This window comes from Phaeoacremonium minimum (genome assembly GCF_000392275.1).
Source record: "Phaeoacremonium minimum UCRPA7 unplaced genomic scaffold PA7_03_scaffold_448, whole genome shotgun sequence".
In the NCBI taxonomy this organism is placed as follows: Eukaryota; Fungi; Ascomycota; class Sordariomycetes; order Togniniales; family Togniniaceae; genus Phaeoacremonium; species Phaeoacremonium minimum.
In genome coordinates, this window is record NW_006921350.1 from 270,213 (window position 1) to 335,202 (window position 64,990).

General features: G+C 50.1%; 14 protein-coding genes across 14 annotated transcripts; 7 read left to right on the forward strand and 7 right to left on the reverse strand.

Moving 5' to 3' along the window:
* Window positions 1-5,197: 5,197 nt before the first annotated feature.
* UCRPA7_6037 (putative sam domain protein) lies at window positions 5,198-6,327 on the reverse strand (the record flags this gene model as incomplete). Its single annotated transcript, XM_007918579.1, has 4 exons — window positions 5,198-5,618; window positions 5,892-5,929; window positions 6,043-6,086; window positions 6,180-6,327. 4 exons carry the CDS (start codon window positions 6,325-6,327, stop codon window positions 5,198-5,200), a joined length of 651 nt encoding a protein of 216 aa, XP_007916770.1.
* A 2,654-nt stretch (window positions 6,328-8,981) lies between these two features.
* Window positions 8,982-10,281, forward strand: UCRPA7_6038 (putative o-methyltransferase protein; the record flags this gene model as incomplete). Its single annotated transcript, XM_007918580.1, has 2 exons — window positions 8,982-9,867; window positions 9,962-10,281. 2 exons carry the CDS (start codon window positions 8,982-8,984, stop codon window positions 10,279-10,281), a joined length of 1,206 nt encoding a protein of 401 aa, XP_007916771.1.
* Window positions 10,282-16,650: 6,369 nt separating this feature from the next.
* UCRPA7_6039 (putative fatty-acid amide hydrolase protein) lies at window positions 16,651-17,256 on the reverse strand (the record flags this gene model as incomplete). Its single annotated transcript, XM_007918581.1, has 2 exons — window positions 16,651-16,936; window positions 16,985-17,256. The coding sequence occupies 2 exons, from the start codon at window positions 17,254-17,256 to the stop codon at window positions 16,651-16,653; spliced, it is 558 nt and encodes a 185-aa protein (XP_007916772.1).
* A 2,401-nt stretch (window positions 17,257-19,657) lies between these two features.
* Window positions 19,658-21,341, forward strand: UCRPA7_6040 (putative mfs transporter protein; the record flags this gene model as incomplete). The annotated part of the gene is made up of 6 exons (XM_007918582.1): window positions 19,658-19,756; window positions 19,818-19,937; window positions 19,988-20,110; window positions 20,172-20,530; window positions 21,047-21,076; window positions 21,158-21,341. 6 exons carry the CDS (start codon window positions 19,658-19,660, stop codon window positions 21,339-21,341), a joined length of 915 nt encoding a protein of 304 aa, XP_007916773.1.
* Window positions 21,342-23,869: 2,528 nt separating this feature from the next.
* On the reverse strand, window positions 23,870-24,705 carry UCRPA7_6041 (putative short-chain dehydrogenase reductase family protein; the record flags this gene model as incomplete). Its single annotated transcript, XM_007918583.1, has 4 exons — window positions 23,870-23,982; window positions 24,044-24,081; window positions 24,263-24,586; window positions 24,659-24,705. The coding sequence occupies 4 exons, from the start codon at window positions 24,703-24,705 to the stop codon at window positions 23,870-23,872; spliced, it is 522 nt and encodes a 173-aa protein (XP_007916774.1).
* An 847-nt stretch (window positions 24,706-25,552) lies between these two features.
* On the forward strand, window positions 25,553-27,277 carry UCRPA7_6042 (putative 3-isopropylmalate dehydrogenase protein; the record flags this gene model as incomplete). The annotated part of the gene is made up of 5 exons (XM_007918584.1): window positions 25,553-25,619; window positions 26,179-26,739; window positions 26,793-26,909; window positions 26,972-27,006; window positions 27,077-27,277. The coding sequence occupies 5 exons, from the start codon at window positions 25,553-25,555 to the stop codon at window positions 27,275-27,277; spliced, it is 981 nt and encodes a 326-aa protein (XP_007916775.1).
* Window positions 27,278-27,933: 656 nt separating this feature from the next.
* UCRPA7_6043 (putative aldehyde dehydrogenase family protein) lies at window positions 27,934-29,396 on the reverse strand (the record flags this gene model as incomplete). The annotated part of the gene is made up of 3 exons (XM_007918585.1): window positions 27,934-28,408; window positions 28,463-28,935; window positions 28,995-29,396. The coding sequence occupies 3 exons, from the start codon at window positions 29,394-29,396 to the stop codon at window positions 27,934-27,936; spliced, it is 1,350 nt and encodes a 449-aa protein (XP_007916776.1).
* An 8,265-nt stretch (window positions 29,397-37,661) lies between these two features.
* Window positions 37,662-39,049, reverse strand: UCRPA7_6044 (putative eukaryotic translation initiation factor 3 subunit e protein; the record flags this gene model as incomplete). Its single annotated transcript, XM_007918586.1, has 2 exons — window positions 37,662-38,576; window positions 38,645-39,049. 2 exons carry the CDS (start codon window positions 39,047-39,049, stop codon window positions 37,662-37,664), a joined length of 1,320 nt encoding a protein of 439 aa, XP_007916777.1.
* A 411-nt stretch (window positions 39,050-39,460) lies between these two features.
* Window positions 39,461-39,964, forward strand: UCRPA7_6045 (putative mitochondrial large ribosomal subunit protein; the record flags this gene model as incomplete). The annotated part of the gene is made up of 2 exons (XM_007918587.1): window positions 39,461-39,853; window positions 39,914-39,964. 2 exons carry the CDS (start codon window positions 39,461-39,463, stop codon window positions 39,962-39,964), a joined length of 444 nt encoding a protein of 147 aa, XP_007916778.1.
* A 619-nt stretch (window positions 39,965-40,583) lies between these two features.
* On the reverse strand, window positions 40,584-43,841 carry UCRPA7_6046 (putative arid bright dna binding domain-containing protein; the record flags this gene model as incomplete). Its single annotated transcript, XM_007918588.1, has 1 exon — window positions 40,584-43,841. One exon carries the CDS (start codon window positions 43,839-43,841, stop codon window positions 40,584-40,586), a length of 3,258 nt encoding a protein of 1,085 aa, XP_007916779.1.
* Window positions 43,842-49,404: 5,563 nt separating this feature from the next.
* UCRPA7_6047 (putative at dna binding protein) lies at window positions 49,405-50,545 on the forward strand (the record flags this gene model as incomplete). Its single annotated transcript, XM_007918589.1, has 6 exons — window positions 49,405-49,430; window positions 49,493-49,694; window positions 49,748-49,949; window positions 50,009-50,026; window positions 50,093-50,209; window positions 50,280-50,545. 6 exons carry the CDS (start codon window positions 49,405-49,407, stop codon window positions 50,543-50,545), a joined length of 831 nt encoding a protein of 276 aa, XP_007916780.1.
* A 109-nt stretch (window positions 50,546-50,654) lies between these two features.
* UCRPA7_6048 (putative u3 small nucleolar rna-associated protein 6 protein) lies at window positions 50,655-51,927 on the reverse strand (the record flags this gene model as incomplete). The annotated part of the gene is made up of 2 exons (XM_007918590.1): window positions 50,655-51,773; window positions 51,838-51,927. 2 exons carry the CDS (start codon window positions 51,925-51,927, stop codon window positions 50,655-50,657), a joined length of 1,209 nt encoding a protein of 402 aa, XP_007916781.1.
* A 623-nt stretch (window positions 51,928-52,550) lies between these two features.
* On the forward strand, window positions 52,551-55,880 carry UCRPA7_6049 (putative calcofluor white hypersensitive protein; the record flags this gene model as incomplete). Its single annotated transcript, XM_007918591.1, has 7 exons — window positions 52,551-52,641; window positions 52,710-52,877; window positions 52,945-53,277; window positions 53,340-53,466; window positions 53,606-53,647; window positions 53,701-53,831; window positions 53,884-55,880. The coding sequence occupies 7 exons, from the start codon at window positions 52,551-52,553 to the stop codon at window positions 55,878-55,880; spliced, it is 2,889 nt and encodes a 962-aa protein (XP_007916782.1).
* Window positions 55,881-56,285: 405 nt separating this feature from the next.
* UCRPA7_6050 (putative btb poz domain-containing protein) lies at window positions 56,286-56,918 on the forward strand (the record flags this gene model as incomplete). Its single annotated transcript, XM_007918592.1, has 1 exon — window positions 56,286-56,918. One exon carries the CDS (start codon window positions 56,286-56,288, stop codon window positions 56,916-56,918), a length of 633 nt encoding a protein of 210 aa, XP_007916783.1.
* Between the last annotated feature and the right edge of the window lie 8,072 nt (window positions 56,919-64,990).

The following is a 64,990-nucleotide window of genomic DNA, read 5'->3' on the forward strand; positions in this document are numbered from 1 at the left end:
CATAGCGTGCTAACTTTATGATCTGGAACCTGCCATGACTATACTTTTGAGCTTGTTCTGGATGGAAGTGATGCAGACGTCTAATAGCAGCGTTGATAGTTTGGTCTAGATAGAATCAGCGCTGAAATCGATACCTTGGTTTCTGCTGAGATAAGTATTACCACCATGCACTGCACCAAAGGGCTGCGCCTTCCCAGGAGCCCCTCTCGAATTACTTGGTAAAGAAGGATCGTTACGCCGAACCTAGCTCAGAAGTTAAATCTCAAAGGCTGAAGGATACGCTGAAGGGAGTGACATGCACCTGAAAATCGAATGGAACCACCTCACAAGCCCCCGTATACTGTATCAGGAATGCTACTACTTCCTTGTAGTAACGTGATACAATAGCCTCGCTGGTACCAAAGTCATGATATAGCATCCGCGATCTCAAATGTCCGATTTGAAACCCGTTCTTATCCAGTGAGAAGATATCCTCGTGCCCCCGAATGTCTGAAACAGCAACAGTTTTCCTAGTGTAAGAGACGTTCGTCTGTTTGATATTTGGTGCCCATGTAGGGTCAATTGGAATGTTCATGAAGTATGGCTTTTCAACTTCATATTGTCGAGTAGGCTTCATGTAGAATATACTAGCTTCATAGATTGGGGGGTCAAAGTGATCCAACTCCCACTCTCGGCTAAGGTCAGTAAACATGTAAAGCTGCTGGTCTTGGCCGGGATTCCTCGTTTCTGATCTTGCCGTCTTGGCTGATTGTGTCTGAGCCAGGCTTCCTGCCATGATTTAGATATCGCAACTGCGGAACAAGGTTAGTGAGCCAGTCAAAACCTCGAAAGTGGAGAGATGTAAATATTTGTCCGTCAAGAGACACTTCAATGAGCTTTTTAGAGGCATGTCAAGAAGTTTTATTAAGCATATGGGAGAATCACCCAAGAAATCCCGAGCTCCCGTGGTAGACTTGAGTAGTACTTATTGCGTCGTACTTCAATGTACATAAACGCAGAAAATCTAGAATTATAACATGTTTCACAGCAGAAAGCCCAGCTGACACGTCAACCTTGTCGTTCCAATGAGAGACATTCCTGCCGCTCACCGGTTTCGGGAAGTCCAGACAGCCAAATACTCGATGCATCAACGGCCACCAATGATGTCCCATAGAATATGCAGTCACACCCTGTGTCCCCCGAAAGTGCACATTTCCTTCCGCCTGATCACCAGCCATGCTGTATTATCCTGCTTTGCAGTTTCATGTCTGTCTGTCAATCAATCACGACTGACAGTCACATCAGGGCTGTACGCCATCAGGTCAGTAAGCTATCAGGCTTGTACAACATCAGGCGCGCTCTCCCTTGAGTCACATGTTTCAAGTGTCTCAACCTAAACATCAATATAGGATATCCCGGGACATCCTGCATAGCTCATTGGTTTGACCACATTGGTGAATCCAATGCATGCAGGTGACGACCAAGACTAGGGGAACGGCCCTTAAACACATATCTCCTACAGTCCGCTTCTTTCCCAATACCTACCGTGCGAGGGCATCATACTAAGTATTGTATTTTTGAGTCGCTATCGCAACGATCTGATCCTTGTTTTTACCTTAAAACCCCAACTCATCTTCTCCCCTACTGTCGAGCCTTGGCGTTCAACCTCCGTTAGCTCAAACATCGCACAAGTACATCGTTTTCTATCGAGAGAAACCTTATATGATCATCACGAAACTGTTCAGCTCACAACGTCACTATGCGTTACTCCAACCATTGCTTGTTCGCTGTCACTCTTTGCATGCAGATCATGGCACAAAAATTAGTTTCAGTAGTTGTTCGTCTCGGCGATGTAGCTTATTATATGCATTCACCTCCAGTTGTAGGATAGAGAATTTCCGGAATTCGATTTCAAACCTTTATCAATGTACTGATGCACATATTAGGCTTCTGAAACATTCGGAGTGGGGCAAGTTGCGGAACCTTGCACTGTTTTAACTTTGACTTGCGAGGAAATCGAAGAACATGAACTAGCGCGTGTCTTCGCTGATTTCAACATACAAGACGATGTATGGTCGTCGGAGTTTCTGTCTTCCCTGATCATTCAAACAACACATCAATGCAGCCTGTCCCAAGATGTTCGAGCTTTCCTCCAAGATCATGGCGTTGGCAACTTGTTTTTTGTTCAGTCAACTACAACAGCTCATGAAATAGCTCAAGGTCCTTATTTCTTGAACAGTGGACGACTTCACCAGGCTTACCGACTGTATCCTGACACGGCTGGTGCGTTTGTTGTTGCAACAGTACCTAATGATTCTTCCAGCGCGTGAGTCATTGCTTAAAAGGCTATATAGATTGTGTCTTACAACTCATAGCTTCCGATCACTTGATGCCGCTGCTTATGGTGAAGAATATCCCGCAGCACTAACAATTGCTGTTCCGTCTCGTCTATCACAAATTAAGACAGAAATTAAACCGTTTGCAGGACTACGAATAGCTATCAAGGATACCATAGATTTAAAGGGACTGAAAACAGGCGCTTCCTCTCGAGAGTACACTGCATTCTACCCAGTTCGATCTGAGAGTGCAAAGGTAGTACAACGACTGGTTGATCTTGGATTCGTTATTGTAGGAAAAGTTAAGACGACTCAATTTGCGGACTCTGAATGGTCAACATGTGATTGGATCGATTATCTCGCTCCCTTCAACCCACGTGGAGATGGATACCTAACAACAAGTGGTAGTAGTGCCGGAAGTGCAGCTGCCATTGCCTCGTATAACTGGCTAGACTTTACTTTGGCGACAGACAGTGCGTATTTCATCTCGCCCTTGACTTTCACTGACTTTCTTCTTAGCTCTAGGAAGTATTCGTGCACCTGCCGCAGCCCAAGGGATCTTCGGAATGCGGCCGTCCCTAGGCGCAGCGAGCTTTCAAGGAATTGTTCCGTATAGCCCGTAAGATTTCCAGCATACTCTTCACGGAATCAACACTGATAAGATACCAGACTCTTTGACACAATTGGTGGTTTCGCTCGAACAGCAGAGGACTTTCGAATTTTGGCACACGCACTCTATGGAACGTCAAAGCATACTGTGACCTCCAGCAAAGTGAGCAGTTGCATCTCCAAATATTGAGGTTCCATGAAAGAAGAGGCTTCCCTCTCTCAACGAAACAACGCTGACGTTGAGTTATCTAGAGACCAACCAAGCTTCTTTATCCAAGCGATTACTGGCCTGTGCCACACGCTCAAAGTCAAAGTGTGTTCGATGCCTTCATTCGACGCCTAGAAGATTTTCTGGGTATCAAGCGGACTTTGATTAACTTTGAAGATCTGTGGAGTCAAACACGCCCTGATGACATAAATTCAACTTTGAACGATTTTGTGGAACATGTTTTCGAATGGGCTGCAAATCCGGACCAATGGAATGGGTTTTTCAGGGGTTTCGTGGAAGAATTTGACTCAAAGATGGGTAAACCACCCGTTCTGAATCCACAGCTTCGTTTCAAACGGTTCGTGGACATCTCACAATTTTGAGTGATGAAATTGTTAATATGATTATTATATAGCGAATTCCTTCCAACGATCACAGCAGATGAACAGGCGGAAGGTCGTCGGAGACTAAGGGTCTATCAAGAATGGTTCTACAAGAACGTCATCCCTGCGTCCCAAGATGGGTATTCTGACAGTCTGATTGTGCTTCCCTGGACGACTGGTGAGCCCGATTACCGTGATAGATACAGAACTGGGCCCCAAGAGTTTACTGGGCTTGGATTCTTTTTCTATAACCTCGGCACATATGCTGAAGCACCAGAACTCATCATTCCAGGTAAAGGCTTTTCCTTTCTCCCTTGAACTTTGCATAAATTCCATGTAATCTTATTTCATATTCTACCCAGTCTTCCCTCTCGTCTCCTTGCCAATACTAGAGATCCATATTACTTATGCTACACAGTGACTCCTACGACATACACATCGAAGTTCACTGGTAAAATAGAACAGCTTCCCGCCGCCGTGGGCTTAATAGGCGCCAAAGGAAGCGATATGATGCTGGCGGAACTTATCGATGCCGTGCTAGCTGAAGATATAAGGTATGATATGAACCACCATGAAGAGCAACGTCCACTGTGACAGCAAAGTAGGTTAGTTTTGATATTGTACAGCATTAAAAGCTCCCTCCCAAACTATGTTAATTGAAAGTTTTAACGACTGTTCTACAGGTCGCGGGGAACGGAGAGTCTTGGAGTCCGAAGTGAGTTTCATCAAATATGTACATTGACCGTGTAAGATGGCTATTTAGTGAGATCGAAGCTTCTCCGTATGTGCGTTTTCCAGTGTTGCGGAAGTCGCAAATACAGAAGGAGTTCATTAAAGATTATATAATAATCAGTAAGCATTAGGCTCGCGGAGGGTAGGATGAGATGGAATTACGAGCTAGTCCTTAGTAGCCTCCTAAATCAGGGCGTTAAGTGAGTTTTTAGGCCATGTCTACAGAGATAGCCGTGCTATGTTATTCATGGACGTTCCTTGGACAGCCTTGCCGATAAAAGGCCCAATTGCCACCCCATAGGATTTGAGTTACTAATGATGTCAAGCAAAATAGTGGAAACTAGTAAGTCCTTTGAAAGTTTTAAGGTCTTAGAACCTCTAGTAGACAGCACCATCCATCTCTGATCGTTTTTAATATATATACTCAGCAATTATATCTTGTCATTTACTTACGATAAATCATATTCTAGGACCCTCTGAGAAATACTGGCACACAGGTAGCTTTGTCTATACTGACCGTGCAATAGTGGCGAGATGATTATCTTACAAGTATGTTCAATTATTAACTAGCCTATTGCGACTTAAAAAGTATGGAAAAGTTATCCGAGGAATAGAGACCAGATGACAAGTGACGAGAAGATCACTGGGATGCAAGTGTGAGACATGGCATCACAAACTATCAAATATAAACTCATGTCCAGTCCTTTCTTACACTGCCAGAACACAGATAGTCAGTCACGGTTTCCATTAGTGTCACTCGGATCTTAGATAAATATATTATGATCATGGCAATGTAAATTTCCACTGCAAGTACAATCACGAATCTCCTGGCTTTTGCGCGTAGACTACGTAGCTAGGAGCATAATGTCAGTTGGATTGACACATCAAACAGTGTTGCTATTGCTGGCCTATATGGCCAAGAGACATTTGGTGTTTGTTGGGATGACTTACTAGGGCCAATACCCGTGCATCTGCGGGTTCTTCACCTCTTTCCTCAGATAGGCCAGAAATACCGCAACTTCGGCATCGGACCAGCCGAGGCCTTTCTGGAACATCCTATTGACCATAGCCTCCAGGCCGCTGAGAAGATTTTCCATCTCCCAGGCACCTAGAAGCTTCATGCGCGGATCTTTGGGCCACGGGTTGAATGGTAACTTGAAGACCTTCTGCGTCACGTTCTGATAACCTCGCTCCTCGAACCAACTCTTCCACTTCATCGGGTCGGTGAGGCTCGCACCGAATTTCGAGGATGCCGATTCCATCATGTCGGAGAATCTTCGCAGGTAGCTTCCTTCGGGAATTGAATCATCGTCGCATCCAAGGAGGCCGACGATTGCCTGGAATTCTACCCAGCCGCCTGGTTTTAGATGACTAAAGAGTAACGGTGTCAGCGGTCTCGAGGCAAGGAGGTTCGCTTCAGAAGCAAGACGCACGTATAGGTCTGATCAATGAGCGCCGGCCAATCTCGAATGGCAAGTAATAGATCTCGTGAATAGATAAAATCAAAACTGCTCTCTTTCCATGTCCAATCCCGCTCAACGTCGTCAAGTTCAAAGTAGCAATTCGGCGGTACCCTGCGGTTCTGATACTCAGCTATGGTGCTTATAGAGTGTCACGAGATGGTGCATGTTGGTTTGCTCTTACCACTCAGGTTGTGTTGGTGCAACATCGGTGCCAATAACCTAGATAGTCTGCGTTAGCATCAATAGACATGTATATCTCCTATTTCAATGCAACCGAAATATGTGTATTCCTCTACCGCAAATGTCGAGGTTCAATGAAGAAGACCACTCACTTCAGCGGCGGGAAAGTCCTCTGCCATTTCAATGCACCATATTCCTAGACACATTATTAGCATGACTCTCGAAAGAAATACTGGAAGCTATTTCACAGTTGCCATTTGAATTAGAGCCAATAAAAGGAGCGACGAACCAGTTCCACATCCAAGATCTAGGATCCTCTGGGGATTCAAAATGGGCGCCAAGTAGCGCTTCTTGCCAATTAATGCACAGTATTTTGCGTGGCACATGTCGATGCGATCAAGCTCGGCCGAGTCCATGGGAAGGCCATATTCTAGCATGATTCAAGCAGTATCAGTACAGATCGTGCGCATGATTATGCCCCGACGTCTCAAGCGTGTATCTCAGAATTGCATTGCGGGGCTGTCTTCTCTGACCTTCTTTGCCGTACACGGCGTATGTCCTCCCTCCCTCAACTTTGCCCCGCAAAATCGACGATGTCAAAGACGTTAGCGACGATCTATCGCTTTGGTCATCGAAGGCCTATGTTTAGTATAGACATTGATTAGCGGACGGCATATTCAGCAGGCTAGCTTTTCATCGGCGGTGAGTTGAAAGTATGGGTGATCGTGTTTTTGAGCAATGCTGAGGATGCAACACTGGTACAAGACAACTGCGCTGGTGACGCCTGGTCCAACTCCGCGTCGATATCTAGTTTTCGCTCTGATAGGCAATTGTGGGCTAGGCTGGAGTAAGATTGATTGTGAAGTGCAGGGGCTCACAAACCTCATCATCGACACTTTGCTGGTCCTATAAGGTCATTCGGTCAGTCCATTTGAACCATCTTTCAAGATTCGGTAGGGCTACGGCAATCCGGCGTAGTCACCGCGTAAAGCAAAGGCCCAGCTGCCAGGTGTGCTAAGCTGAGTGAGGGCTGGCGGGTACATACACTATCAGGCTGAATGAATGGATCCTCATCCTGCTCCTGGCTGGTAGTGGGGACAGAAGAAGACATGATCGACTGCTGGCTCTGGTAAAGTTGGTCGCCTTCGTGCTGCTTTTTTCCCGCGCGCACAGAAATGACAAGCGTGCTATGTAATGGGCCCAAGCCACTATGTTAAGGTGATATAGCAGGAAACGGACTTCTCAGCTGCTGCCGGTGCGCGCATAACATGTTCTCTTGGCGATTGCTGAAGCGTTAAAGTCGGTGTTCAGCGCCTGAATGGAAACTAATCGCCGTAATTGACAAGGGTAGGGCAGGTCACGTTAGGTCAGTCAAGTAAGGAATTGATGGAGGTGGGAGAGAAAACGGAGGACAAAGACTAAATATCTGAAGTGTCCTTGCAGATCAATTAACTAAGCTACCACTTCGTAATCCAACCGAGCGAGCAAAAACGGCCAAAGACTGCCACCGTCGGGACCTCTTCATTGCTTGCTTGAAGCCGCCGTCATTGTACATACAGTACTGGGTAACCCAACCCCTCTGATTCTGGCTCTACGTGCATGCGGGTTTTCTCTGCCTCCGCACACACAAAATACCTCTGCGTCAGCTCCGCGAAACTCCGGCCAGTGTTGGGATTCTCTGGGACAGACGGATGGGTTCAGTCTTCACTACGTAACCACCGAACGGGCTCTAACTCAGAGCTTCCTAGTCCTAGAACCACCCGGATCAAGAGCCCCGGCTGGGCATGGCACACCTCATCGTCACAGTGTGGACTGACCTTCCCTGCGGCCATATCCCCCGTTCTGCACTATTTCATAGCAGACTAGCTACCTTTGGTAGGCTCGCAACGGCCCGTTGGCGGCTTGGTCGACAGTTAAGGAAGCTAAACAAGCCGGCTACCCACCGCGCTATTCATCACCCTGCGAACTAGATTTTTCACCATGAGCCATAACATAGCTTCTACACTTCAGAGGTTAGTTTTAAAATAGATAGCTGATTCCATGTTTTCTCCTCTAGATAGCAATTCTCATGATTATCCAGCGCAGGCTCAAGTAATTTCCCAGCTGGTCAGTTCTCCAGCAGATCTCGGGGTGGGTATGCTGCAGATTGGTGGCGTTCCTCTGTTGTAACCATTGGCCTCAAATAGCCTGGCGGAGGTGCTGTCAAGTAATCCGATACGTTACCGACGAGGGCTTTCGTACATGGGATGGGGGTCATTTGTGATATGACATTCCGCCAGCCCGCCTGCCCTCTCACTATGGTTTCCCTCATTCTTCTCACCGATTTCTACTCCGAGTGAAGTAGCTCATACAAAGACCGGGTGCGAATCTCCTTCTCGACTGACGCGGCTGATTCCATTTACCTATTCACCGTTTCACAATCCGCGCCGCACCCCGAAACGCTCCAACGGATTTGGAGCACACCTAGCATCGGGGAGGGGTCACCAAATCGAATTGTCCTCCGCAGCCAACGCACAAATCATATGTCTGCCACATGATGGCTATCGGACTACGAAACGCATGCCTTAGTCTGAATTCCCATCGCCAATCACTTGCCATTGGGTTGCATAATTGGTTTGACTAGCAAAATTCATCATAATTCCTTCCTACAATGGACCCCTGACAATCTGGTCTTTTATTCTCTTGTCCTGGTGGCCATCACAAAGCAATCCGCCCCCTGTCGGTAGGTTACGTACCTTATCAATTGGCCACCATCATGTTTCTTTCTGGACAGTATCCCCGCCTTTCACCCCTCTCTGAGAGGGGCTAGAGGCAGCTGGGCATGTAGTGTAGATGTCAGGTAGGTGAAATGCGGCTACATCGCAAAAGCAACGCGTCTCCCGCCGCCAATCTCGCTCCCTCGGTGTTTACTTGTGCGTACGAACCATTGTTACCAGACTACCGGGTCGTCATTGCTTCCTCCTAATCCCGCCCAACACACATGATATAGTGCAACAGCTCAAGGCGCTCTGCTTCCATTTATTCAATTGAGTAAAGGACGATACCAGAGGACCATTGCTTGACAAACGGTTAGATTCAAGCCTCCGCCGCAATGGTTCATCCCAAAGTTAGCAAGGCTCTCGAGGAGGCCAAAAAGCTTGTGGCCAGCCTCGAGGCCTACGAGGACAATCCCATTAGCCATCTGGCAGTCATGAAGCAGAATGAGAAAGTGCGCACCGCTCTACAAGAGCCAATTGACTTGATCACACGCCTTTTCGAAGACCTAAGCCTGGGAGGCGCTTTCCACACCATCCTGGGGATCCGCGCCTATCATGCGATGCCCGAGGACGGCAGCCCCATCACCGCCGATGAGCTCGCCCGGATCACCAACGTCGCCAGCACTGTTATTCATCGCACGTACCGAGTCGCCGTCAATCACGGCGTCTTCGTTGAGACCGCCCCGGACACTTATGCTCACAATGATCTCTCGCGCGCCCTCAACCCCAATGGCCTTGGCTCATTTTTCATGATCACATTAGAGTTCACCCGCGCCTGGATCCACCTGCCCGAATATCTTAAGTCGCACCAGCCGGACGATGTTTTCGATTTAGTCAAGTCCCCCGCCGTGTACTCAGTTGGTAAAGAGCATCTGGGCAAGTCCTACTACGAGCTACTTGAAATTGACCCGGATCCGGAGCGTCGCGAAGTATGGAATACCAACATGTTCATGGTCGACCAATTGATGCCCGTCGTTGGCATGTTTCCATTTGCATCCCTTAAGGAGGCGGTTGAGAAGGAGCCCGAGCGCCCGTTCCTCGTTGACATCGGCGCGGGCCGCGGTCAGTCTTGCTTCGCCATACGGAATGACATCAATGGCGCGTTTGACGGCAAGTACATCCTGCAGGACCTCCCTGGTGTCATCGACAATCTGAAGCCCAGCGATTATCCCGGCTTCGATCTCATGACTTATGATGCTTTCACGCCCCAGCCCGTTAAGAGTAAGTGCCTCATTACTATTCTCTCATGCGTTCATCAACACACACTGGCTTAATATGATGAACCCCTCGCTAAATAAATCCGTGCCTCTTCCAGATGCCCATATCTATTTCATGCGCCGCTTTCTGCACGACTTTTATGCCCCGGTCTGCACCGAATTCGTTAAGAACACTGCATCGGCTATGGGTCCCGATTCACGCCTTCTCATCTGCGACATGTTGGTCCCAGACTTGGTCGAACCCTACGAGAACATGGATCTGTACTGGCTCGACTTCGCCCTGCTCTGTATGACCGGCCAGGAGAAGAAGAAGGCCACTTTCGAAGAGATATTTGAAGCTGCCGGCTTAGAGCTCGTTAAGATCTACCCTTCAGCTTATGGACGAACGGTGATGCTCGAAGCTAAGCTGAAAAAGTAGTCAATTACCAGCAAAACGAATGGCTGCAAAGAGTCGAGATTTTGGAGATGGCAAGATGGAAGACATTTGCGCCAAAGCAGTACTCTCCTGGATTGTTCCTTTTTACCGTAGTGCGTTGAAACGCCCAACTTGACATATCAGCGTTGTGATATCTTGTGGTATTGTCCCGACCGAACGGTTTTCTTTGCGAGCCTAATGTCCATAAACAAACGGGCCATCAACCTCCCCGGTAATTCATAGACTGGTCCTAATTGAAGATCTATACGGAACACTTAGTCTTGTCTGTCTTCGACTCTCATGTCTCACACATCATGTTAAGATACCGAGGAAATCAGCTGAACACCGCTCCGTAGCTGCCGATCCAAGTGGATCTAGTACCTGCATGTTTCATTTATTTTGCAAATCTCTTTACGCCTCACTGCATGCCGTCATCAGCACAACAGTCTGACACCAGCGAGGTATGCTCAAAGAGGTGATGATTGACAGATGTTTCTCCCTATAGCAAGCTGAACCACCACACAAGAATGGATTGGCTGGAGCAATCGCCAACCACGGGAACAAGTCGCAATTGCCCCCATTCCTTCCCAAAAAGAAATATAATAAGCAATCTAGACATGTATATAACAGATGCCTATGTTGTAGGTCCTGAATCCCTTTTCAAGTTGTGTCAGGCGTCATAAGCTTTTACTGTCAGTTACGATCTCAACTGCACCTCCTCAATCTCGATCCTCTAAACAAATCAACGTTCAGCGCACATAAACAAAAGTTGGTTACACACTTTCCGTTAGCTGCTCATTTTACTATACTAACTAGTGCAACCAGATGTCTACTGCACCTGGCATGGTTATTCGAGCCAGTCCCGATAGGCTGATGCAAGTCTTTATCATAGATGACATCCAATATACGTTTGCAGCGATTATCAGTCCACCTATCCCACCGCTACAAGTCGTAGAGGCCCAACTCAGTTACGAGTCTCCCGATGATCTGACGTCTACTCGGAGCTACCAAGGCACCATCGAAGATGGTCAGCTAAAGCTCCAGTTTGACAATGGTCCGACTATCACCGCAACTGTTGAGTCTCCCATCGATGTTGGCCAGGTTGAAGGACAAGGCGTGTGGGAACAAAACTAAAGGGCAGAGCTAGAACTATAGGGATTGACTTGCTCAACAACTCAAACACTTATGCAGCCTTGATAGTCCAGACACGCTAGTACGGTATTTGTATCACAGCGAGCAAAGATTCTAATTTGTTGGATACAAACCAAACTTCCTCATTAATAGAGCAGATGCTTACAACATCGAGTTTCGAGGTATTATATGCTCTAAGCTAATCTTGTTGATGTGTCACTGGCTTGTATTCTTCGAGGTTAGTGAGCGGGTGCGCTCCACCAAAAGAAGGGCCACGGCGAGCATGCCACCAACATAGTCTCCATAGCTCGGTTGCCGGTGTTCCGAAAGTGCTCCGATGGTGGGAAGCATTTGAGGATTATTGATGGGTGATCTGCGAGATGGCTGCATGACATGGGCCAATTAAACACAAGAGGGCACCAGAACAGACCAATTTTGCAAATATCGGCCGTCGATAGGGAATAAACTCTTATTTTTCTTCACTATGGCTCTTTCATTTCTTCGGATCCTTCTGGCAGAACTCCAGGAACAACAATCGAAATGCATTACCGACACAAAAATACGCGAAAGGCCAGAGGCAGGTTATGGATGGCTGAACAGAGCCAAGACAGGCTGGAAAAGTCGGAGCAGCAAGGTTTCGGCATGTCGAATAAGCACAATTTGTCATGGAATCAAGTCGAACCCTGGCAACAGGATAATCCTTTCATCACCTCCGGATACAGAGCCGCGACCAACTCATATCTGCGATCACTACAAAGCCTCAGATATTTGCATAACCAAACAGTGAACATATGGTCTCACCTTGCTGGGGCGATTGTTTACGCGATCAGTGCGATTGTACTGTATTGGACTCACAGCGACTCGCTGGCTAAGGCATCTGCATTCGATCTTATGCTTATTGGACAGTTTTATCTAACAATCATCCTTTGCTTGATGTTTTCATCCGCATTTCACACGTTCGGCAATCACTCAGATGACATTTACCATTCATTTCTCCTCTGCGATCTCGTGGGGATCATTCTCCTTACCATAGCGAGCTTCTTTCCTGGAGTGTACTATGGCTTCTATTGCGAATCAAGAACAACCGTATTCTACTGGCTGATGGTAAGGATTTCAGGGTCGCCAATGAAACGGAACTAAGTAGCAGTTTGACAGATCACAATTTTTGGTGCAGCGTCACTGATGTTCTGTTTAAGTCCGGCCCTACGTGACAAGTCATGGAGGCCGTATCGGACAATGATGTTAATGGGAATGGGTCTATCGGGTGTACTGCCAATGACCCATGCTGCTCTGCAGTTTGGAATTCCTCAAGCTCGGTTGCAGATGGGCTGGGATTGGTACGTGGCAGAAGGCTTCAGTTACGTTTCTGGTGCAGTGATATATGCGGTGAGTGTGCAGGTTTGAAATGTGACCTATTGCATGTTGACATGTTGTAGACAAAGGTTCCAGAGCGCTGGTATCCAGGAACATTTGACATCTGGGGTAGTTCTCATCAGATATTCCATGTCTGTGTCTTGGTCGGTGCAGCTTGCCATCTCACGGGTGTGTTAAATGCATTCATGTATAATCATGACTCCGCTACAAAAAGATGTTAAATCGAGAGAATAAACAACTTCTTCATCAATTTCCACCAAGCCTGACAAGCATTTGCTCCAACACCTGGACATTTTCAAAGGTGACCACATACTCGATATACTGAGAGATCTACGTCCCATCCTGTGTGAACTCCAGGTCGTAGATAATCTTATGAGGGTCATTAGCTCCAAGGGGCTTCAATATTAAATCAGGTCAGAATATTACTTTCACAGAGTTTTTAGACACATCGGCTGTGTGTACAGTCTTCTCGATCCATACGTTGGCCACGCGCTGTCGTGCATCCATTACAGTCCGGGTGACGTTTTGCGCCATGTCTGACATGATTTACAATTTCAATTGCATCTGAGCTTCATACTCCGTGTTCGTGATCTGGGGTTCGAAGAATTGCGGGTATTTGTTGACAAAGGACAGCAGCCGGTACATCTCTCTTCCATCCTCGGAAACGAGACATCCTTTTCCTTGAGTGCAGCTACGTTAGTCGCGATGAAGGCTGTGATAGTCCCTTCTAAAACTGGCCGGAGCTCATCCATCGTTGCGAAATGTGTTTGATGAAGCGTCAAATCAATGTGTGGTGTATTGTTAGAGAACAGCATCTGAAGGTTCAGAGTGGTCAATAATTGCTGAAGGGATTTATCGAATGGTTGGTAAGACAAGAAACTCATGCATCTAGATATCAAGTTTGTAGTTTACTAAAGCTTTATAGATTAGGATCGAGGTTTTGAATCACTATACTGCTAGAAGTTCGAGTTTTATAGAATTTTTAACAAATATAAGAAGCTTGTTATGTCTAGTAGTAAAAGTAGTTTAAATAATTTATAATAGAATATGACTAGAGCTTATAAGGACAGATTTTCTACTAATGTAAAAAACAAAATAATAGCCTAACAAAAGCATATAACATCTCTAGCTATAGTTTCTACAAATAATCGACTTCGCTACTTTCAAGATAAAAAATCTCAGTCTAGCTTGCATACTAAGTTAGCCATGTGTAGGTTTATGGCTACCCTTTTCAGCTTGGCTGAAGTTCTCGCTACTGGTTTGACTCTGAGATCCCATCAGCTACACAGCAGACTGAACAAGTAGCACTCTAAGACTACCATTGAACCAGCCTGTGGTAGACTGCGCTCCTTTCCGAGATTATAAGACCCATTTCCACTGCTGCCTGAGCACAAAATTATATCCATGCTCATAGTTTGCCCTTGCGATATTCTTGTTGATACACCATATGGCCTATCTTTTCTTGTGCTACATACATGATACACTGGGTCACGCTCTGGCTTATACCCACATGACTACATAGATAAAGGGCAAGTCCTAAAGCCGCTTGAGTCCGGCGTCGGATTGCTTATACATGGAAGTCTGTCTTGTACTCCACACAGACTCCAAGTCATTCAACATCCTGTGAGTTTCCCCGTACCCCATGCACTGCTGCATGCGACGAAGTGTCTGCCTCACAAGACCAATGTCTTCCTCGCTAGTCACAGCATAGCCGATGATCAATACCGGCCATGAGCCCAAATAGCAACGAGTACATGTCTCAAAAGTACCCGGTCGGCGGAGGATGTCGAGGGCTTGCTGGACCTGCCATCGACTGCACGGTGAGCTGTCTGGTGGCAATGAGACGCTCACGGATGCAAAGGTCAGGACAGCCTCGCCAATGCGTTCCGCGACTATTGAAGAGAAGTCACCCAATGACTCGGCTATCCAATCCAGGAGGAGTGACGCGGCTAGTATCAGTAACCTTATAGCAGCTGGATCAGACGCTCCAGAGACGTCCGCATCGGTCGAAGAGCAATGCAGCCAGAAGTCTTCCCAGTCCTTCAAAGATGCTCTCATCTGAGCCAGTACAGCCAATTGAAGCCGTTCAGGGGACCGAGTATACGACACAATTGCCAGTATGAGGCGGTACAGACGCAAGGGTGCTCCCAAGATGGGACTGTCGTCCGTCGTCCATGTGCCTTCTGAAATGAGCGAAGCCAGTAGTCTTTCTGTATGAATGAGAAGACCTGTATCTATGAAAGACTTTGGTTGAAATGGATATCGCACTGCCAGGAGGAATGCTTGATAGAAGACGCTTTCAATCATGATGCGGTCGAAAGGTCTTATGCTTGAGGCTGTGAATGCGTCAGTGGATCGAAGCTTTAGCAGCTCCATTGCGCCATTCACGTGCTTGAGGGCATCATCAAAGGTATCCAGACCCCACAGCTAGATCGTGTCAGTGCTTTGTCAACGATGAGACTGGTGTGATAATGCTAGAAAAGCCCGCAGCAGTGGGAATAGACAGGGTCGAGCGTAGACATACCCCATTGGTATACAGATACACGACGGCTATCAGCACATCATAAGGAGGCGTGGTTCCAGTTGACTCGAGGCACGATAAAGATTGGTTGACTCTCCTAACTGCTTGGGCGTAGTACTGTAAAGACATATCTCGGTATATCGATCCTTCACCGAGAATGAATTTGCTGGAGGCACTGCAAGCCAAGACCGAGTACCTGACGCTTTCGAACTGGAGCATCATGTTGAGTGTCTGTGATCTACAATCACCATGAAATTCGCCGTTGATGCCTGGAAGAAGTAAAGCCGGCACTAAGTGCCCGATGTAATGTCGGATCAGACCAGCCTCGACCTCTGAGCCTGTGATTGAAATATCCAGTTCCCGGGAAAGCGAGACCTGTGGACTGCTTGTCCAAGAGAATGCGCTAAGTCCTGCAGCGGAGTAAGAACGAAGATCGACATCGACATCTTCATTACTGGCAACAGAAGGAGATTGACCAGGACTGCGGTGTTTACGATAACGTCTGTCTTCCAGGTCGGCTACCTCTGGCCACACGCACTGTCGTTTGGACTTGCCGCACTGACAACATGATGGCCTCTCCTCGCCACATTTAACCCTCCTTCTCCGACCTTGAAAATGTGATGAGTCAGATGAACTGGAGATCCAAGACCATAGAGGGGCCCGCGATAAGATCACGGAGAAAACTCACAGGTCAAACATCCAGTTTTGGCCCGTAATCTCGCCATGAGCAGCAAGAGGGTTTTCAAAGCGTCGCGTATCCCAAACCAGCTCCTACAACCCGTTGGAAGAAGCAGCCATACAGCCAAATGTGGCTGCTAGGCTGTGTAGAAATCCGATTCCCGTCTTCCTTAGATTTCGTAGTGATTGAATGATACGAATATACATACAAAAAGAACGAGAGGTTGATTCCGAGGAGTCGGAATAGTCTCGGGTCACGGGTGGGGCCTCTCGCTGCATTGCTTATCAGCTCCTCCTCTCCACCAATCAAATTACTCTAAGCTAATCGACTCCACAGGTTCCAAGTCACTGGGAGAAATGACGACAGACCCGTTCTTTGATTCTGTGTATCGGAGGAGACTCTCATCTGTATATTTTCTATATAGTCTATACTACGGCTTGATTATACCTACGCAGGTGACAGGCTCCATGTTTAGGATAATTGCGCTTTCGGATTCTTGCCAGCCAGCTATCAGGGCTTAGCTTAGCTTCAATTCTGTACAATCCTGGCTACAAGATCTGCCGCGGCTACTGTTTCCTCGTCACGAAAGTGCTTTCCTACGAGTTGCAGGCCGATCGGAGCACCAATGAAGATGTTAGGTACGTCTATCAAAGCAAGTTTCCAGATGTTAGCATTCTGAGCTTCGTTTTGTAGGACTCGGGGCGTAGCGACGGTTCTTACATTTGTCGTATTCTCTCTGATCCTCCTTGGAAAGTGGTTTGAAGTCTGCATTGACCACATCTACTGCAGGGTCGGCCTTTAATCCTGTCGGAAACGTGATGCTCGGCTGATCAAGCACATTCCACATTGCTGTGTATGCCCAATACTGTGTGGTGCCTACTTCTGCGGCCGCGCCGACGTATGAGGGGCAAAGAATGAAGTCGACGCCACGCTCCTTCATCAGTTTATGGTATCTGGCAAATGTAAGTTCACGGGCTTGGCGGCCAGGATGGGTGTCTTACTCAGCACGGTAAGCTTCACGCTGCGCATTCAGCTTCCAACTTTCGACCAGTGTAAACGGCTCGGCCGGCGCATGCGTCAATGACCATTTCGTCATCGAGTTAATCGGCTCGCCAGCTAACTCGAAAAGCTCTGTGACGCATTTACCAGCGTCGGTGAAGAAAAGTGTCGTGCAGAGCTTGTAGAGGTCTGCCTGCTTGTAAGGCTCGAATTCAACGACCTTGACACCAGCGGCCTTCAGTTTGTCGACAGCATACTTGAGACCGCGGGCCATCGGAGGTTGCGGCTGAACGCATCTGCCTCATGGTGACGAATTAGCCTCATTCAATAAGATATAGTATTTAGGGTTCAGTGTCATGACTCGAATTTTTTACAGGATGTCTTGCGATGACAAATATGGAAAACGTACCCATCGTTCCACAGGACGCCAATTGTGATATCCTGGGGTTTGTATGGAGGGACATCCTTCCATGGTAGAGGAACTAGCGACGTCTCTATATCCCACGGCTCTTGATCAAGGACGGCTTTCTCGAACAGCACAATGTCTTCCGCACAATGAGCGAGTGGCGAAATCACACAACGAATGCTTTCTTGTCCCTCGCCTGGAAGGCACACGCCATTGTATGGATTGCGCAGAGCCGTGGTTTTCAGACCCCACGAGTTGCAAAACGCAGCAGGAGCTCGGACAGAGCCGCCGACATCTGTGCCGATGCCCATTGCAGAGCAATGAAGTCCAATAGAGGCGCCTTCACCACCGCTGGACCCACCTGGGGTGAGTTTTCGATTGAACGGGTTCACGGTCGTGCCATAGATTGGGTTGGTGCACTCCATAGCCTGAAATTTGTTATTCGCAGGTCTATCTACCAGTGATGGGCTTCTTACCAATAAAGACTGTGGCTCGTTGGTCCTGACATGGAAGATGGCTCCTGCATTCCTGAGACACTGGAGCAACAGCGCGTCTTCCTTGGGGACATTGTCTGTATAAGCAACATATGCACCATGGCAGACGCGGCCCTTGAATCCGACATGTTCTTTCACAGAGATCGGAACACCATGTAATGGCCCGATGAGCTTTCCAGTTGTCCGGAAGTGTTCATCAAGCTCTGCTGCCCGACTCAGCGCATCGTCTGTCAGGAACTCCGTCGCAAGGTTTGTCAACTGATGGCCGACGTGGGCTCGTTTGAGAAAAGCCGTAGCTACTTCAACTGCCGTCAATGTCCCTGCTGCCATTCCAGCGACAAGCTCGGTAGCGGTGAGTACGGTGATCTCGAGTTCCCGGGGCGTTAGCAGTCCGCAAGACTCAATGAAACCAACGACATTGAGCTGTTCGGCTTCAGGGAGCTTATTTGCTGGTAGCAACCATTCCGGATTCAATGAATCCTGCAGTGTCTTCCGGCATTTCTCTGCCCGAGTTTCCCAGGACAGCGTAGTCATGATGGTCGCGCGTCAATCGTGATGAGTTCAAGTACAGAAAACAAATCAGCGATGATGATTGTCAAGTGGGAAAGCACATGTATCAGGGGGGATCGGTAGAGACGCAGGGCTTGGATATATCCAAGGTCAAACCCCGGTGGCACATATGGCACAACTGCTCCTGATCCATCCGTCTTAGTGGTACCACCACAGTCCCTCCTCTTTTTCTAGGCCATTATGGCCGATTTCCCATAGCATAGCCCGAGATACAGACGCTGGTCGCACAGTTTTGCAGGGAAGCCAATGAAATTTGCCTATCAGCCTAGTAGATTGAGGGAATCATCTAGATGACAAACAAAGACCGTCAATTATTAGCAACGCGTCTACCCATCGTCGCCTCATTTAAAATGGGGCTTATCTTAGTAACTCTCGCACATACCTCTGATTGGCCCTTTCTGCTACCTCGCAAATACCATTGATTGGCTAGATAAGCCGCTTTGGGCCAAGAGAGGAAGTAAATTCCTCTAAAAAGATGGATGATAACAAACTACACGCCAGCCGCATCTGAAGTGCGGACGGGTGCTAGAAAGCCTACTATGGTAAGCGACTGGAAGCAATCTTCAGATTGCGTCTTTGAGCTCGGGGTCAAGGGGCTCTTGATAAGCCACTTCTCAATCATGATTCTCTGAGGCAAAGCAGGTTACATTGTCTATTAGTCTCCAAGACCTTTTGGCTATCGGGTACATAAACACACATTTTCGTCAATCGGAAGACTCATGCTATTTTTCGTTCCAGGATGGTCTGCATCTGACTTTTTTCTGTCTCTTGATTCGCATCGCAGCAGCACAGCAACATCGTGAGGCCTTTCCGACACATTAGTATGGCAACTACGATGCCTCAGTCCGCCGTGTCCCCGGAGTTCATCCCGGGGACGATCCATTTGGTAGACCTGGATGGCACAATACACTCCCTTCATGCAAAGGGCAGCAATCATGACATTATTCTCGTCCCCGCGCCGTCGAAAAGTCCTGACGATCCATTGAACTGGAGCCCTTCAAGAAAGCTCTTGTCTCTGGGTTGCCTCGGAGCGTATGTACATGAAATAGAGGCTATGTGGGGGCTCACTACTAACCGCTTCTTTCAATCCTAATAGTTATATCATCTCGATTGCCATTGCCTCCGCCGCCATTTACTCCGTCCTTGTACCAATCTCCGCAGCTACAGGCCTCTCTGTGGATACATTGAACACAGGGACGGGTTACATGTTCCTAACTCTCGGATGGGGCTGTCTTTTCTGGCAGCCACTGGCTCAGTACTACGGAAAGCGCTTGGTGTATCTATTGTCGTTGGTGGGCACACTGGTAAGTCTTCTACCACGATGCTCGTAGAGGTATATACACTAAGAGGACAATGCACTCACAGGGTATCATGATATGGGCACCCTACGCGACCACCAAGGGACAATGGATTGCAAACAAGGTCATTCAGGGATTCTTCGGCGCACCGATTGAGTCTCTCTGTGAGATCTCTATTTCAGATGTGGTATGACCAACCGGAAATTTACTATTGAGTGAAGGTTGACATGATAACAGTATTTCACACATGAACGTGGTACATACATGGGAATTTACGCTCTTCTGATTGCCGGTGGTAATTTCCTTGCACCTCTCTTGATGGGGTTCGTCAATGAGGGTCAGAACTGGCAGTGGGTTTTGGTAGGTGCAAGCCCCAGGCGAGACTTCTCATTCTACGCTCAGATGACTAATCATCCTCAAGCACTGGTGTTCAATTTTCATCGGCGTTGCAATCATAATTGTGTTCTTCTTCATGGAAGAGACAAACTTTTATCGCGAAGAGCTTTCGGTGGACTCACCTGATGTACTGGGGTCTTCAGAGCAAGCCACCTCAGGTGTCGACACTACTGAAACGATACTGGATAAAGAGTCACAGATCCCCAACGTCGGCGGGTCTGACATGGGCACCGGATCTGTCGGAGACTATACACGGAAGACGTACCTACAAAAGCTCAAACTTTGGTCCAAGACTGACGCGTCAAGAAAGCCCCACTGGAAGGGCATGGTTCTGCGACCTCTGATTTACCTATCCTTTCCTGTTATCTCCTTTTCTGGATTTATGTACGGCGCTGTGATATGCTACTTCAACGTCTTGAATGGCACCGCATCTCTCATTCTTTCAGCTCCTCCCTACAATTTCCAGTCTAGCATGGTTGGACTTACTTATGTCTCATCCGTCATAGGAGTGTTCATTGGGTAAGACGCTACCCTGCCACGCCTCTTTTGCTAAGTGTTTGATGACGGCTTTGCCGGGCAATTTATCTAACTATTTTATAGAGCTTTATACTCTGGCCCTGTCGGCGATAAGTTTGTACTTTGGAAAGTTCGACGAAGCAATGGAGTAATGGAGCCAGAGTATCGTTTATGGCTATATGCTGCACTTTTACCCCTTGTGCCTGGTGGTTTGATTCTTTGGGGTGTAGCAGCGGCTCATGAGGTCCATTGGTTCGGGCTAGTGTTCGCCATGGGAGTTCTTGGTGCTTGCATCACGGCCGGGGCCCAACTCCCAATCAGTTATTGCATTGACTCATATAAGGATCTGGGCTCCGATGCAATAGTCACTGTTATACTTATCAGGAACACTATGAGCTTTGCTGTCAGCTATGGGTAAGTCTCCATATACTAAGAGTCCTCTTGTCATTCTTCAACACATAAAACCTTTGACTTTGCTAACTTCAGGACCTTTAGAATTACTCCGTGGGTAACCAATATGGGATATCAAAACGCATTCATCGTAGCTGGCTTGACAGCCTTGGCACAAACAGCCGTCTTTTATTTGTTCATCAAGTTTGGCCGTGAGATGCGTAAGAAAAGTGCGCCACGCTACCTTCGTTACGTCCAGCAAATCAAGGAAGATGGACTGGCACACTGAACAGACACCTAAGCAGACCTGCCTTCTGATTCATTATTAGATGACTACCTGCTCGATGGTTGCGCAGAGTCAAAGGTCTACGGTTTCTCCTAGGGCAACTTGAAGACTCGGTTTTAATTACAACGTCGTTCTAAACCTAGACTAGTCCTTATTTTCATGATATAATTCATGTCCTCTCACATGATCAAAAGTTGCTAATGTAGGCTCTTGTAGGCTATGTACTAGATGATGCTTGATGTACTAAGCTATTTTTACCAAAACTAGTATTGCGTGTTAGTAATTGCATTCTATCGATTGTTCGCTGTGTGACGCCTTGTATCTCCTAGTGTGAGACTTGAAAACACACCATGTCTCTGTTGGTCTAGCGACTAAGGGTTATTGAGTGCCTTATCAATAGACCCACACATCTGTCTGGACCATTGGCTTGTCTGAACTAGTGGACTTGGGGTAGATCTTTTTCTTGGCTGCCAGTTCGACTCCGTTCCACTGGCAGTCCAAAGCTCAACCTACGATGCCCTGCTTTGAAGTTCAGTTCTTGAGCTCGAATCATCCATGCGATGTCTTTCTTTCGAAGCCGAACAGGTTGTTTTACATGTCGCCACCGCAAGAAAAAGTGTGACGAATCAAAGCCCATTTGTCGGGGATGCGAACGTAATGGTCTACATTGCCGCTGGCCGGTAGATATCTCGCCCACCGTCACTGATTCAGCACACCCGGGTGCCACTCGCTCGAGCACCACTTCCGCATGCCTAGATACTCACTCGTTGAAAGTTTCAAAAACCTTTGTTACTCCAAGTGATAGCCAATCTGCGCAACACGAGACACACGCCAACCTTCAACCAAGGTTAGATGTCATCTCGGAGATTGAAAACCGGAGGATTCCGGGCAACGGAAACGACGCCGTCCCTGCAACCGAGCCTGATGATGAGAGCAATGCACACGAACCAGCAGGTAGACACGCTGATCTCGATTGCCCGGTGCCTTCCGCAGTTACCGAAACAGATCTGTCTACTCAAACTATTCTATTGCAATGCCCTTCAATCTCAATCTTAGGATCCAGCGCCTTGACCGTAGGACCTGGTTTCTTTCATGAGCTACCCCATCATCGACTTGAATCTTTGGACTTACTAGGATTTTATCTCTCACGTACAGCGAATAGTATGGGAAACGGCTCCACGGATATCAATCCATTCGTAGCCACGCTAGTCCCTCTTGCTTTTGCCAGCCCTCTTGTCCTGCAACTCATTCTAGCCCAGAGTGCAGCCCATCGTCACGCTTCACAAGACGACCAAAGCGCAAATGAAGCCGCTCATCGACATTATCACCAGTCTTTAAGTCAATTTAGAGAAGAAGTCGCCTTGTACATAGCAGGAAAAGAAGACTACCTCCTGGTTCTAGCGGTTGGTAGTCTGATTTTGTCACTGACCGAGGTAAGTTTCCCAAAGCCACGCCGGACCGGCTCTCGGTACTAACGGACATCCTTAGGTTGCGAGAGGGGACACCAATGGCCTTACTTTCGATCATCTCCTCGGAGCAAAGGCACTTCTCGGGAAGCTCTTAGCCAAAGCACACTCTCACATGATCGAAGGTCTTGGTGACTTCCTTATCGAATATTACACGCATATGTCTTCCCTCAGCATGATTGCAATGAGTCCTCAATACGCCACATCGTCGCTTCTAGATCCAGACATTATTCAACTGGCTAGCCGCCTTGTGCAACAGAAGTATACAGGTCAGCTTTGTGGTTGCTGGCTGGAAATTCTAATCCTCATTCCACAAATCTTTGAGCTGGGGACGAAAATGCGAGCAGCTGCTGACGCACCTTCGCCACCTTCTTTGGCTGATGATATCGTTCAATTCGGGCTTCTCCAAGCACAGCTCATGTCGTTCAGCCCCGGTGCTCCTGCACACTCACACTCTTTTTTGGCTGGAATTGTCTTCAAGCAAGCAGCCTTGCTATATCTCTGGACCATCCTGGAGAATCCACATCAGCGCAGAAATGGCTCTCTTGGCGCTCTCATACAAGGCGCTGTTTCTGATGCTTTGGAGGCGTTGACTCAACTCCCTGCCACGTCACGAGTGAATACCAGCCTCTGCTGGCCCATCGCGGTCATTGGAAATTGTGTGTCCTGCCCCGACAATCGCCAAATTTTGCGGGATCGTCTTGAAACTATGTATCGACACATTGGGCTCGGCAATATGAAAGCAACACTAGGACTACTAGAGCATGTCTGGGAGCAGCCACTTGAGAATACCAGTCCGTGGACGCTTTCTGATTGTATACAAGAGCACCAAGTATGGATTTCGTTTGCCTGAAGCGCACGAAATTCTAACGGACTTTCTCATCATGAGGTCCCAGTCGTGGACCTACCAAGTGTATTCTCGGTCATCGCTTAATTACAGGCCACCCATATTTTTCGGTGCTTCAGTTGCAGGTCCTTCCGGCGTCACGTATGCTTTGGTCAATCCACCGTCCACAACAAAGTCTGCAGCATTTACAAAGCTACTCTCGTCACTGCTCAGGAAGATCACAGCCTGAGCTTGTTCGATTGCTTCTCCAAACCGACCTGTTGGAAAATGGACTTCTCGGCGAAATCGCTTGGCACTGTCATCTCCCAGCCAGTCTTGTAGAAGAGGTGTACTAATAATGGCATGGTCAGTTGCGGGAGCGAAGTAATTCTGTATGTGATATTGGGGCGTACTTGAGAGGCGCAGGACACAGAGAGTTGAATCGAAAACCCTCGCGAGCATGTACAATAGCAAGCTCCCGAGTAAGAGCGAGTACAGCCCCCTTGCTAGCAGTGTACGCCAACTGCGGAGTAGCAGCTCCTACCAGCGCAACCATGCTGGCAGTGTTGATAATGCTCCCATTCTTCTTGCTGTGCCGTCTCAAGCTTCGTATAGCGTGTTTGCAGCCGTACCATACGCCCTTTACGTTGATATTCTGCGTGAGATCCCAGATCTCTTCGGGACATTCCTCTGCATCCCCATCTTGGGCATGCATGATACCCGCGTTGTTGAACATGACGTCTACGCCGCCCCAGGCATCAAGGTGTGAGACGGCTGCCTCAACGTCGCTCTCCCGGGCAACGTTGACGGCCAGTGCTTCAAGCCTGCCCTCGCGGACAGGAACAACATCCTTCACCTTAGCCAGGGCCTTTTCAAGGCCTGTGACTGTGACATCTGTCATTAGGACAGATGCCCCTTCTCTGCTCATCAGAATAGCCGTCTCGAGCCCGATCCCTCTGTAGATACCACCGAAAAATTAGCTGCAATGTGTGGCAGGAAAGGGGACAGTAATGAAGTGAGTAGGTTACCCTGCTGCGCCAGTGATAATGGCATTCTTGCCCGAGAGTCGTCCCATTGCTGTGATTAAAAGTTGAAGTGAAGAGATTGCAAGTGTCTGATGCGAATGCTAGCTAATGTGGCCTGGAAGCGTGTTCGGTATAGAGAACTCGAACAAGACATGAAAGAAAGCACAAAGTCCAGACATCTCGAGAATCATGCGATGCGGCTACAAAACATATTTCTTAACGATATCATCGCCACTCCACTAGTTTGAGCTTGGAATATCTCCCCTAACTTGAATCGACATGGGCGGTCTATCGGGCGCGCGCGATATTTTGCTCTTCGAACTGTCATCTGACCGCGCAACAGCAACCGCCGCTAAACATATTGGAGTAGACAACTATACACAAGAGGCTCTTGGCATTCTGGCAATGGCTCCACCAGCGCGGGTAAGGTAATCATTATATTGTGACCAGGAGATGCGCGCTGGCGGCTTTGAGACAAATCTACACTGGCTAACCACTGACCAACCAAGCGCGTTTGCGAGGATCCGTTTGTATGCCCTGTTAGTCGTATGATTTCATAATCTTAGATCAAGTTTACACTAGATTCAGACCCTATAGATGTTGATGTCAAGTATAGCAGGTATATGTATGAGATCATATGCATCCACATTGCCTTCATGTGCTCTTGCTCTGTACATTACCTTCGTTCCTTCCTTGGATTGAAGCGGGTTGAAGTTGAAGCGGGCCGAAGCTTCCTTCCTCTCCGATCTCGGCAGGTGGGGGCGGGTGAAGGGGGGTTCTCCTCCAACTTGGTAGGGCCAGGGCGGGGCGGGGTGTGAGTTGCGCTGCCAGCGAAAGCACGCCGAAGCGAACAAAGCCGTCCCCGACTTCGCTCTGCCATATACCTAATCTTATCGAATGTTTTCTTCAATTCCTTTTCCAATCTCTCTTCTTATTGGCCAGTTTGATACGTACACGTCCCGAGGTCCGTCTTTGAAGAAACGCTAGCCTCCTTCGTCATAACCCTAAACTTCTGACTTTCTCCGTCGGAGCTCCTACCGCCCACCTCCCACCTCGTCTTCGACACATTCTCGTGCTTCGTCACACAAGACCGACCCTTCTTTGGACGAACTCCGTCGGACGAGTATTGCAATCATGGCGGAACACAACATTGTTGTTTTTGCGGGCGACCACTGCGGCCCAGAGGTGACTGACTACCCCTGAGCTTTCCTGCCCTTGACTCCAGACGGAGAAAGGCTGACTTTTGTTGTTTGACAGGTTATTGCTGAGGCAATCAAGGTGCGAGTCTGGCATTGGCGACCTGCAGTTGAGTACGTCTGACGCAGGATTCAGGTTATCAAAACGGTCGAGGAGCTGAGCCCGACTGCTGGCAAATTCAATCTCCAGGACCACCTGCTCGGAGGGGTAAGTCGTCCCCCAACTACGGATCACACGGGCCCAAAGACATCCACGAGAGAAGCCTCTTGCTAACCTCGGCGTTTCTCCCCAGTGCTCCATCGACCAGACCGGCACCCCCCTCACAGACGAGGCCCTCGCCGCCGCCAAAGCCGCCGACGCCGTGCTCCTCGGCGCCATCGGCGGCCCCAAATGGGGCACCGGCGCCGTCCGCCCGGAGCAGGGCCTCCTGAAGCTCCGCAGTGAGATGTGCGCCTATGGAAATCTCCGTCCCTGCTTCTTCGCCTCCGACACCCTCGTCGAGTCCTCCCCCCTGAAGGCGTCCGTCTGCCGTGGCACCGATATAATGTTAGTCCGGGAGTTAACCTCGGGCCTGTATTTCGGAGAGCGAAAAGAGTACGATGGGGTTAATGCCTTCGACACTACTGTTTACACGAAACCAGAAATCGAGCGTATCGCGCGGATGGGCGGCTACCTGGCCAGGACTAGGGGAGACTCGCGGGTTATCTCGCTGGACAAGGCGAACGTGCTGGCAACAAGCAGACTCTGGCGTAGTGTGGTTGAGGAGGTCTTCAAAAACGAGTTCCCCGATCTCAAGGTCGAGCATCAGCTTATTGACAGCGCGGCCATGATCATGGTCAAGAACCCGACGCAGCTAAATGGCGTTGTAATAGCGCCCAACTTGGCAGGTGAGCGAGGCCCCTCGTCCACCTCTACGGCGGTTTCGCTAACGAGTTTTCAGGGGATATTCTCAGCGACGAGGCGAGCGCCATAGCTGGAAGCATAGGCCTCCTCCCGAGCGCGAGTCTCTGCGGGATTCCAAGCTCTCCAGTATCTTCCATCTATGAACCGATTCATGGTGAGACTCCTATCCTCCACCCGATCCCTCACATAGACATCAGTCGCTAACGCAGATGACAGGTAGCGCGCCGGATATCTCAGGGAAAGGGATTGTCGTGCGTTAACACCCTGTTTCGGGCGAATCCTATCTATTCGCTGCAAGTACAGAGCTGACATCATTCCCAGAATCCCATTGGCACCATCCTTTCCGTGGCGATGATGTTCCGGTACTCTCTGAATCTCGCCCACGAGGCTAAAATCCTCGAGGACGCGGTCCGCGCCGCCATCGACGCCGGGCTGAGAACCAAGGACATGGGCGGCAGCACGAGCACCGCAGAAGCAGGAGATGCCATCGTTGCTGAGCTGGTCAAGATTCTCAAGGCGTGATGAGATGTCTCACGCGAAAAGGGGAAATGGGGTGGAGGGGTGGAAGATTTGAAGAAAATAGTGGCTAGGAAGCGAAATGAGTTCGAGAAAAGAAGTGGTAGAGGAAGACAGTGGTTGAAAGAAAAGTGGTTGAGAAGAGATCGGTTGACACTGAAAAGTGTTGACGAAAAAAAGGGGTTGGCAGAAAAGGGGCAGACCAAAATCAGCTGTGAGGTTGAAGACGTCTGAGAAATGACAAAGAGGGTTGGAAAAAAACTCAGAACCAGAAATTATGCAGAAACATGGAAATGGGAGTTAATCCGATTGTCAGGATATAAAAGATAAATATTAGAATATTTACTATATTCTTTTATTTGATCAGATTTGGCTCAGATCACTCTGTCCAATACACTATAAGATACACAATGAGACATAATACCATTGCCTCTCTTCACAGTAACCAATTGTACACAGTAAAATGTTCTCAACCAATACTACTATATTTATAACATAAACAAATCTATTTTAATAAATAATCAAAGCTCCTCCAAGCCCTGACTTTCCCTAATGTGGTGGCTCTTCAGAGTCACAAATGCATCGAATCCGCGGGGTCCCAGCGTGCTACCCAGCCCAGAATTCTTCCACCCAATCCAAGCAAGATCCTTCAACCGGCAGTGTTAGTAATTTCCATTTCTTCTTGAGCCAATGGCCGACCTCTTTGATAAGATGTCAATACTCACAGGGCTGGGGTAGTCACATCGGTTGATGTACACGGTGCCCGCTTCTATCTCGCGCTCCAATACTTCGCCGCGCCCGATATCTTGGGTCCAGATGCTCGCAGTTAGGCCGTACTCGCTGTCATTCATGAGAGACACGGCTTCGGCATCATCGCGGACCTTCATAATCGGTATTACTGGCCCGAAGGTTTCGCTCGTCATAACTGCCATGTCGTGCGTAACGTTTGTAAGAATTCGTGGGATAAGGTAATTGCCTGTTTCTGGGAGTACGGTAGATCCAATCTTTGTCGGTGTTGCATCAATTGCGCCCTTGGCGAGTGCGTCCTCTATCTGATTTTGGATATTTCTCAAGGCAGTCTGCGAGATGACAGGCCCGATGCTCGTTGCGCCATCAGTTGGGTCGCCGACTTTGTACCTAGACATGATATTAATTGAACAAGGTAAGCGGTCGCATGTAAGAAACACCTACCCGTCTAGATGGTGCTGCACCGCGCGCACAAATGCATCGTGAACCGACTCATGTACATAGACCCTCTCAACTGCGCAACAACTCTGTCCAGAATTGAATACAGCACCATCCACAATATTTGCAGCTGTCCAATCCAAGTTCGCATCGGGCCTAACGTAGGCAGGGTCGTTACCGCCCAACTCAAGGTTCAAGGGCACGATTCTATCAGCAGTCGCGCGGCGAATGGCTAATCCAATCGCCGTCGATCCGGTGAAGCAGATCTGTTTGATGCCCGGGCACTGGACAATACTCTCAAGCTTCGCATAGCTGCCACTGTGCAGGACCTGAAGGACGTCGGCGGGAAGACCTGCGGCCGCGAATGCTGCCAAGAATCGTTCCGCAACCAATGGCGTCTGTGGCGACGGCTTCAGGATGACCGAGTTGCCAGCTAGAATTGCCGGTACGAGTGTGTTGATTGTGATTAGCCATGGAAACTATGTTTGCTGATTTAGCTTAGCCATCACCAGGTAAATGGTGAGCGTTGCGAACTTACGTTCCATGCGGCAATGATCAAGACTGGACCAACCGACTCTTTACTGACCCATCTTCGAAATCCAGGCTCATTTTGACCAGGAATATCTGCCAGTGAGGCACACGCGTTCTCTAAGAGATATTCTGCGCGCTTTATCATGGTAGTGATCTCGGTGCTTGCCACTGCGGTGGGCCGACCCATCTGTCTCGTAAGCTCCTGGGATAGCTCTTCCTTCCAAGCGACGAGATTGTCGAGAGCCCTGAGCACATATGACTTGCGTGTTTCAAGTGGTACTTTGCGGAAAGATTGGTGGGCAATCTGGGCACGAGAGAGCATGCTCGCTACTTCTTCCAGTGAGGTGCCCTCTCGCTCAAAGACCACTTCCCCGGTTGACGGGGACACGGTGCGGATGAGATCCGGCATTGTGTTTGTGAATATAAGCACTGACCAAGATACGAGACTGAAAATGCTCTGCCGCAAAGAACCCCCAAAAGCTGATCAAGTTTTGAGATACAGAATGAGTCTTAAGTATGCGGCACTAAGATTACATGTTGGAGGCATATTTCCAGGTGCGAATCCACCACGGTAAAAGGCCCTGGCGTTACGCTACTGTTCAATAAGAATACCACCAGAGGGCCTGAACATATGAGCGAATACCTACAGTCACGCCACCTTGTCTACTGATTAAGATGCCTCCTGCTTACTGAGCTAGACTAGTGCGAATGATAGAGTAAGGTATGGGATCTATGATCCGTAACTACACGTTATTTCTCTTCGTAGCCACTGGTGGATCTATCTCGAGAATGAAGCGCCATATCGCGGCTGAAACTAAGAGTCCATCATGTCGATCGTTTGCTCGTGACATGCCACGCCTGAACATATCATCATCAAAAATTCCCTGCTTGTGCCTGGTTTGCAGGATTTCTGTCATGATTTTCTCATCGAATTCTGGGTGCCCTTGGATTGTTAAAATCGACCCAGACTTATACATACCCTGTATTGAGCATTTAGTGCTGCATCCCAAGCTTGAGCAGCCTTCTGGCAGTTCGAGGACAACGTCCCGGTGCATTTGATGCAATCGCTGTAGTTGCATACTCATAAGAACTTGTCCCATAGTTGAGGTTATTTTAACACAAGGCACATTACCAAAGAAGGTACACCCAAAAGATATTGACCAGTCTGATTCAGTTGAATATCGTCGACTGCTATCTCCCAGCCGAGGGCATTTGATCCAACTTTCCCGCCGAGAGCCCGTGCAATAATCTGATGTCCAAAGCAGATGCCGGTCGTCGGTTTAGAGGCTAGTTTCAACGCATCTCGCACATATTGAACAAGCTTTAGGATCCACGGCTCGTCATCATAAGCAGTGTGTTCTTGCAGAGTGAGCTGAAGGTCGGCTGGAATGGAAAATACGATGGCTTACTGCTCCCTGAAATTAACAATGCATCGACTTCACTCAGGTTAGGATAGGATTGTGCAATGACAACGTCCCATTTTGAGATGCGAAACTGGACACCTCGTCCACTGAGTCCCAAGCTGGAGAGCCCCTCGTCTAAAAGCTGTTGAAAGATATCGCCGTAGGTGCCTCGAGATGCCAAAACGGGCGCTACAGGAGTATCACATTCAAGAACGGCGATGTGCAATTGTCGACTCATATCTCTCAAACACTCCTGAGGGAGATGATAGGTAGGCTGAATGCACTTCAAAGAGAACTTGACGAGCTACGTGCTATAATCATTCTAGGCAGAAACATCTCTCAGACACGATCAACCAGGTTCACCAGTGCAGGGTTGAAGTCTTAGTCAGGGGATTGATGTTGCTTGAGATAGGCGAGATCGGTCTCATTCCATTTTGTGTCATCATCGCAATTATTTTTCACTGGACAGGGAACGATCAATAGTCAATCAGCCTAACTACATACAAATGACATTGGCTCCGCATTGACAATGGAGAGTTTATCTTCCTGCGATGAGACGGCGCCTTTAGTAAGACATAAGAGGGCGCGGCTTGCGCGGTAAGATAAGAGGCAGCGCGGCTTAGTGGATACAGGTGGCGCGGCTAGATATCTATTGATTCCTCGGCGTCGCGGCGAAGGAATAATAGGGTCTTGGACTCAATGAACATGCACTTTCACTCTAATTTGTCAAAGCTTCTCGACGATTGCAGACCAAAGCGTTGCCGCGCTCCCATTAATATCAAACAAGACACATCGCGCGTGTACAGCAGCGTAATGGGTCGTGAACAATTAGGCTGGGCTATAGCGGCGAGGCGAACTATCTCTGATTCATGTTAAAATTTATGGTACTACCTGGCAGCAGCTGTTGATCCACATGAAGGAGAGTAATACGGATTTTGCGTATCCATTTCTTGGTGCAATGCAAGAGTTTCCTTAGTTGGATGTATCATCAGTGTGATCTTTTAGAATAAACGAAAGTAAGAAAATCCTGAAATTTTCTTTTTCAGTCCCAAAACAGAATTTCGTTGGTATCGACTGCCCTGACTTGACCATGGCTTCCCTTTCCGCAGAAAACATCAGCGAAGAGCTAAAAGATGATCTCAAGGTTAAGGTCGCTGGGGTCGACGCCGATGGCATTCTGCGTGGCAAAGTCATGGCGAAGGAGAAGTTCCTGTCCACTGTGACGTTGGGCTTTGGCTTCAGCTCTGCCGTCTTCGGGTGGGATATGCACGATGCTCTGCTGACTTCCGAAGTCGCTACGGCAGCAGCAACCTCTGGCTACACTGATATCATAGCCGTCGCCGATTTGAGCTCTTTCAGAAGATTACCGTGGGAGAACAACATGCCCTTTTTTCTGCTGCACTTTCATGTTGGAGGTAAACCGGTGGCGGCTTGCCCCAGAGGCATCATGTCCTCGATCACCAAGAAGTTAGCCGCAAATAACTTCAAAGCTTTGGCAGGCGGTAAGACCATCATATGTCACTTCGAGGATTGTTTGGCACGTTTTGATGACTAATGACTTACTCTTAAGTTGAGCTCGAATTCGTGAACTTCCAAACCCCTACCGAAGATGGATATAGCGTTGCCAACAACGGCAGGCCTAATTTGGCTGCATTTTTGTCTAAAAACAGCCCAGGCGCGTTGCGACCTATTACACAAGGCATGTTCGGATACAGTATCATAAAACCGATCGCCTCGAAGGAATACTTCAACAACATTTTTGATGCAAGTGTGAAGTTTGGGTGTAATCTTGAAGTCTGGCATACCGAAAGCGGCCCTGGAGTCTTTGAAGCGGTAATAAGCCCTCTTCTTACGGTGATTGGTGCATCTTTTAATTGACATTTCCAGGCCTTGGGTGTCCGGGATGCTGCCGAAATGGCTGACAGAGTCTCTTTATTCAAGTAGGTCTTCAAGCACGACTCGTAGAATTAAGAGCGATGCTCATTCAAGGAAATTTTAGGCTTCTTGCCAAGTCTACAGCAATCGACTATAATATCACGCCGTGCTTCATGGCAAAGCCTTTCCAGGACCAGGCTGGCAACTCGGGTCATATCCATGTCTCTCTAACGGATGAAACCGGGAAAAACCTCTTTGCTGCCGAAAAGCGTAATACTCAGTCCTACTGGCCTGACTTAGAGAACTTCTCGGAAATCGGATATCATTTCTTGGCTGGTATTTTAGATGCACTACCCGACATAATGCCTCTCTTAGCGCCGACGATTAACTCCTATAAGCGCTTTGTTGAAAGTTTCTGGGCCCCAGTGTTATTGACATGGGGTTTGGAGGACCGTATGGCCTCGATTCGGCTCATTGCGCCACCTACTTGTAAAGCCTCCGCTACACGCATGGAAATACGGATACCAGGTGCTGACATGCATCCACATTATGCTCTTGCTGCTATTCTCAGTGCGGGTTTACGTGGCATTCAGAAGAAGCTTGAGATCACAATCCCACCTAATTCCGCTCGATCTCCCAAGGATGGCCCACCGATGCGGTTGCCCAAGACCCTTCAAGAAGCTGTTGACAAGTTCACAGCACCGAGTAGCGTGGCTCGGGAGCTGTTATCTGATGAGGTCGTGGATTTCTTCGCGGCGACACGGGAGCATGAACTCAGGCTCTGGAGGGAAGCTGTGACAGACTGGTAAGTTCTAATTCAAAATTTTACATTAAACAACCGCTCAAACCTTTGCAATAGGGAAGTTACTCGATATATCGAAATAGTCTAGTTTTATAGATAACTCTTCGTCCTATATTTCTAGTATTCCACAACAGTATAGAGGTCGGCATGTTCATCGCCACGAACACACCTGAGTTTATTGTCATGCGATCATGTCGTGAATAGGAGCTGCTTCGCGGTATGTTCTTGAGAATGTCGGCCGGAGCATATCCTTCATTCTGTCCCAAGACTGAGAATGTTGAAGAGCTTTGAAACTATCATCCACGTGCACGGTTCCGGGGATATTGGTAAAGATGGCAAATCCTATTGACGAAATCCGACGGATTATAGGGTGTAGATTCATTGCTATGAACTTGCTTGCGTGTCAGATAGAATGAGCAATTACGGATAAACGAGTCCATTCTCAACTTTTATTTCATGAGCTATTGGTGATCGTGACGGTGTCGATGATTTTGGCTTACTTTGACCCACCGTCTGTAGACACCACAGCCCCTAGCGTTCAAGAATCGAGACATGCTCATAATGATTTCTATGCCTATAGTAATGGTACGCGTAACAAGCCAGACCATGACCTATACGTATGCTAGCAAGAACAAAAAGAGAATATACAAACAACTATAGACCATCTATTCATTAAGATAGCCGTATATATTGAATATCAAAAGTGGAAGAGAGCTTGTCAAGATCTTAGAAGCACCAGTCTTCAGTATGCTATCTGTTGTCCTAGATAACAATTCGTTTACCAGGATTTGCATCTCTAAAAGCGCTAGACGGGGCGGGATAGCCAGAGCTTCCACAGCTACCAGATTTGAATTCCCAAGTTTTGTCATCATTATGCTAGGACTTGACACAAGAAACACATTCTCACTAAGACACAACACTTTTTACAGATAATAAGTCTCTTCAGTAACCGAACGATCGATTGTAAAATTTCATTAATCCCGTGAACGTGAAGGCAAGTATAGATTTCATGCAAAATAAAATATCATCAATCTAAGGTGCAAAGCCAAAAGCCCATTCCTCTATCAAAGAATCCAAAACGAGAGTAATTTTCGACAGAATCCCAATTAGAATAACAACAACCATAATGTCGTTCATGTCATTCATGTCATTTAGTCCACACGGACCCCCACACTATCTTTGCCGGCATTCGTAATATCTACTCGTAAGAGCAGTGGCAGCTCCTGCACAAAGTCAGTTTCCAAGCTTTTTCGATTCACAAAGTGATACGTACTTGAATAAGAGGAATCCTTGACACTTCCCGTCGCTATGTCCGCACTTCTTGCAGTGATGATCGCACTGATCATCGCCACCGAACAGGCCGCAGGCGTCAGACCTGAAGTCACGGCAGCCTTTATCGCCGTGGTGCGGAAATCCAGGGTGGGTGGTGTTGTACGCAGATGAGTTCCACGCCGAAGTGTTGAAGTTCCTCTTGAAATGCTCGCGGGCTTGAGACATGGCCAGCGAGCGGTAGAATGCGACTTTCTCCTCAGACATGCCCCGGATCTCGGAGGAATTTGTCTCTCTAGCCACAGTCGATGCTTCCTCGGACTCCCGCTCATCCAAGTCTCTTGCAGCGAGATCTGCAGCAACAACTGCGACGGCATCATCTGTCACGTTGATAATGGGAGGGACAGTAATGTTAAATGGTCTAGGAATTGTGATGTTGACCGGCCCCAGGTCTCTTGCGCGGAGATGGGTCTCGTTTGTTGGCGCACTGAAAGCGCTAGTAGCCAGGACGGCGATAAGTGCAGTAAAGGTCTTCATCCTGTCCGGAATACTGCAACAATGATTTTAATAAAGAATGTATCGGCAAATAAGAATGAGTGATAACTAGTCACAAGTGACTGCGTAAAGAACGTTTTTTTCGAATGAGTTGAATTCGAAGTGGTGGATGACAGGGACGGGATCGAAGCAGATATACTTGGGCCACATCCTGATTGAAACTTCCCCTGACTGAGCACCAGCGCTTCACACTTGCAGATCCTGCAAAATTCGGGCACAAACTTGTGATAAGGGTTGCAGAGTTGGAGCACTCACCCTCTCAAAAGAATGGGAGGTCCACAGAGCATAGTGCTTGACAGATACGGAACATTCCTCGGTGGGAAGGGCGAATCCACAACTGCAAACCCGATAACTCGATAAGCTTGTGAGCTCTCAAGGCAAGATATGTAGATCCATACCTCGCAACCTTCGACATCCACTGCGCACAAGGCTGTCCAATTAAGCTCATTTCCTCAATTGAATGGCCCTCAAAACTTTCGGCGTCTCTTGAGATACTTTTATGCCGAGTTGATGCTCTTTTCGCCAAGTGCCATGGCGATCATTGACTTAGTTGCTTTTGCCGTCGCCATTTCTTTGTAAGGCTGGAACCGGGTCTCAGCAACCACCATTCGTACTAAACTTTTAATTGCGACGAAACCAACCCTATGTGCGCGGTTAAATGTCTGAGTATTTGGGGCACTGACAGCTGGATGTCTCCAGTTGAGATCGAAAGGCTCAACCTCCTGGAAGTGAAAGGCTCTCTCGTGCGATTTGCATTGATGCCATAGACGATTACTGCTTCGGAGGTTCGATAACCAAGGGCTACCTGTTAAATCTTTAACCGGATGTATCAATTTTGTGGAACGTAGGTATATCAACACTCCTTCCCAATTTCAAAACTGACAGCTAATGACATAAACCTGAATGCTTATTAGATACAGTTTGAAGTGACCATCAGCATGGCGAGACAATGGGCAATGGCGGATAATATATTTGAAGTTATGAAAGAAATTATAATTGAGCACGAGTACGGACCTGATTGTTGCTATGTCTGAGTCAGTCACGAGTTTTGTCTGTTGTGATCTAGTTCATCGAGATTTATGAAGTTCGATGTCCGGAACTTTCCAGTCCAACAACGATCGATATCTTTGTCGCAGCTTGACATTCCGCCTTGCAGCTGAGATCCGAGGTAAATCACTTATGGGGGGATTTGAGCCAGGGACGCAGTTTGAGTGGGCTTTGTTTCTTAGGCTGATATCTATGTAAACTACGACGACCTGTCTTGAGGCGGGATTGCAGTGCCCAGTACAGTGGCTGCTAGTGACTAAATGGCAAGCAGCTCTCATTTTGCCTCATATCAATGATCACTCAGAATAGGCCTGGAAGACTGCGGAACTTCTTATGTGTGCATTTGGTCCAAAGGGGTGCCTGGTACCTGAGGCAGGTATCAAGATATTAGGTTGCAAGGCTGCAGCCGCGCACTAGCGCATCATGGTGACCGGTCACGGGAAACTGGAGGAACCTTTATAAGGTTGTTCAAGGGCCCTCAACATCAACAAGCCTGGTCAAGCGGTAAGAATACTGGTATCAACAGCTACTGTTGGGTGTTCGAGCCCGAGGCGTGTGAAGCGAAATTCCTGAACAGCAGAAAATGCGGCGCCTGTATTTGGGGGTCCGGGAAGAAGCCTAGCACTCCTCCAACGGCTTGTTTTTTTTTGTTTCTTTTTCTATTTTGGCTTATTCTCATTTTTTCTATTTATTCATCTACTGGCAGCCTGGAATAATTTAAAGATTTCCTCCTCAGTGTAGCTTGAGAGTCATCGGAACGAACTGACTTCAAGTCTAAGAAGTTCGTGCCCACCGGCTGAGACATAGGACAGCCACCAGAAAGTCCCACAAGAACGGAGAACGGCACAATAAACACGATGGAAGCGAACCGTTTCGGCAGTCGTGTTTCGGGACCGCCCTGAACTATCACATTCCATCCAGGAAAAGCTAGCGCTGAGCGGCCAAGAAGAGGTTCTCATACATAAACCCTTTATCATCCACACCTTCCTCTGCCTAAATCTGGAGCTATGTGGCTCCTCCTTAAAGCGTTGATCTACGACAGTCTCCCGCTTCTATACTCTAGCATGGAAGATACACGCCGTTGATCGACATTGCTTCTCAGCTTTGAGAGCGCCGTAAGACAGATGATCATGCTTAGGAAAGATCGTATATCTGCAGACACGATTGGGATGAACCCCATCACAGTCAGTGCGGTTTCCTGTGGATATCATTTTGGATGCTGATATGTTTAGATTTGCCATCTACTTCGGAACTTTCCATGGCACAGTTGAGTTATCGGCTTCATGATCAACACGGGGTGATTTCCCCCGGTGATCGATCGTGCTAATCGTTGACATGAAACCCGAGACATTCACTAGGCCTGCAAAAGACCTCCATGATGATCCTATCAATACTTCTCCCGCTCGTGTCAGGCACAGCAAATTCCACACGGACACAGAAACAATACCATGATCAAATCGTGCTTCTCGTATTGATGGGACCAGAAAAGAACCAGCAGTAGATCCAGCCCCCTTTCCCTTGAGTTGTAAACTAAACGAACAAACGCCTGATGCCAGATATGCAGCACACAAGAGCCATGCCATCATGATGCCATTCCAGCAGCCTCGTCTAATATCATCCATCACCTGGATCTCCTTTTTGGGACGCTCTCGCTCTCGCGGCGCCGTGTCCTTCCCTCTGCTGACCAAAGTGTGACTCTATAGTTCTTTTACCAAGGCCTAAGTTATCGCGCCACCGCCGCACTCAGCACCTGCGTCCTGAAGAAGCCTCCCTTCGTCCGCTCAATGACCTGCTGGTACACGCTGCTCGGCGGGTGGTTCATGACCACGGTGCCCTCCTTGTAGTCGATCTTGGCGTCGAGGCGCGTGTCGCGGATGAGGTTGACAATCCACTTCTCGCCCTCGTCCACGTTCAGCCCCAGCCGCGCCGACAGGCCATTGATATCAATGCGCGCGTGAATCTTGCAGTAGCTCTCAAAGATGAGGTGGCGCGCCGCGTCGACGAACGCGTCTGCCGTGCCGGCCAGGAAGAAGTCGCCTCGTAGGACCTCCTCGGCGCGGCTGAGCTGGCGCTGTGCCTCCTCGAAGTCGAAGTCGATGAAGAGCGCGCGGATGAAGTCGGTTACGGGGTCGTTGTACTCATAGGCTTCCTGCCTCACGATGCGGACAATGTCCTTGATCTGCTTCTGGTGGGCGCCCGAGTTGCGTGTGCGACCACGGCCGGTAATGACAGCGGCGGCAAGATATCTCAGGATCCAGGGGCAGGCGGTCTGGATGGTGTTGATAAAGGCGGGGGAGAAGAAGAGGTCGAGGACGGGATCGCGGGCCTGGTCGAAGTTGAATAGGGGGAAGAGGGCCCAGTGAGTGAGCCATGTGCGGTGGCTAAGCTGTGCTAGTGGGTTGTTGAACAGCTTTGTGTCGATACCCTCCTTCACCTTCTGTAGTTCCTCTAGAGCAGACTCCCAGTTTGTGGATAGGATCTCTGATGCTAGTCTTCCCCATGTCGCAGCGCTGACCTTGTCGTTGTCGGTTGACAGGACACGGAACTGGTAGAGGAGTTCGGCCGCCGCGCCGTAGTTGCCGCAGCTGTATTGGAAGTTTCCGAAATCGTAGAGGGCGTTCACGTTCTCGATCGTAACCTTTGCGCTCCTTATTAGTATCCTATCCTTCGTACCCTACTCTTCTCTTCATCCCTGGACAAACTCACATCGTGCTCCTTCTTCAAGAAGTCCAGGTTGGCCACCTTATCACTCCGCAGATTCGCAACGACATCCTCACGACCCAACAGATCCGTAATCTTTTGCGTCGCGTCCTCGTACTTCTCGAGGGTCTCGATGACCTTTTGGCGCTTAGCCGCGAACTCCTCAGGCGGGTTCTCGAGGCCCTCGAGCTCGCAGTACAAGTTGGCGACGTAGTCGGTCATGTTGGTCTTCTTGAGCAGCTCGTACTTGGCTCGGGTGATCTCCTTGGCCTTGTCGGCGTCCTTTGTCTGGCCATCCTCATCCTCGAGCTGACCCGCAGTGAACTCGAGCAGCGGGAAGATCATGTGCCTGTCCAGTCGCGAGACCAGCTTCGGCAGGAGGTCGTACTCCGAGATAGCTATTTCCTCCATCTTGGCTGGCTGACAGATTGATTCTCGTATTTCGATGACGGAGGGAGTCAGTCGAGATCGTCGTCGTGGTCGTTGTCTTCGAGAAATCGATCGATCGCCTCTCTCCTACAGCAGCAGTCCGGCGACGATTTTGGTGGTGGGGTCAAAAATTCGAGGTTTGTTTCGTGGGGCTCCTGCCGCCCAGCAAGCGGCCAAAAATAGCTCCGCCGCCGACAACGCTACCGTCAAGGAACTTGCCGGCCGGCACCAGTTGGCGGACTGCGACCTGCCAGTTGAATGTCGACGACTTTTCGCGATACTCTCCTACTACGGCAGCGAAGCCGACAAACTTCTATTTTACTACAATAGACAGTCGTATACTGTCAATTGAAGCGCCGCAAGCTTTCCATTCGGCTGCTACAAATCTCAGCCATGTTACGGCAAATACCCTCCCTCCAGCGCACAGCGCCACGCCTCCTCACCCTCTCTCGACCTACGGTCCTCAGCCCATCCACCCTCTCATCACGATCACTCACAACTGCCACATCCTCCGCCGAAGCCACCGCTCCCACCCCCTCACCAGCCGAATCCCCCTCCTCACCTCTGCCAACACCTCCCCGCCAACTCAGCTACCTCGTGTCGCGGACGCCCTCCAACAACCTCTCCGTCTATAACCTCGCCAAGTCAGGCGGCACGCAGAAGCTGACGACGGTCAAGAAGATTGCGGGGGACGCGCGCGCGCTACGCCGCGAAATGGTGGCCGAGCTGGGCTTCCCGATGGAGGAGGTCAACATCAACCCCGTGACGGGACACATCAATGTCAAGGTTCGTCGCGCCGTGCTGCCAGGGACTGTCAATGAGTTGGAGATACTAATGCTGCATTAGGGCTGGCACCAGGAGAAGATACGAGCATGGCTGGAGGCGCGAGGATTCTAAGGAGAGAGAATGAGAGGGAGGGACGATTGGATGTGTATGACTAGCGCCTATTGCTCATGGAGAACGGATCGTCCCAGTATTCTTCAGCTCGACCAGAGCGGAAGTGGGAGCCTTTGTACTATACGACCAAACGGATATGTACGAACATCGACAGGAGAAAGACGGCCGCCTTCCCACCTAGATAAGAACTTTGATACCAACTCAAGAAACATACACAACAGTGGCCAAGGGTCCTAGCTAGCGAAGTTGGGTTTGATTAATCTCAACAGGTGCTAACCAGGGAGTGAGAGACCTGATCACTCGGCATATATGCAGTCTCAACAAGAAACGGGTAGAAACGTAGACAATAAATATCGGACAACCACGGAGCACGCTTGCACTATTGTATATTTACAGTTACACAGATAAAGTCGTCTTCAACGCATTGGGCCTATCTCCATAATACTCGGAAATTGTAGGCTTCCAAGGCTATGCCAGTAACATACAGTACATATACTCCTTCCTATCACCTCAAAGGTTCCTCACGCCCTAAAATCAAGCTTATGCTCACACGCCGGCTACCAGAAGAATGCAGAAAGAATTATGTGTTTCTATTTTGAGGATCGCATTGTTGTTATAGCTAGTCTTCAAGAGAAGCATAAGCAATCAAGTGTGCCAATAGCCCATCCTTTGTCCATTCCAAACTGTCCATCTGCAATGCGCCGAGCACCGTGTCATCACTCGGTACGACGTTAGGCGGTATCGAGCCAGCAGGGTCGTTCGGATCCCTGGCCTTCTCGGCTAGTCTTCGTAGCATAGATACAGCGAGCACTACAATGTAAACCAGCTCCTGATCCTTCTTGGGCTGGCTACGAGGTTGTGCGCCTGACCGCTGCGGTGGACCTTCAAATTGCATGCTGAGGGCGCGGATGAGGCGGAAAAGATTTTGGGCAAACCCATTGCCTGAAGCAAGCCACGCGCGCGTGACACCTGACTCATAACCTGGCGCGAGAGATGCAACTATCTCTGCTGAGAGCAAGCCTTGCATGAGGAAGGGTTTTCGAGCTTCGACGTATGGAGGCAGGCCGGCAGGGCGAGGATCTTTGTTCTGATCGGGAATCGGGGAGATGGCCAGGGCAAAAGTTCGCGTGAGCAGCTCACAAGCCGGGGAGCCGGCGGCATCGGTAGCGAAGATAGTCTTGTAGTACGTCCTATTCGGCTCGTCCCTTGCCAGTAGTTTGGCTAAAACATCGACGGCATGTGGTAGATAGGGGTGTGTGTTGGGGTCGTACGGGGTGAAAAAGATCTTATCGCTGTTCGCCATGCTGGGAACTGGTGATGGGGCGAATGATAGAACAAATTGCAATAGACACAACGCCTGTTCTTTTCCGGGTATTTCCACCGAGCCAGCAATATTTGAGAGAATAATAACAACATCCTTCATGAAGTCCAAGCTATCCGAGTGTGTTCGTAGAAGCATGCTTCGCGTTCCAATATATCTGATAACGACACACAAGAATTTAATGACGATATCGTCTGCCAGAAAAGCATGATTGTTGGGGGAGAAAGAGAGGTTCCGAAGGATGGTGGTAATACATATGAGGCGTTCAACGGCGCGATCCAGCTCATACTCCTGGGATCCAAATGCCGGCACGTCCCGCAATGACAACTTCTCAAGCTTAGCAGCTCGGAACGCGTCTTCGTAGGAGTTGATCAAGATCTCGTCTGACACCTCCACGGTGTGTTCAGCGAGGACATCAATCTGATCTTCCGCACACTCGACGAGGGTTTCAAGTAGGTCTTCGCACTTGGAGAGATCAAGCTCAAGCTGCGGATACGGCGAACCAGTAACCGTAGCCAATGTGTCCAAAGCTACTCGGACCTCTCCATGAATACCGCACTGAAGACTTCTGGACAGGGCGTGGATATCAATGTTGCCGAGCTCCATTGCCGTTGGGACAGTAGGTCGATAACGGTCCAGCTCCTCAGCTAGTTTCATTGACACGTTGACATCAACGCCCCCATAATAGTTCTCCTCCCGCAACCTTGAGCAGGACTCATATGTGGTTGGGTCCGCAGGCCGTTGTACAGATGGCCCCTGGGCAACCATTGTGCCCGCACCTGGATGTGCGCTGCCTGGAACTGATGCGCTGCCCGCTTTGCTGGCCGGGGAGGCTAATGCGAACTCATCGGTGGTTGGCGTAGCTTGGTGACTCTTAGACAAGCTATTTCGCGAGTGACCTTGAGCTGCATTGGCCTGTTGGGCGTGAGGTGGTTGTGGTGTTGAAAAGCCATTCACATTGGCTTGTGCGACACCCGGAGGCATCTGCTTCACCGGCGTCTGGACCTGGCCTTGTGACATATGCGGCTGTTGTCCTGGCTGCATCATTTGACCAGGAGGCATGGCGCCAGGTGGCATTTGCTTGGACGGCGTACCCTGCGAGCCTCCCATGCCCATGCCTTGTTGTTGTTGTTGTTGTTGCTGCTGCTGCTGCTGTTGCTGCTGCATCATCTTCGAGCGGTTCTGATTCCAAGCCTCTTCGAACTTAAGTAGGTTCCGTTCATATATCCCCTTCAAATGTCCCGGTGCAATTGGTATCTGCATAGGATTGAAGCCGATTGCATTTGATATTTGTGGCCACCCATTCGAGCCAGTGACGTTGCGATAGCCACCGAACTTAGAGACGGCTTGGAACAACATCATCAAATTGACGGGACGATCGGCGACAATGGGATTCATCTCGAGCGGCAATTGTTTGTTGTTCATGAACACGGTGAGCTGCTTCATGAAAGCCTCGGGGTTACCACCACGCGACATGCTTTGCTGGGGTTGCTGTTGCTGTTGTGGAGGTTGCCCCATTGCGCCTTGCTGGGCGGCCCTCATGGCTGCTACATTGGCGTTTGGTGGCATCTGTCCATTAGGCATCTGCTGTCGACCCATCATATTGCGCTGCTGAGCCATATTTTGCTGGCCCATTTGCCCTTGCATTTGTGCCATCTGCATATTACTCTGCTGCAGCTGCCGTTGAAGTTGCATTTGATACATCATCTTTTGCTGCTCCATGGCGTTGCGCGCTTGAGGCATGCCCTGGGGGAATCCCATCTGGCCACCCATTTGATTTGGCATTTGTCCCATTTGGCCCATCTGTCCCATCTGCGCAGCCATTTGTTGCTGCATCTGGTTCATCTGTTGCGGCATCATCTGGCCACCCATTGTATTAGGAGTGGGCGACGGGCGGGCGGGCGATGGAGTGGGCGTGAAGTTCGGTTGGTATCCTTGCGGAAAATTGCCCTGCTGCATATAGGGATTGGGTTGCGGCGTGCCGCCATGTTCGGATGGTATAGGTGAAGCTTGAGGGCCGAATTGCTGGGCGGCAGGAGAGAATGGATGCGGCGATGTCGTAGAGACGCGTTGCGGTACGCTGCCAGGGCGCATCTGGTTGCCCATGATGGGAGACGGCGTCGCATTTGCAGAGCCATTCGGCTGAAGATGGGGATACGGAGATGGCTGGCCCGGCGTCTGCTGAGGCATACCCCCTTGTTGGAAGTTTGGGAACTGGCCCTGTTGAGGAGTCTCGGCGCGCGACGTCGGCAGCATGCCTGGGTTCTGTCTCGGCGACCCGGCCATGCTGTCCTCTCGTGGTCTCGGTCGCTTTGACGGTATGACGGGGTTCGTCTGGTACATTGGATTTTGAAATGAGGGAGAAGCGTTGCGCATTTGGCCATTTTGCATTGCGACAGCCATTTGCTGAGCGTTGAACGCCGCCTGGTTGAACTGTGCGGCCGGGTTGGCCATGAATGCAGACGGGTCCATCATGGCGGCGTTAGGGTCGTTCATCTGGGGATAGCCGTTGGCATTATGGCTCTGCACAGCAGCCTCGTTCATCCAGGAGCTCATGGTGGATGAACGGGGTTAGAGTGCGATGGGGAGGAGACGTGTGGTGGTGCTGGAGGTTGTAACAGTCGACAATGCAGCTTCGGAGGCGGGAGTGGGCAGGCCGACGATGAGGAGAGCAAGCGCAGTCGTCGAACCCATCTGGTTGATCGCCTTGAGAAGGAGAGTCAGCCAATCACAGAAATGGAAAGAAGAGCATCCATCGAGATAAGATCTGGTGATATGACGATGGCTAGTGACACGGCAGCGTGCTGTCGCGATGGAGAAGTCGCGTCGGATCGCGGGTGCCAGGCGCCGCCGTGTGTGTGTGTGGTGTGTGGGAAAGTGAGTGTATGTGCGTGTGTGAGTGTCCAATGTGTTTGTGTGTGGAGTGCGAGGCAACAGGTGAAGGTAAGCCCAGGTAGCCTGTTGTGGGAACTAGAAAAGGGAAGATTATGGGGCTGCTTTACTTGAGATGACCACTGGGACACAAGTGTCAGAGCGCTATTGCAACGCTAACCTGGGTGTGTAGGGACAGCGTGTAGCGTGTAATTGTGCGAGTCGATGCGTGTAAGGGTGCTGTTTGTCCGCCGGAAATAGCGAGTTAGGTACCGAAACAAGCAGGATGGCCAGGTACGGTAGTAGGGGAAAATACAGCCAGCCTTGACTGAGGGTAGGGAAGGGAGAGAGGCCAGGGAGAAGCTTCGAGCAGCAGTGCAAAGGGATGCGACAACTAGCGACTAGGACGAGAATAGAGGGATAGGAGGACCAACAGTAGCTTCGGCAGATAGTGAAGAGAGTATTGGAAGCAAGCATGTGTGTGCGATGGACGATAAGGCGAAGTGTGGTGTAGTGTAGGAAGGTCGGCCGTTGAGGTGAGGGCAGAAATTTTCCCGGCAGGGAGAAGCAATGCAGGAATAGCCTCAACTCACTCAGCAGCTTGAGCCAACGTCTAGCAGTCGCGCAGCGCAGGGGCCATCAAAGCCACATGCGAAAACATCGACAGCGCGTCGCTGGAGCAAAACTACGGAGGATTCGATGGGGAAGGGCCAGGGGATGGTGATGGGGCAGCCAGCGAGAGCGAAAGCGGTCTTACGTACCTGAGGCGCGCGATTCGTGACAACCGTGAGGAGTGACGGAGAGTGAGCGAGCGATCGAGCGAGTGACTGACTGATTTGACTTGACCTGACTTGACCTTGACTTGTAGCCGAAAATTAGGAGTAGAACAAGCGGCAGTCAAACGCGACCGCCAGCAAGAAGCCAGGCAGACAACGGGGCAGGGTTAAGGTCGTAGTGAGTAATGGAGACTGGGTAGAGAGACCAAAGGAGAGTCCAGCAGCGGGAGAGCACAGTACCGAGATTAGGTAGGCCGGGACTACAACTGCTCAACTCAACTGGACTGGACTGGCTGGAGACTCTGAACGTCGGCAGCTGACTTGAGCTGAGCTGGTTCCGGTGGGTGGAGGGTGGAGGGTGGAGTGGCCAGACACTCTGAATGCGTGTGAATGATTGAGTGAGCCACAGAGGGGGGGAGATGGAGCCTCCTCTTTGGCCGTGTGCTCTCTTTTGCTTGGTCAGTTTGCTCTTCTCTGAAACTGAAACTTGTTCCCTGCCTCGCCCTTTTTTTCCTTCTTTTTCGCTTCGTCGTCAAATCAAAGACAGGGGGCCCACAGAGTATGATCCCCGCTTATCCGCGGATTAATTTCGGATTGCCGAAACAGGGAAAGTGCAGTCCACTATAGCCACACCGCTGCCTATCAAAGACTGACCAATGAGATGCTCCCATACAGAGACAAGGCTGGAGTGGGTGCAATGAAGACTGCATTCACGCCCCAAGCTTTGTCTTTGCAGTTGCTCTCCATCGGAGGCAGCCCAGGAGCTTCCTCTTGAGAAATTAAAGGCAGGGTACCTCGATAGGTATTTTCTGGGGTTCCCACTAGATGTTTCTGAGGTGTTCGTGAATCTAGGAGCCCTGTGATAGCTTGGTGCTGGAATCATATGTTCCATTGAACCCGCCTTCCGGGACAGTCATCTTCGAAAGGCCATACTTGTGCTCCGCTACCAGTGGCAAGATTTCATCTTGAAGAAGGAAGCGGCAGTAATTGACTTGATGGCGACCAAATAAGACGATAGAGAAGTAGAACTTGACATGCCCTTCGGTTGGTGGATGCGTAGCGGATATAGCTATGGTGAAAATGCTTTGTCACTAATAGCCATCGCACTGATACGCCATCCACACTGAGTGAAACCGTTCAGTAACTGGGGCTGGACCTGTCGCTGTAGGTATGTAGCAAATGCGAGGCTCAGATCGACAGCCGTGTGCATGTAAGTCGGCAGAAGATACAGCTGACCGGAGTGTCAAGTACCGCAGAGCTTGGGAGGAACAAGTCGTTTTTTTTTCGTACCTATAAACGTACGAACAGCTGCAATCCAGAGCAATGCAGCACACCTTTGCTATGCCTCAGCAGCAGATGGTTCCACATTCGATTTGCGGGACGCTGATGATAATGCTTTGGCTGCTGATATGGTATCCTGGGAGAAGTGCTTTAAATTCCAACACAGCGAATTGATGCACTATAGTAATGCTCTGTCAGCGACTGTTAAGGGATCGAGATGTAGGCAGAAAAGACGGGTTGATTCGTACAAAACGTATTGCATCGTGCCGAATCACACTCTTTAATGCTGTTGATTCGACATGCATCGACTAGTAGGTCGTCTGACAGCAGCCGACGGGATGGATGGCGCCGAATGTCTGGGATCTTGTGTTGCCCAAATGAGACTAGACGGCACTTTTTGAAGTGCCCCCAGGCCACCGGAGGAACGGGCAGTGGGCGGCGACCCTCTCGTCACACCCACCTGAAACCTTGCAGGTTGAGGCCACGCAAAAATTGAAGGCTACCCTTCGCGCGATTTCCACAAGAGAACAAGACGTCGAGCTGAGTTTCAGCATTGTCGTCGTGACTTTGACCCAGATCTTTGGGCTCAACAACTAACAAAGCGATGAACAGCGTAAGTGACCGTTCATCTCCAGCGGGCCACCAATGGAGGGGCGAAATCCAGGTAGTTAGTCTAGGCTGGAATGGCGCTGGTGGGATGCTGGTCCCCGTCTCTGCCGGTGCCCGCCTCATCTCTCATCTGCCAGACATGGGGCATCTTGTCAAATGCCCATCTGTGCAAAGACAAGGCAGGCCTGCAGCAATAGGCGGATCGGTGCTTATCCAATCTGTACAAGCTTCTTGCACAATGGCAGACATGCTGCATCTTTGCCCGGGTCGAGTCGAGTCTGCATCGTCCAGCTTATCGTTGTCGTTGGTTGACGAATTCAAGGGACTATGTCATTGTCGCCCACTTTGACAGCACCTGGGTCGATCCACTAACAGGGAGACCAAGCCATGTGGCAGAAGGACTTGTGAGAGGTAAGAGAGGGGTGACCCCAGCCATTTCCAGGACGTGGGAGTCAGAGGGCGTCCGTCACACCTCCACCGTCGTTTTCTCTCGTGCCCGCTCGTCGTAGGAGGACGCGATTGAAGCCCGTGAATGTCACTTATCGCTTCATCCGGCTATCCTGAACCGTACTCTCGCTTCTGGTAGACAGGGAATTGTGTCGCTGCCATTTCGGTCGGATTGTGAGCATTGGTTGCACCTTCCAGGTCGTCATGGTACCTGCCCTGTGGGAAGTGGGCTGCTGGAGCCAGCAGAGCCAGCATCGCTATGCACAGGTGCCATCGAAGCAGCACAATCGCTGTACAACAGCCACGACGATGAGCAAGAAGGGGAAATGGATGAAGGAGCGAGAATTGAGAAAGGAAAGGAAGAAATTGAGCGCAGTAGAATAGGGAAAATGGCAGATGGGGAAGGGACGTTGGGCCACTTTGTATTGCGAGGTACCTGCCTGCTACATTGTACAGGACCCAACACCATTCATTGATCACGCACCACCCATCGCTCCTGCCCTGCAAATCTTAGGCTTACCTAGGCAGGCTCAAGGGGAGCCGAATTGAATGGAACTAACAAGCAAAACCCCATGAAAATGGATAAACTTCTCTTAGTCCCAGGCCAAGCAAAACGCCAGCATTCATTCACGCCAGCTTTCTTGTTCTGTTTGTCAGTCTGTCTGTCTGTCTCGACTAATCTAACATGTCAATCGTACATTTGACGTCCATTTGGTCCTTAAGTGTTGATACCTCCAGAGTGAAGTGGGCACACAGCAGGCAAAGTCAGTCAAGTTTTTGTCTGTGGGCTGGTGAGACTGGCCGCTGCTCCTCATCGTCGTCACATCTCCACTTACATACACCTCTGCAGCGCACCAGAGGACGGGCGAACGAGCAAGGGTGGAGCGGACAGACAGACAACGAGTGCCCTTTCACGATTCGATTCGACTCGATCCAATCCATGCATCCATCCATCTCGAGACAGATATCATATGTCTCTCGTCCGTTCGACTGCCGATAGAACTCTCCCTGTCTCCTCAAGTAGGAATGCGAGCTGGCTTGGTTGGCCACGGTGATCATCGTTGCATCCCATCCACATATCCAACCGCACCGCACCGCACCGCTGCTGCTCATGCCGAACTGGGGAGATCCTGTCCCCTCTGATTGAACCATTCATCAATGCGGCACCGGCACACCCATGCCCTGCCTACATATGTAGCCGCCAACGATGCCCTCTCCTCAATTTGCACGCTGTTAATCTACATCCCTTAAATCCCTGCCTCGTGGGCTGGCCTGGCATCACCCGACGATTTCACCACTGCTCGTCTTTACTTGGATACGCCTTTCCCGTCAAGTTATTTCCCTATAGGCTTCCTCGACCATCGTCGTATCACAGCCGAGGACTGGTGTAACCCAAACAACCTCAAACCAGATTCGTCAAGCATCTTACTCACCCCACATTGTAATACTGGGTGCCGCCGCTGACTTTCGCCACTGCCGCCGGGTCCCATCCTGCTAATCTCCTATCCATATGATCTCGACCTATTTACTGAACTTCTCTCGTGGCTTACAAAGGCGAGAATGCTTTTCAGAGCCACTTGCCGTACATTGTGAAAAAGCACACTAGCAGACAGCGTCCTCAAAGAAAACTCAAAGTCGATCGGCGCTGAACCGGGAGCACATGCCGGTTGCAGATCTGTTTCACAGGCTCGACCGTTGCCCCATCATTAACGAAATCAGCTGTCTGGCGTATCTAACCTGCCATGTGTAGATCGTTGGACGTAGGAAGAAATACTGACATCTATGATCTCCGGCTACGCATCGCTCTACTGCTATAGCTATAGATTCGAAGTGGTTGTGTCCTATATCTCAAGCGTTCAAGGGTTGCTACAGATGAATCAACATGCTCCTTACCTCGCTCAATGTGATATCAGTACATGTAACTAAGATGACATTTCCAAGTCCTGTACAAACATCATTTGAATCAATCCCGTCATTGCTGCTCCCATGTCAGCAGTCAGTCAATCGTCCTTACAACTGTTCTCGACAACAATCAATTACCAGGTTCATTCGGTGACTGATCCTAGCAAACTGGTACCAAGCCAGCATTAGGTGGTCCAAGCTCCTCACCTCTCATCTCCCTATCCCAGCCACTCATGCCCGCTCCAAGAAACGATCGCAAGTACGCGATATTACATCGTATATCACCTTCTTTCCCGTGAATTCGATTTCAGGAGAGTTGAGAACAGAGATCATGCCGCCAAAGAGAAAGTCAGCTCCGGCAGAGGAGGCAGAGGCGCCGCGCCGGTCAACGCGGCAACGGACCTCAGCTGCACACGAGCCTGCACCACCGCCGCCAAAGAAAACCGCCAAAGCGCCGGCCAAGGCAAAGGCTGCTGTGAGCAAGAAGAAGGCAGACGAGCAACAAGAAAAGCCCAGCAAGGGTGTAGGTCTTCAGCTATCCCAAACATTGCGTTCCGTTTCTGATAGCTGCGGCAGAAGATCGCGAAGGCATCAGAGCCCAAGAAGGCAGCCAAAGCTTCGAGTGAAGCAAAGCCTGTCGCCAATTGCTCATCTGCGGACGGAGAGAAGAACTACTGGCTCTTGAAAGCCGAGCCCGAGTCGCGGCTGGAGAACGGGATCGACGTCAAGTTCTCCATCGATGACTTGGCTGCCAAGACGGAGCCTGAGCCATGGGACGGTTAGTAACTGCCATTGTCGCCAGTTTGAAGATATTGTTAACTAATAGTCAATATATAGGTATTAGGAACTATGTTGGTAGGAGAACTCAATGAATAAGCCTCTCAAGATGCCCCATCAGACTGACTAGATCAACCCCCACAGCGCGCAACAACCTCCGCGCCATGAAGAAGGGCGAGCTCGCATTCTTCTATCACTCTAACTGCAAAGAACCGGGCATAGCAGGAACAATGGAGATTGTGCAGGAGCACTCCCCAGATCGTGAGCTCATACTCATCCTCCCCCCTCCCAACTCCCCTCGTGTCTAACCACCCATCTAACCCGGTGAAAGTATCCGCCCACGACCCCAAAGCACCCTACTACGACGCCAACTCCAAGCCGTCAGACCCCAAATGGAGCGTAGTGCACGTCAAGTTCCGGAGCAAGTTCGCCGTGCCGATCACGCTCAAGGAGCTGCGGGAGATGGGCGGCGCCGGCAAGCCGCTGGAGAACATGCAGATGCTGAAGCAGTCGCGGCTGAGTGTCAGCAAGGTGAGCGCATCCGAGTGGGAGTATCTGGTCGGGGTCGCGGAGGAAAAAGCCAAGAAGGCCAGTTGATGATAAATGTGCCTCTTCATGTGGAGCCTTGTATTATATTGTAGAGTACCACTGTGCGTAGCAGGGCGCGTTTATGGGTATATATATCAGTACGAAACTGGTGTCTCCTTCAAGGGCTCTCCAGCTTTCGTTTGGTGTGCTCCAGCACAGTCCTGAGGGCTGAGTCAAGATCCTCTTTAGCGAGTATGGGATCAATCCAGCCAACAGTCTTCGCCGTGAACAGCTCCCTGTCCTCTGTCGCTTCAGTCTGAACTTTGATTCTAGCCAAAGACTCGCGCAGTGCCTTCGGGAAGGCGGCCGTGCTGACATCAACACCAACAAGCGGATGTCTCACGAGGCAGCTGCATGTAGCGGCATGGTTCGGATACATCTCCGCCATACTGTCCAGAACGAACTGGATGAGCTTGGCCTGTGCACCGACATCTGTGAATAGTGAGAACAAGTTGAAGAAGGCCTCTGCCGCTTCTGGACCAAAGAATGGCTGCTTCTTGGAGACCTCAAAGATGGCCCTTGGTATCGCCCCATCCAGCGCGGGGCTCTTCTCGAGTTTCTTGACCGCTTCTTCGTTGAAGACCTTCTTGGCCTTCTTGCCGTCTGCGGCTGCCAGGTCTGGTATTAGCACATCATCGCCATCGTCATCGTCCTCGTCCTCAGAGTCGTCATTCAGCCGAATGATATCATCTTCCTCCTCCGTCTCCGCCGACCGCGCCGCCGCAAGAGCCTTTGTGCCCTTCTTGCCCTCCATCCGGCCCAGCCACTCCATCTCCGACCGAGCATACTCGATCCACAGCACCGGCTCCGTGTTGCAGAACCGGCACCCCCGCATGAACAGGCTCCGCGCATTATCCATGTCCCCGTTCCGCGCCGCCCTGCGCGCCGCCATCGCCCACAGGCCCGCATCCATGGGGTGCAGCCGCAGCGCCCGCGTCACGATCTTGCGCCATCGCCGCGTGGCCTTGACGTCGGCCGCGTAGTCGAGGTACTGCCGCCACAGGGTGACGGAGCCCGGGTGGCGGAACACGGCGCGCTCGTAGATGTTGAAGACCTTGGCCTGGCCGGCGTGCGAGGTCGCGTGCTTGATCTTCAGACGGCGGCAGCGCTTGGCGCGCAGGGCTTCGAGGGACAGTTCCCAGGCGATGTAGGCCTGGAAGTCGGCGGGCTTGGAGCCGGGCCCGAGGACGATGTGTTCGAATTCGGAGCGCTTCTGGACTAGTGTTCGGATCTCATCCTGTAATATCTATTAGCTGACCCATTCGTCTCCGTCATTGGAAGGACAGGGAGAGAAGACGAACCTTGGAGAAGATTTCCTTCTCCTCAAACTCTCGTAGCTGAGGGACGGAGCGTTCGAGGTAGAAGCGGGCCTTCTCTGCGACGTTGGCCATTTTATCGTCTTGTTATCAAGACGACTGCTCGTGACATAGACAAACAGCTCGAGAGAACCGGAATTACCAGGAATGTGCCGATTGTTGACGAAGTTGAAGGTGAAGATATCTACATAGTAATTCTCTCTCTTTTGGATGCTGCCGTCTCGAAACTTTTTAGCGGGGCATGGCTGCTTGACCCAAGAGGGCAGGCGGTGAGGGGCTAGCCCCTTGAGCCCCTGGAACCCTGCCGAGCCCGTGTCACTCCACAGGGGAGGGGGGCCTTCTTTTCAAGGGCTCCGAGCTCTCCGTAGCGATCAGGAGCAAGCCATGCATCCCTTCCATCCATTGGCTTTTTGCGAGGAGGACGCGATCGCCGCCGAGGCTCGAGCCAGGTGTAATCTTCGGTAATCGCTCTCTGAACACCACCGCCTCTTGCACTAACAAAATCCTCTTCTTACTTCATACACTCTTTACTATTACCCCCATTCCCCCTTTCTACTTTCCATTCTACACGCCTTGAGATTGTACAGATCTCGGCGTGTTTGATGGGAGCTTCTTCCTCGGTTTCCTGTAGCTGTAGCTGTAGCTGTAGCTGTAGCTGTCACGGGTAGGCGCGAAAGCGAAAACGAACCGTCGTCGTGATGGCTTCCCGGTACAAGGACAAGGACGCCGGCGTCGTGCTGTCCTTCAACGCCAGCTGGGTCAGCTGGGCGCATACCGTCGTGGCATACTGTAAATTGATGCAGACTCCTCTAGAAAAGTCACTTCTTTCGCTAACACGGGCTCTTCCTCTTCGCCAGGTGCCTTCTTCAGCGCATTGATCGTCGGCGTCTCCCTCCACTATCACAAGATCGTCCAGAATGAGTGGTTCGGCTACCCTCAGGAGTGGTTCCCCTCTGTCTCCTCCACCATCGGCGACCGCTATCCCGAACGGTCCTTCTTCATGGTCTTCATTGCCATCACGTCCGGTATGCCCCCCAGCTTCTTCTGGACAGAGTCTCGGAGCTGTTCAGTGCTGATATATGTCCCGCCCAGGTCCGAGATTCGCCCTCGTCACGCTATGGTATCTCCTCACCGCTAGACCGGGCCACAAGCTGCCCAAGTTCGTCGCCTTCATGGGCGTCTTCCGCACGCTGACCTGCGGCGGCTGGACGTATGTCACCTCGACCGACGACCACGACTGGCACGACATCTTCATGATCTCCTACCTCGTCTCCACCATCCCCTGGACTTTCGGCTGCATTGCCCTGAGCCCTCCGAACCCGCAGGCGATCAAGTACAGGAAATACATCTCGGGGGCCTTCTACGGCGCCATCATCCCGCTCGTCTACTTCTTCATCCAGCACAAGGTTCACAGGATACCAGGAGGTAAGGGTTCCCGCAATGGGGATGTTGGAGCATGCATTGGGCTAGAACTGACATGATTGCAGCCTACACGACTTACTCCTTCTTCGAGTGGTCATTGGTCCTCCTCGACGTGGCCTTTGATGCCGTTTCGGCTCTGGATTTCGAGACCTTCGAAGTGCAGGTCAAGGATACAAAGGGGCTGAGCAAGGGGTACGTGCAATGGCTCCCGAAATAGTCCTCGGGAGAGCGTATACATGTGTGTCTGCACATATTGTACATTCTGTTTATGACGATCATGATGATGATGAATAAATTTATGTCTTGAATATTTTCTAAGTGGTGTCTACAGTGCCAACCCCTCCTCTGTCCCGACCGCCGTCCTCGAAAAGGAGTAAGTGCCCGACCCGTTGCCCATCCCTAGCTCTCGGCTAATAATTCACACAGAAAGGAGAAGGCCACCGCCGGCATGTTTTCTCAGCGCTTTAGCACCGGTGAGGCCCTTGACATTGCTGCCGATGTCTACCACGGGTTTGTCTTCTGGTCGGTTTTGACCAGTTTGGGAGTTGTCATCTGGTGTAAGCGATGTCCGTAATCCCATGCGGACAGTGTGGTAGCTGACGATAGCAGACTTCCCCCTTTGGCACATGGGTATTTCTGGTTACGAGGCGCTCGTCATGTCGACCATTTCACCGTTCCTTCTCGGTATCAGACCATTGCGTACCCTTGTCGTCAAGAACCTGCGTGTAGTACACTTGTTATCGCTGGCAGGTCTGTTGGCATATCTCGTCAAGGATCCTGTGTACCGTCTCTTCACTGTTGGCTTCGGTGTATGGATGCAGTGTCTCGCCTGGACAGCCACCCTTTACTCGGAATCCGTGCATCCCGCACGTCTCGAGACTCGGGTTCTTGCTTGGACCATTGGCCTGCTTATGTCAACCATCATGAAGTTTGCCTGGTGGACCAACAACCCCATCTGGCCCATCATGCACGCTGCCAACGGTGGGTGGAACGGCACAGGTTTGCTAATCGCTATTCCTGCTGCTTTGCGGTTCACTCGCAAGGCTCCCCTGAACAGCGGCGAATCCGAGGACAGGAAGAGCGGCTCTGCATTCTTGTCAGCATTAGGTCTTGGTGGTCTGTTTTTCGGTCTACACAGCTTGCTTTCCGACACGAGCACGATGATCCTATGGGTGTGGGAGGGCTATCCGATCCGTGGACCGGTGTCCAATGTTCACGGCTGGTACACTATCTTTGCTATGACCGGCGGCATCATCCTTGGATTCAGCAAGCCGCAGCTTGTGGGCACCTGGTCAGCCTACATGATTGGCGTGGTTGGTGCAGCTATCCTTACGACCTGCAGCAACTGGTTCGGCTACTATGGAGCTCTCACTACGGCCACTTACCTCATGGCGACCTCTGTGCCTCTTATTACCAATGCGGCGAAGAAGAACCCGGGCGTCACATTCGGCCTGGGCTTCCTGATCTACAACTTCATGGTGCTATTCCATGTCTGGGTTGTTGCGTATGCCTTCGTCCCTGGCGGCCCACTTGTTCGTGAGCATACCGACTGGATCATGACCACCATGATGCTGTTGATTGGCGCCGGTGTCTTTGATCTCATCTCTACTCAACCGAGCCGCAAGGCCTATGCCAAGCGACCCATCACTGCAAACAACCACCGCAAGTACCACTTCAGCGCATTGGGTCTTCTGAACATCTTCTTCCTGTCTGCCGCCTTCCTTCGCTTCCCGACCAACGACTACAAGCCCTACCATGCCGACAGCAAGCTCATCACCGCGGGCATCTGGACAATCCACTTCAGCCTGGACAACGACATGTGGTCGTCCGAGTACCGCATGCGTGACCTGATCAAGGAGCTCGAGGTGGACGTCATCGGACTGCTCGAATCGGACCTGCAGCGCATCATCATGGGCAACCGCGACACGACGCAGTTCCTGGCCGAGGACCTGGGCATGTACGTCGACTACGGCCCGGGCCCCAACAAGCACACATGGGGCGCGGCGCTGCTCTCCAAATTCCCCATTGTCAACTCGACGCACCACCTGCTGCCCTCGCCCGTCGGCGAGCTCGCACCCGCCATTCACGCCACGCTCGATGCGTACGGCACCCTCGTCGACGTGTTCGTCTTCCACTCGGGCCAGGAGGAGGATCCAGAGGACCGCCGCTTGCAGAGCGAGTACCTCGCCAAGCTGATGGGCTCGACGGACCGCCCGGCCTTCCTGCTCAGCTACCTGGTGACGAAGCCGCTCGAGGGCAACTACAACACGTACGTGAGCCAGACGAGCGGCATGAACGACGTCGAGCCGTCCGACTGGGACCGCTGGTGCGAGTACATCCTGTACAAGGGCCTGCGGCGCGTGGGCTACGCGCGCGTCAGCCGCTCCACCATCACCGACACGGAGCTGCAGGTCGCCAAGTTCGTGGTGCCGGCCAGCGACGAGGAGAAGGACGTCCAGCTTGCGCTGGCTCATGACGTGCGGAACCGCAGGGTCGCGGAGCATGATGTCCCTGAGGGGTGGAGGTTCCCTGCCATGTTTAGGGGCGAGGGCGTCAGGGGCCATAGGTATCATGTCTTTGATGAGCCTTGGTATTATAATTATTAAGGGGTGTGGTAGAAGAGGTGGGAGGGGAAGACGTAAGGTGGGGAAAAGCTGGTTAATGGGACCGTAGCTCTCTTTTGTATGATGACTGTAGAATAAACTCGTGATATCAAGGCTTTGTTTACTCGTTCGTAAATCACCCGGCAGAAGCTCTAGTTCATCAGAGCTCCTGCCGCTTTCTCCATCCGATCAACAAACCCCCAAACTCGCAGACGCCAGAAGTCTTGTCGCTCTCCCTCAATCAATTCCATCTTTTTCCGCCTCTGTACAGCTCTCGCAGACTTCATCAAACTCTTATGAACTCCTGGCGATAGCTTCTTGTCTCTCATCTCTATCTTTTCTGATCTTGCTTGGAAAACTCGACACCTGACCGCCACTCCTCACAAAATTCCTTCCTCGCCATCGAGTATGAGCGAAGATCGCCGCGCCTCAGCATCTCCTGAGCTGATCAGAGCCTTCGACATGGCCAGGCTAGGTCTCAGCAATATTGAGGACGTGCCCGACGTCACCGACGCGTGGCTGTTCGTGGTCCCAGACGGCGATGTGATCCTAGTTGTGGGAGAAGGCGGGGTGAAGCTGAGAGTTCACTCTCAGGCACTTCGCAACGCATCGAAAGTGTTCGACGCCATGTTCGGACCTCACTGGGCAGAGGGGCAAGACCTCTCCAAGGAGAACCCGAAGGAGATCAGGCTCGAGGAGGACAACTGCGACGCGATGTGGAGAATCTGTTGCGTGATTCACCATCGCAACGACCTTCTTGATCGTCCAAAGGCAAAAGATGTCCTCGAGATTGCTATCACGGCGGACAAATATGACCTCGGCAATGCTCTAAAGTTCGCGAGCAAGGAGTGGCTGAGTTTCGACATCGATCATTCGGAGAGCACAGCATTCCTTATGGTCGCAGCATTTCTTTTTCAAGACTCTCACGCCTTCCATCGACATGTCCAGACTCTTATCCTAGATCATACTCAATCATATTGGGATCTTTTCAGAGGCAGTGAGATCCAAGAACTCATACCTTTCAAGGCTTTATGTAGGTAACAGAAAATGGATCCCGACAGTGGACGACTCAAAACATATCGGCTAATCTTTTCGATCAGACCTCATGGAACAAAAGAGGACTCAGATGCGAGCAGACATCTCCGTGCTGATCTCTGGGCCACTTATCGGGCGTCCATGCTCTTGTGCCTGGATTACGAGACTGCAGCGAACCTTGACCAACCTCCGCCTGAATAACAATGCTCATCAAGTCATGTCTACCCCTTTATCGGATCTTTTAGACGAGTTGGGGCCTGTTTCGAATGGAGAACATCATAGCGATTCTTGCCCAAGCAGGACCCAAGGTCAAGTCGGGGACCACTATGTCAATAAACTGCAAGAAATCAGAGACCAAGCTACCATCACTTTTGTAGAGCTGGACGATTAGGGCTCTGCGACACAGATGAGATCAGCGGACCCATGGTACTTGGGGGCATAGCAGTTTGTTAACTCTGCCTGACACCTGTCAGCAAGGCAATCATGACAAACTCACACAGCATGATCTACTTAATGTAAACGAGATGATTTCTTCATCCCACAACGAAACCATGTACGGCACAACAGTCTAGTGGATTTCTCTGCCCTTAAGGCATCGAATCATAGAAAGTAGCTGATGTAATAGAAACCATAAAAGCATAACAGTCTGTGTAGCAAGTCAAAACTCGCTAAAACTGTAGCAAACAGTCTGAAGCTTTACTTCAAATATTGGGCAAACAAAACTCAATTAAGAGACAGCTCTCAATGTGTTCATCGTGCTCCAGAGTACATGAGGTCACGTCTTCCTCTGATTTGGAGGACAGCCGATGCTTCTCGGCCTGCAATGAGTCCCTCGGGATTTCAAACAGATTCTCCGGGTCGATGTTAAAGACCTCCTCTACAATTTATCTCATCTAGAAAGCATTCTAGATTCCCCTCCAGCAAAACATATCTTCGAACAGTGGTAGATCAATATAATCTGAGTACCTTGCCGAAGTACCTCACTCCCACATGGTTAATGGCCAAGTTTTGGCCCTCGTGGGGGACTTCCCCGAGCCTCTCACTACCTAGGTAGGTATTACATGGACTTTTTGATACCATGAGAGCTCATCTGCTTTAGACCGACAAGAATCTCGTTTTCGCAGTTCTCATCACCACATCATGTAAATACAAATCAACTATCTAGATCCTCAACAGCCCACACTTGCTTGAAGCATAGCTTTCCCGAACTTCTCAAAGCTTCCGGATCTACGTAGAACTGCAAGCCTATATTCCGGTCTTGGAGGTTGGATATACGAGCAATCATATATACCGTTGGGCGAGTAGTCGAGGACGGCATTGGTGAAGCGTACCGTTGTATCTAGGGGATCATGATCAGCATCTTGTCGCGTTTCAGCCTTGGGGTTCACCTACTCTCTCATATTGGTTACTACTCAAGTAGAACTCCTTATTGGTGTTGCTCAATGATGATTTCACCTCGATGAGATACTCCGGCCTCTGCCCACGCCACAGCTTACCATCAAGATAGCCATTATCTATCAGATGACTGGTGAAATCCCCTTTGGTGTCGTGATAGATGATATCAGCCGTTTCGGCCCCCTCCCAGTCTGGCCATTCCGAGAAGATGGGATGCTGCTTAATCCAGTTTCTCATATTGCTGTCCCATGCAGTCTGGCCACCTTCAAATCGACAGAGAAACAGATACATCTGATTTGAATTTAGTATATCCAAGGCTAAAGTCACATCACAGTACTCACAAGTAGCTCACCCGCCGCTCCTATCTTAGAATGTCGCTCAAAGTCTGTTGAGTAGGACATCCTGAACGGCTCGGGTGACTCTGGTGACTTCTCTCTTTTGCCTGGCGATGGTGCATCCGGGAGGGCCCTCAGCATATCGGTCAGATCAATCACTTTGGTTGGAAACTGGATTCGGTTCATTGCCTCCATCACATGGCCGAGAAGACGCACGAACTCATTATCTATTCTGTTTCGGGGTTGGCTTGGTGGGGGAGAGGCTGGCACGGGAATGTTTGTACGCTGTGTTGAGATCTGCGCTGATACGACTTGCGTGTAGCTGCCGCCATTTGTAGCTGACATTGTGACTGCCGAGGCTTGGTATGTGCCCGTCGAGGGACCCCTAGCTCGAGGCGAGCGCCCCGGTGAACGTCCAAGGGACTGACCTTTGTGGGCAACCATCTCACATTGTCCAACAGCGCATCTCTCGAATGACTTGCCAGTCGTGTTATTTGTGGCTACACGACAATAGAAGCCGCAATCACACACGGGATTCCCTGGCTGCACCCCCTCTGCATCATCCCAAGTACTCCAGGTCTTGTTCTGAGGACCTGTGCAGGGACAGCAATAACAGAATCGTCTCCCTCGGGGTTCTCTATTACATGGTCGGTCGCACTTATTACACCGCGGTGGTTGTAAAAGAGGAAATCGAGGCATTGTGCCGCCGTAGTGTGGAGTCATGGTTAATGTAGACATCGCTGCTCAAGTGAACACCGTCTTCCGATATGATCACGCGAATTGCTCAAGACCACAGAGAATGATACTGAATGTCAAATCAAGTGAATGTCCTGGAGTTGCGGAGATTGGGAGTCTTTGATTATTTGAATGTTGGGTTGGACAATGGCTTTGCCAAGGACGAGGCTCAGCGCTTCGATAGCACGAACATGCGCCGTCACGCGGAACTTCTGCCGCTTGACTTTACCGGAGGCCTTCACTAAAGCTATACAATACTGTTAACACGTTATCTGACAGAAGCCTCTCCCGAGAGGCCTGCCACTATCCCGCGTCCCGCCATGTGCAACTTCGATAGTTCCGCAAGCCACAGCGTTAAGGAGCTGGTGTAATTGCTCCAAGCCGGCTAGCTGAAAGCCACCAGCTTCCTAGCGCTGAAAGCTGAGGGGATTGCGGTCGCAGATCAATCAGGCCACGGACAGCCTGAAGAGACGCACGAGGGACTGGCAAGGCATGGACAATGGGGCCTACTAATTAGGCTGTCTCTGGAAAGGCCGAAGGTTCTCGAAAACCCAGAGTTATCGAGTTGCTCTAAGATCTCGGCTCTCAACAGCAGTGAGACCCCCGCAGAGGGCGGAAACTGTCACCGTTGTGCTGCTAGAAGGCGAGTGCCATCCAAAGTCACACTCTCCCACGAACAAAAACTGATGCAATGATTCATAATACCAACTCTGAATAATCCGAGAAACATCCATGTTTTTTCAAAGTAGTCATATCAGGCGAGCAGCCCAAGATTAAGTCGGGTCCGGGCCGTGTACTCGGCTGCTGTGGCGCAGCAACAATAACAGACTGGGCAAACACGCGGGGCAGATTCACAGAGACGCGACCCTGTCCAGAAACTCTTCAGTCGTGTGTTTTCTAGAATCAGAACCCCAAAAGCAACTGTCGGCTCTGACGAGATCTCACAAGATATGCCTCGATGGTAACTAGATACACAGAGCCGTGCTTGTAGACTCATTGTTAAAGATTGAGCTTGCGATTTTCATTATATCCGTGCAGAAAGTGCAATGATACCACCAAGTTTGCAAAGCTGCGTTGTGTTTCGAGAAAGTGGCCCGGGATTACGAATTCTGTGATTAGATGGGGAACCATTCGCGGATTTGATCATGTTGATACACTACTCCTAAGAGGAAGTCTTGGAAGTCTCAAGCAATTGGACGAGACGGGCTGTTTCCGCCTCCTTAGACATATTCCTACCACACAGCTCTCAATCTCTGTGACATACTCATCTACACACTCGTGTAAGTCGATCAGCTCCTTCTCCCGATCCTACGCGTCTAGTCGAACGAGTCGTTCATATGACCATTGGACGATGCGCTACGATTGATAGTGCCTGGCTGCGACTTGTCTTTATCCTTAAGCTACTTCTGAAGCTTTTTGACGTTATGGTATAGTATCTCATTCTCCTGCTATAGCAGTTGTTTAGAGGTATGACTTTGAGCTTCAGGTTAAAGCTCCCCTTAGATAGCCGTTTGACCATACTACTCTACTCCTTGAGTGGTATATCCTGCTTTTTGTCCTCCTTCTGGTGTACGGTATACGTCGCTGTCGTCGACGCAATACTAGCGTCGGACGGCTTCCTAGGCGTTATAAGGCCGTCTTCCACCCTATATTCCCATACAAGTGATTCTAGGACCTTTATGTTACTTATATGGCGGACGATGGCGGTATCGGTTGGCGAGTGTTTGGAGGCGGCTATGTGTATAATTACACGATTATCTGGTGTATCTCTTGTCGTTGCACGTCGGGATCGCGGCAAGATATCTCGGGGCTCGAAGACGGTGGCAGCACTGACATCCGCTATTATCATCCACCGGAGAGATCAAGGCTAAGTATTATCTTTTATCCTCCCGGTCGAGGGGAGGCCGTCACTGCGGGCGCGGGATGGCTCCCTTTCAGTTAATTAGATTCTCGTGTCGTCGTGCCTTCGCTGATTCGATTTGATTGAATAGTACATTGTGGTCGTTTGGTAAAAGACAGATCTACCGGAGATGATAAGTTCTTGAGAAATAACATCGGTCTTTAACCTTTCATCCTCTCTGAACAACAATTTAACCCGCTTCAACTTAATTGTGATAGCAGCATACAGGAGTAATTGCCTCATAAAGGGAGGTTCTCAGCAAAATGGTTACTAGTGGCTCCAATACGCTTCCTAACTGTGGTATAGCCTCGGCTCACAGGAAGTCGTGCTCAACATATACTACATCTGTCACGTTTGCATCAAAGGCCAAATTTTGGGACATGTTAAGATTGTGCACTGACCAACGTCTCTTCACGACCGACGGCACCTATGGATCGCCATTGATAACGAAAATGAAGCTTGCAATCTCGAAAAATCCCAGCACAAACAGATCCCATCCGAAACTCCATGTAACTAACCACCGCATTTCCCTCAAACTGTATCATTCAACGTGATAAGTAATTCCCCGTTAGTCTTGCGAGGCTTCCGGGCGCGGAAAAGAAGCGTCGTTCCAATGACCCAAGTCTCAACCTCCTCGAAGGCCTGCTCCAAGGCATCTACAAAGTCATCCCTGTTATCATCCCAATTATTCAGAACCTGCCACCAATTATACCATCTTAAATACAGCTTTGTAAACCAATTGGCAGCGTGTTTCGCTCCAAGTACAGTGCATCCCGTGAGCACACCATCATCGCTCAAGAGCTCTTTGAAGGTTGCAAAAGCTCGCAGCTTGCCTGTTCCTCCGGGAATGCAATGAAACAAATTGAACATTGAGATCGAGTCGTATTTGACGCCCTTCAGAACCTCGAGCGGCGGTTCTGTGGCGTCACCTTCAACACATTGGACCTCGGTTGCGCTTGTGACTGACAAAATCCGGCTTTGTGCAGCGCGTAAGGTATGGGGATTGATGTCGAACAAGGTAATGTGTTGTTTACTGTCCGCTCTGAAAGGACGAGCCAAAGCAACAGCAGGGAAGTAGCCAGTTGCCACACCACAATCAAGGTGCTTCCTGGAGAAGTTCTCATTGAAAAATGGTTCCAGCACCTTCTTCGTGGAGACACCCCACGCGTACTTCATGTTGAAGCCCAGGGCATAGTAATCATAGACGATTGACACCCAAGTTCGCGTATAGATGTTCGCGTAGACTTCACCTTCGGGGCCACTAATTTCCGGCATCTTGAACGGCAGATCAGCTTGATTGTCTTGCTTGAAGATGCGGATGTGCACGAGTGGCGTATCGTCCCCCGAGGGAGGAGGACGCTTATCACTACACGCATCATAGTACACCTTAGTAACCACACACATATATGTTTTGTCATGTCTGATTACGTCCATGCAAGCACCAAGAAGACGATGAGCCTCGCAGCACAGTGCGAATGCAAGAGTGGAGTCTGACGTCTGCACACAGCAGAGTCGAGCGACCTGTTATCACGACAATTGTTATCGTGTCGACCTTTGGTTGGCTTGAGGTAGGCTGGAGAGGCACGGCAGTGGAGTTAGTTGCTTTTTGAGAGTTCGTACACTACACTTCATACTAAATGGGGTGGCTTATGCATGCAAGCGGGTGCAGCATCTTGCGCCGGCTGATTATAAGTAAGCCAGGTCCTGATGTTGGTCCCCAATCAGGAAAGGAATATGACAGAAATCAATTGGGGTATCTGATTCGCTGGGTGTGTAGCACAATGCAAATGCATGCATAAGTCCAAGATCTTGTGTTTTCTTTCATACAACCTTCATGTTGACGACGATGGTCGTGGCGGCGCCGTTGTTTGAATTGACGACTGGTCTGATGTGGATGCTGAGGACGATCCATCTTTTGGCTTTCGAGCGTATACAGTCAATCTAATCTGGTCAGCAAAAATTGGCAGCAATGGGATATGGCTAAGCTGCCTTACAATGTCGCAAACGAATGGTAACGCGTATCACCGATCTCTTTCCGCACATCGACGAGGAGCGCTTTCACCTCCTCTGGCGTCCAGCCCAGAGCAGTGGTAAAGACAGGCATCGTGACCGGCTCGATGATGTAATTCCAATTAGTTGTCATCAACGAGCCGACTTTTTGAAGCCTCTTTCCGGGGTAGCAGGGGTTTGTCAGTGCGCCATTCTTCGTTTCTATGATCCGCTCAAAACCAGTCCTCCGTAAGTGGGACCTATATTCAGTAGCATAGAACAAGGAGCTCCCCAGGATGCGTAGACCTGCCTCAGCATTAGTAGATGGTATTGATGGCGCTTCTGAGAGCTCATACCCTGACGAAGAAGTAAGTTCCATCTGTAAAAAGCAGTGCTTTCGATCGAGTGGTTTGGCGACTGTAGCAGTACTATCCACTCAGTGATCTCGATCCAACCCCCTGGATTGAGGTTGTCATAGATTGACTGCAGGAGCTTGGCTTTGTCTTGGATGTCGCCGAGCATTCGAACGTGTATGAAGTCGAATTTTGTCTCAAAATTCCATTCTTCTGTGACGTCCATCTCCATGAACGAGCAGTTGGGCATCTTGAACGGAGCACGCACTCGCTCCAAGTCCACCCCCAGGACAGCACTATTTCGATTCCTCTGGGCTAATTCATAAATCTGTTAGTAAATGCATGCATAATCTGCATAAAATTGGGTATGACATGCCAAATTCCTGTTGTATGTCAGCATCGCCACGTACTCAGAGGCAGGAGAGACCTGTAGACGTACCAATGCCCACATGCCCTGGCCTGCGCCTACATCTAGCACCCGCCTGGGATGCTTGAGTGGCGCTAAGTGAAGTCTACCATCAAATAGCTCTGCAATAACCTGATGTTGGATAACTGTTTGTCGATCAGTACTAGCCGAGCAATACGGGAGACGGAGCTTCTTACCATTCCTGTCTTGCTCTTCCTGCATGCGGGCTGCAAGTTAGTCGACGGTGAAGAGTCAAAATGCATTGGACCATACCTTTGTATTTGGTACCAAGCCCCATCCTGGAAGTGGAAAGGTCAATTCTTAGGTTCAAAATCACATTCAAAAAGCCGGAGCACGACTTACGTTTGGTTGTCTTATTGAACTTCTGAACGAGGGACCGAAAGAACCCTCTTTTCCGCGGTCCACCAGTCTTGGCGCTCCTGATTGATTGGCTTCCATGAGCAACGTATTCTTGACTAGGGTCGATGTGTCTCCCCTGCTATGTAATGGAGGGTGGCAATGGAATTGATTGAGGATGGAATAGACATAAGGTTGGAGCAATAGACTTACTTCTCCGGGCGACGATGGCTCGTTGTCGTATCTTCGGTCGAGTCGTCTGAATCTGCCTTTGGCCATATCTCATTGGGCAACTCGTCGGAGTGATCTTCTGGGGCCGTCTGTTCCCTGTCAATCATACATACTGCATCGTGAGCCGGGGGCCCCAGATGATAGATCGCACGCACATCAACTGCTGTCTGCGATGTTATTGCAGAGCCGGACGGCTGCTGTGTCTGGCTGTCCCATGCATCGGACGGCCGACCTGAGGATGATGTGCCTGGTGGGCCGGTGTTGCCCGATGTGCTGTGGGGGTACTCTGACGACGAAGAAGCGGTGAGACTCGAGGTCGACGTCTTGGTCAAGTTGGTGTGAGCCCTTCCCAGCGGCAGGTCACCGACACCACCCCC